Source organism: Crocuta crocuta, unplaced genomic scaffold (genome assembly GCF_008692635.1).
Source record: "Crocuta crocuta isolate KB4526 unplaced genomic scaffold, BGI_CrCroc_1.0 scaffold480, whole genome shotgun sequence".
Classification (NCBI taxonomy): Eukaryota; Metazoa; Chordata; class Mammalia; order Carnivora; family Hyaenidae; genus Crocuta; species Crocuta crocuta.
The window spans coordinates 615,389-687,477 of NW_027532418.1; the positions used below are offsets into that span (position 1 = coordinate 615,389).

Below are 72,089 nucleotides of genomic sequence, written 5' to 3' on the forward strand. Positions count from 1 at the left end.
GATTCGGGAACTAAAATGAACAGTAATAGAAGAAAACTTCTGAATGCTAGAAGCAGTGAGCAAGCCTGAATCCCGGACAACATGGCCATAGTAGAAGCTCCATTAAGGCAGGGTAGTCTGGGGGAAACAGGTATCAGAGAACAACCGCACAGCTATTCCTGGAGTTTGCTCTGCTGCCTCCACCCCTGCTACAAAATCTGCCAGTGAAACGCCAAACTTACCAACCAACTCACCTGTCTCCTAGGTTGTCACCTCTTTAAATCTTTTTTGATTCCCTCTCTCCTCTCGCCATTTTCTTTTTTTCCTAGATATGATTTCTCCTGATTCCAATATCAGCAATTTACAATTAAATTAAAAATTTTTAAGTCACAGACTGTGTTACACTATCAAACACTCAATGGGGCGCTTGGGTGGCTTAGTCTGTTGAGAGTCTGATTCTTGATGTTGCCTCAAGTCATGTTCCCATGGTCATCAGATTGAGTTTAAGATTCTCACTCTCTCCCTCTGCTCCTCTTTGCTGTTCATGCTCTCTCTCTCTAAAGAAAAAAAAAGAAAAAGAAAAAACATTATGACTTGTCTAAAATATGAAAAAATTTATTGTTACCTAGTCATTCCTTCTTTGTTAACCTGAATATAAAAGGTAGACTGTTTCTATTATATGCCGGAGGCCGGTTCTGGCTGGTCCAGGGGTCCCTGAAGGATGCACAGTGTTGGCAAAAGAGAGAGAGAGAGAGGCCTGGGATTCTTTCTGATCACCAGGCAGGCATCTCCGTCCTGTCGGTTTTGGTGTCTTTATTTAAAGGTTCAGCAACAACATGAAGTCAGAGAAAGGAATTTCTTACAATTAGAGGTCTTTTGAGATATCAATTGCAGAATTATCCTGACCAAGAAAATACTAAGATGTTCTTAGTGAAAAACAGGATAACATATAGGTTAAATTGTATATAGATAAGCTAGGAGTCATTCTGTCTGGCTCTCAAGAGAATGAATGTTTCTGAATTGGTTTGTTTGTGGAAACTACCATGGGGGCCCTAAATGTGTCAGTCTTTGCACCTGGGTTTATGTTTTAGCTACTCTTATCTATCCTCATCCCAGTTGCCCGTGTAAGGGAGGGTGTTTGTGGAACATAGGCCTTGAGGAAGGGACTGCTATGCTTCACCAATTACCAAAGATATATGTAGTAACTATGTTTTGCCCTTATCTGTACCTTTAACTTTAAATTAGGCTCTTTGTCTCGGGGCCAGGCTCAATTGTAACTCTTGTGTTCTTAACCCCCTTTATTATCTAAGTCTTGGATCTGCAAGGCCCATAGGAAGAGCGTTTTGACAATCATCCACAGTGCTTTCATCTAAAAGCAGGAATATGCTTTTCCTTATGAGGTATCTGTGTTCAGAATATGGGTCTGATATGGAATATTGTGAGGCCTGGTCAATACCAGCAGGCTCATTTCCAACATGAGCCAGTAGTAGCAGAAAGAGATACCAGTTTTCCTTTCTCATGGCAGCAGCTGTGCAAACACTGTCATTTCCTTGCTGTGACTGCCATCCAGAGAAGCCGGTGCGGCTCCTGGCAATTATATCTTGTAAAAAATGGAAAGTTGATTTTTCAAAATCAAGAATGACACTGTCCTCAGAATAAAAATGTAAAACTTAAAATGTATAAATTTCCTTAGAGATATGGATCAAGAGTATTCTAGGCAGAATGCTAAGAGAACCAGATGATTATATTGACCTTTGAGAGATAAAGTGCAGGAATACAGAGAGATCTTAAGAAGAAATCAGTTTTCAAAAGATTCTACAAGAAATGTAGATGGCCCATGACAGTCTCTCCAAATGGCAGAAACAAACAAATAAAAACTTCATGTAAGAAACAGCTTTAAAATAAAGAATAAATCAATACTGTGGCTCCAAACCCCTTTGTTAAGTCTTCAGAAACACTAGAGACAGTGCCTAGTAGAATCTTGGCTGGAAAATAAGATCTTCAAGAATCCTACAGGTTTTGTCCACATTAGCTAAACACACTTAAAGTAGAGAAATAGGTCTCAGACAGAATTATGGATGTGGGTTTTGGAGTATGAAGTATACACAAAAAGTTTCCTAAGATATGTACAAAGTTTTCAGAGAATTATTCTGGCAATGCAATAGCTAAATTGGACTGTAAGGACAGAGTGGAAAATACAGAGTCCTCTCGGCAAAAGGCTTGAGAGGACACTACACAGAAGATGATATCCAAACAGCAAACATTTGAAAAGTTCCTCACTACCATTCCTCATCGGGATGTGTAGATAAAACCACGAGATGCCACTACACACTAACTTGAATGAATTGTGAAATTTAGATAAGACTAAAAATACAAGTTGTTGTGAAGATACAAAGCAATTGTTTCTCTCCTATATTGACAGTAGAAGTGTAATATATCAGCCACTATGGAGACGCAGAGCCATTTCTCAAGCATGAAAAATATCCTGACCCTATTCTCCAGGAACCCAACTCGTAAGTGTGTGCACAAGAGAAATGTAAGCAAATGTCCATGGAAAGATTTATACAGGAAGGCTCTGGTTACCTTTATTTATGTTTCCCTCTAAATTCTAAATTCCCTCTAAAGCCTCTTCAGTTGCTATATTTTTAGAAAGTGGAATATTTAGCAGTAAGAAACATGGATCAATCTAAATATATATTAAATTTAAAACATCAGACACAAAACAATATATATTCTGTGGTCCCATTTATATTATTTTCAAAAACATACAAAACTAACCCATGTTGATAAATTTCAGAATAATGATTATTTCCAAGGATGTAATTGGCTGGAAAGAATTTCAAGGAAATTTTCTGATATGTTGGAAATATTCCATACCCTGTTCTTTGTCATGGTCAGAAGGTAATTACATGCTCAAAAATTCCCCTAGCTGTATACTGAGGATTTGCTCATTTTATTGTACATAAATTACAACTCAGTAAATTTCAGAAAACAACGCCAAATACATGTATTCACACACTAATATTGACCCTCTATATTTCTGAGGACTTGTCTTTCATGCATTCAAAAAGTGACACATTTAGGTTTAATTATTGCAGAACACATTGGGACAGCCAAAAATAAATTTGTAAATAGCTTATATTTTCCACATTAGGAGAAAAAAATTAAAGTTATAGATTAACAAACTGAATAATAAACAGCCATATAAAGAGTTAGGAAACACTTTAAGCATTAACACAAAAAATTCCCCAAGATATACTGTAAGTGAAAAATAAGGAGCCATATATTGTGTGATATATTTCAAATATATGTTTAAAAGAGGGGAATATGCACATAAATATTACTTACATGGTCATTATTTTGAAAATTTACACAAGAAATCAATTGTTTCCTTTCTGGTAGGATGAGAATTGGTTATGGATGATGGACTGCAACGGGAAGATTTCTCACTTAACTTAGCTTTTTACCTTTAAAAAATGTAATTATGCATACATATTTCCTGTTTTTCCTGTTACTAATCTCATCTCTACTAAACTCATTTTAAACTGCAGTGATGTTATTTACAGTTAATCCCTCCAAATTCTTCAGTTATCCTGATTCCTCTTTTTAGACATTATGTCTATCACCAAGTCCAATGACTCCACCATAAAAAAGTATGTCAAGTTCTCTTTATTCTTTCTGCTACCCACTTCCTTCTTCCACCCTCCTCCAGACTAAGTCCCCAACCTATCCTGTGCATAGTACTGCAACATCTTCAAACTGTTCTTGCTTTTATACTTGCCTCCTTCAAATCCCCTCCCCCATAGTAGCCACAGTGACCTTCAGATTACAAAAGCCCTACTGTAATTGTGAATACACAGGTAGAAGAATGACTACATGCCCATATCCTGTCCAACTGCTGCCTACCTCTCTGACATGGCCTTGTACTTTGCCTCCATTTGCCCACCACTTACTCACCTCTCTGGGCTCCTTTCTGTTCCTCCATGCACCAGCTCTTTCACCTTCATGGTCTTTGCTGTTGCTCTTCCCATTGCCTGTCTCTCCCTTCTCTGAGACCTCCCCATTTATCTGGTTATTCAGCTTAAATGTCACCTCCTTGAAAAGGACTTTTCTAATATCCAATCTAAAAGAACACTCCACTTGTACCCATTAGTTCTCCAACATATCACTCTGTTATAGTCTTCATTTTTGACATTTTTAACCTACATTCTTTGCTCTTTGACTGGCTCCCTCCACTGGAATGTTAACTTCCTAAGACCAAGGACCTTGTATACTGTAACCAGTGCTGAATTGCTGACCCATCCTTATACTAAGTCTTCCAAACGATAGATACTTACAACATGTTATAAAAGAAAAATTGCTTTCCATGGTTTCTGACTGGGAGATATCTGAGGAATCTGTAAGTTTCCCAAGAAACAACTATCGTGGGTGGAGCCAGGAGTATAATCTTGTCCTATGAATTCCAGTCTCATATTTTCAGCACCACTGGATGCCTTGTGTAGTAAACTAGTTCAAGTTATCCTGAGATACACCTCTTAAAACACACACATGGACACACACATGGATACACACACACACACACACACATCTTTCTTTGTACTACTATAAAATTGTCCAAGATGAAAAAGCTTTCTCGGCTAAGAGGAAGGGCCTTCTGTAGACTAGCTAAGATCTCTATATTACTTTTAAATAATTCTAAAACATTACAGTACATGGGAAGTGAGATCCTGGGAGTTTTGTAATTAAAAAAAACCAAACAAACAAAAGCAAAAGACTTCATATTTCCAAAGATCTCTTATCTCTCCTCTGCCCCTCTGCTCCCTCTCTTCCCAACCATCCATACTGCCTCATTCTTTTTCTGTATCTGTACATATGGCTTTGTGTTACATGTATCTCTGTGATCATGGTTTCTGTGTCCCATTATCTTTTCTCCTATTTTTCCCATAGGTGTCTTGTCATGTTTTTCCTTCTGTTCTCTCTTTTCCATTTATCTTATATTTCTAGCTTTCTGTCTTTCTGGAAATTTACCCTACCTTTCAAGAAGCAAAATGACATTCATTTGAAGTTATTTATTTGCAGCACAAATTCAATAGGAAAAAACTCCCAACAATATTATCTCCATCCCTTTACCTTTTCTCTCTACTTTTCATGATTTCCCACTCCACCTCTGGCTGAACTGGACATAAATTTGAACGAAACTACATTTGTATATTTTAATTCATTTGTAAAATTTAAGTTTATTACCTTAATTTAATTTAAAATTTTTAATGTTTATTTATTTTTGAGAGAGAGAAAGACAGAGTGCAAGCAGGAGAGGGGCAAAGAGAGAGGGAGACACAGAATCCAAAGTAGTCTCAAGTCTCTGAGCTGTCAGTACAGAGCCTGACATGGGGCTCGAACTCACAAACTGTGAGGCCATGACCTGAGCCGAAGTCAGATGCTCAACTGACTGAGCCACCCAGGTGCCCCTGTTACCTTAATTTTAATATGACTCAAATTTATCTTATCTTCCCTTTTAATGTATAACAAAGAAATGATATTAAGTGGATTTTTATATGATTAAATACTTTTTCTTTCATGTAATGTTCTATATTGGAAAACAGAAAGACCTTTATTTTGCTTTGGCAGAACACAGGAATTACATATTCAAAAAAGTGAATAACTATAAATACTAATATCAAAAGAACTAGTGTATAAGACACCATGAAGTTCTCTTACTTAAGAAGAAGTATTTTTGAAAAACCTTTTGTGAGTATAATATATCCTCTCTCTACCTCATTGCTTTGCACCCAAAATATACACATAGTAACATACTCACCATTAACTTAGTCTCAGTACTAACCTCTTTAAACACCAATGCCTTCTCATCACTTACATGAATTATATAAAAAAAATCTAAAATAACCTCCCAAGGCTTACTTCTTTCATTATGCTTAATAAGCATGTGTGGCAGTCCATTAATGCTGTCACTGTTAAAATGTCCAATTTAAAATTATGACATGATCCAGTGGGGCCTTACTTAGCTGGCACACTTGTTGAATATGTTTAATCCTTAAAATGTCCTCTATTTCTACTTGACATTCTAATAATTCCCATTGGAATCACTCTGCATGCTTATGGTAGCTGTAAAACTCCAAATGATATTCCCCATTGCATCATAAATTAGAGAGCAGATTTCAGAATTTATGATGTCCTACCATGAGGATATATATTAAAGGGAAAATTCAGAAATGATCAGGTAATCTCCTTTTCATCAGAAGGAAGAGGATGGCCCTTTGTTTAAGAGTAGTAGTGGAGCCTTAAGGAGGTGAAATTTTTGGCTGTTTCTCATATTTAAAGGAAACGGAGAGGAAGAATAGGAAAAAAAAAAAGTCATACTATCTGTCTGGGACACATGCTGCCTTAAAATGCATGAGAAAATAATCCTGCTGAAACTGACAAAGGGTAAGATCTAAATTCAGACATATAGCATTTTCTACCTTGTCACTCAAATATACCTACTATCAGTCCTCCTCATGAATAGTATTATATTAAGGGGGCTAAAATCTTTAATTGCACTATTATAAAGACGTGAAAATGCCAATATCTTAGCAAGATTCACCACCTAGACTTACATTTGAACATCACACAAATGACTAGGTTTTCCCCATGGTAAATCAGAGATAAGGGGAGAATGAAAATCAGGAATTTTAAGTCAAAAGGTGTAGGCGGAGTCCAGAGACAAACTTCACAACCTCACAAGTTTGCAAACCTCTTGGTTTCCACACTCAGTTGGCATGAGTTAATTTTCCTGTGTATGGTCCCAGCATACACTACATATGGCTCAGAGTTAGGGATCTTAAAACAAGAAAGACTTGATTCACAATCCTAGCTGAATTAGGTAAGAAAACTTTGCACTCTTCCTTGAAACAACACAAGTTTTTACCTTGAAATGACTCATATTTAAGTAGTCACCCTTTCTGGAGTTAACTCCAGCACATGACACAAAAATCTACTAACACAGGGTCCACTTAGCATTTTTTACTAGAATTTTTTTAACCATGGAGTGCTTTCTTAGTTCAGCTTGTGAAAATGTGATATGGTTACTAATCAACTCATTTGATCTTTATATCAACCCTCTGCAGGGGAGTGGGTATATTATTTCTCCTTTATACTTTAAATAAATTCAGATTTTAAAAAAAATTTGTTTTTGACAGAAGGAGAGACAGAGTGTGAGTAGGGAGGGGCAGAGAGGGAGACCCAGAATCCAAAGCAGGTTCCAGGCTCTGAGGTATCAGCACAGAGTCTGATGTGGGGCTCAAACTCACAAACTGTGAGCTGCTTAATTGACTGAGCCACCCAGGTGCCTAAAACAATTCAGATTTTAAAGGACTAAATGATTTGCATAAGTTTTACAGCTACCAAATTATAGATATAGTAACTTTAATAAGAGAATAATTTCCAAAGCAGCGTTCTATCTGTAACATTCATGATGCTATCTAAAATCTGAAAATATTAAAAGACAACTGAGGTTTCCATTATCCAATATAGCCATCCCATTGAATCGATAAATAATTGTTTGAATAAAGATTGTGCAACTGAATAAAGTTTTATATAATCCACAACTTTAGTATTGATTAAATATTTTTTATGTTCTTCAGCTTGATTCACATTTTTTAAAACTCATAGAAATAGATAAGAATACATTTTAATAATTTGAAAAAGGTTATGAATGTAGTGTCAGAAAACACACTGTCATTTTCAAACTTTCATTAAATGGATTCATATTGTCAGGGGTGTTTTTAAGGAAATTTACTTTCAAGCACAAAGATAAATCACTATTTTTACCAGAAAGAGTTAGACAAAATATTTGAGAGAACGTGAAGTAACTAATGAATGTTTGAGACTAAGTAAATTTCAACAAACATAATGTTCAGGAAGGAAGTCTTAGCAGTGAAGAGCAAGTTAAATCCATTGGAATGGAACACTTAGGAAGCACCTACCATACTTCTTCTACTTTGGAGAAAAGCAATCTATTTCTCCAGAATTAATTGAAAGACAAGAATTAATGGAATTAAGAATTAATGGAAAGACAAGTATTGAAAATAATGAAGTAGAAAATGTGCACAAAACAAAGTGAAAATACTTTAATACTAAGAAAATGTGGGCAAATGAGAGAAAGGGCATGACAAGAAAGAGCAATGAAAAAGGAAAAGCAAGGGCTCTGTGAAGAGAAACCACAAGAAAAATAAAATAAGATGATAAGGCAAATGTAAAAATAATATTTGAAAAAGTGAGTTAGTAGGAAGGGAATTAGTAGGAAGGGAATGAATAAATAGGAAAAATTTAAAAAAGGAGGAAGAGAAAATGAAAGGGAAGAGATGAAGGAGATGCTAGGAAGGTGATCAGTCCCCAGGTACCCGGCTCCAAGAGATGGCGTGACAGCAGCTGGAATCCAGGCATGCTAAGTGTGGGCTGTGGACACAGTGTGTCTGCACTCTGAAAAAGAGGGCTAAGTACCAGCTCCCTCTCTACCTGTGCATCTTTAATGCCAGATGTGTTTTTCTATTAGTTGAAATAACAAGGAAGGATGGGGTGATGAAAATATCCTGATCTGCCTACACTGACAATACTTCTTTGCCTTATCTGACTACAGCAAAAGCTTGTGCCTCTAAGAGTCACTGTTTGGTGCTTTTTTTTTTTCCTTTCAGGAAACCAATTTATGCAGAGTAATGTCCATCAGAGGTGTGACTGTCCTCAATCTCTGTGATGAGCACAATTTGAGAATCACAGGAATATAAGGTATATAAATAAGAATGGGAGAAGAAAGTAGATTAAAGAAGTGAAGTGATATGCAGTTCAATCTGTTAGTAACAGGGAGTAGAGATGGATACTGAGAAAAGAATGGGAGACTGTAACTCTCAGAATACTCCCTGTATCTCGAAACGTCAACCCCAAAACATGAAATAACTATGAGTGATTACCTGGAAGTGCCAAAACCTAATAGGTAGAAGGTGCTATACTTTCCTAAGAGCAGGTTTGTATAGGTAGAGTAAGAAATAAATGTGGAGGGGCGCATGGGTGGCTCAGTTGGTTAAGCGTCCGACTTCGGCTCAGGTCATGAACTCATGGTTCCTGGGTTCGAGCCCTGTGTTGGGCTCTGTGCTGACAGCCAGCTCAGAGCCTGGAGCCTATTTCCGGTTCTGTGTCTCCCTCTCTCTGACCCTCCCCTGTTCATGCTCTCTCTCTCTCTCAGAAATAAATAAAACATTTAAAAAAATTAAAAAAAAAAAAAGAAAGAAAGAAATGTGGAGACCAATAGGTGTCTAAGTGGTTAAAAGACAGAAGGAAACTCCTAAACTAAATTCAAGGACACCAAAGATACTTTTTCTCCTCTTTCTTTTTTTAAGGTTTTTATTTAAATACTAGTCACTTAACACACAGTGTAATATTAGTTTCAGGTGTACAATATAGTGATTCAACACGTACATACTATAATACCAGCTGCTCATCACACGAAGTACACTCCTTAATCTCCATCACCTACTTTAACCCATCCACCCCCATTCCCCTCTGGTAACCATCAGTTTGTTCTCTATAGCTAAGGCTCTATTTCTCAGTTTGCCTCTCATTCTCTCCCTCTTTTTTTCCCCCTTTGTTCATTTGTTTTCTTTCTTAGACTCACTATGTGTGTTTTGATACCTATGTGAATATGTCTGCACAAACATGTGTACACATTATAAATTCATTTTCTATAACATTTGGCTGCTAGTTACAAATGTTACTGATCACAAAGAACATCACATGTTTTGATGTTTCCTAATAATTGTGCCCTAAAATACCAGTATACTGCCTAAATTTCCTATACGGACTTCTTAAGGTTGATTTTTCTTTAGTCCTTCCCCTTCCCCCCCCCCCCCCCATCCTACCTTCTCTTTCTGAGGATGCTATCAAAAATTCTTGTGAAATTTCAATAGGGAATTTTTTTCTCTCTCCAGTTTTTCCCACCACATTTAACAGCACTTAAAAAACGACTTCTTGAAATAAAATCAACATACCATAATATTTACCACTTAAAGTGCATAACTCAATGGTTTTAAATGTATCTATGGAGTTATGCAAGCACCGTCATCATGATAAATTTTAGAGCATTTTCATCACCCCAAAAAGAAAACTCATATTAGCACTTACTCCCCACCATGCTGTAGTCCTAGGCAATCACTCCTCTACTTCATGTCTTTATTGATTTGCCTTGTCTAGAGATTTTCATAAATTGAATTGTACATATGCAGTCCTTTGTGACTGGGTCCTTTCACATAGCATAATGTTTTTGAGTTCATTCATATTGCAGCATGTCATGATATGCAATTCCTTCTTATTGCCAAATCATATTACATTGTCTCCATAGTATATTTTAAAAACAACTATTACATGTATATCAAAATCAATGGAAATATTGTTATATGTCACATTATAATATATTGTTACAATTAGCAATCTTTTGTTTCTAAATCATTCATGGTACCAACTACAGATAGCAAAATATATGAGTATTTATTTATAAAGTATGTTTCTACTATTATAATAACATACAAATTAGAAAATAACCACAAATATAATTCTAAATAGTTCTTATTTAGACCAGATTACAGCCTGAAAGGGTAAATATTTATGCAAGCAATATTATAATTAATTAACACCAATTTATAGACTCTGATTAATAATGTATTAATCATTTTAAACTAAGCATACATACTTCTTATTTTTTTTCTACTACTTGCAAATGAGAATGAAGAAGACATTGCAAAACTTAACATCTTAATTACAATTCCTTTATTTTTCTCATCTGTCCAAAAAGTACATCATGCTATATGTTCTATATGGCCAATTACAATTCTATCATGCTTTGATTTACAATACTTTGTATATTCTGATAAGTTTTACATGAAATATTTGGGGGAAGGATGTCATTTGGCTATCATTCTGAGATCTTAGGGAAGAAGAGGTTATGGATATATGGTGAGTAAATAAAACTGAGTTAGTATTAATTAGGATTTAAGAACAGGGTATGCAGGAGATTCAGGATGGGGACCCAACCAAGAGTGTAACTAGAGGAAAACCTCTAAGTTAGGAGAATGTAGGATTCTTGTTTGAGACTCTAAATCATTATGGAATAAAGGTGCACAAGGACACCAAAGCAGAACAATGTGATAGGAACAAGTAAGAAACACATTTAGAAAAGGAGGCATAGAATGATGGAGTCTACAGGAACCGAGAAAAGAAGTATTTGCAAAAGCTCTTTGGTCCATAGGAATGAGAAGTGATCAAAACCCAACAACTATTGTAGACATTAGAGACAGTGCACCACCACTAGCCTAAAGAACAACAAGCCTGACAAATTTAATAATGATTAAGTTTTGTTTTAATCAGGAAATTTCAACTATACCTCAAACAGAGTAGCCCAGAGTCCTAGAGAAGCACATTACATAGAGGCACATGGTTAAATGGGAATGAGACTGTGGTTTTAAGAAGAATGTCTTGGAGGGGGGTGAGGGATCAAGAAATGAAGGGTAGAAAGGTCAACTCAAGACATAAGACAGATATGGGCATGTGTTTTTTTCTGTCAGGCAAGTGCCGGAAGTGGTAAATGTTTTTATCTGAGAAGAGCTATGGAGTAGATGAAAAGGTGGTTATAACAGATCATACTTTGTTCTTTGTTATTCTGCAAACCAAAGCGAGATGGAGAGGGGGAACAGCACAGTAGTGACAGAATTCATCCTCCTTGGTCTGACCCAGTCTCAACATGCTCAACTCCTGGTCTTTGTGCTAGTCTTCGTTTTCTACCTCATCATCCTCCCTGGAAATTTCCTCATCATCCTCACCATCAGATCAGACCCTGGCCTCACAGCCCCCCTCTACTTCTTTCTGGGCAATTTGGCTTTCCTGGATGCATCTTACTCCTTCATTGTGGCTCCCAGGATGCTGGTGGACTTCCTCTCAGAGAAGAAAATAATCTCCTACAGAGGATGCATCATCCAGCTCTTTTTCTTGCACTTTCTTGGGGCAGGGGAGATGTTCCTTCTTGTTGTGATGGCCTTTGACCGCTATATTGCCATTTGTCATCCTTTGCACTATTCCACTGTCATGAACCCTAGAGTCTGCTATGCTTTGCTGTTGGCTCTGTGGCTTGGGGGCTTTACTCATTCCATTGTACAAGTAGCCCTCATCCTCCACTTGCCCTTCTGTGGCCCAAACCAGCTGGATAACTTCTTCTGTGATGTGCCACAGGTCATCAAGCTGGCCTGCACAGACACCTTCGTGGTGGAGCTCCTGATGGTCTCCAACAGTGGCCTGCTTACCCTGCTGTGCTTCCTGGGGCTTCTGGCCTCTTATGCTGTCATCCTCTGTCGTGTGAAGGGACACACCTCTGAAGGCAAGAACAAGGCTCTTTCCACATGTACCACACACATTATCATTGTGTTCCTCATGTTTGGACCTGCTATCTTCATCTACACTCGCCCCTTCAGAGCCCTCCCAGCTGACAAAGTGGTTTCTCTCTTTCACACAGTGATCTTTCCTTTGATGAACCCTGTGATTTATACCCTTCGCAACCAGGAAGTGAAAGCTTCCATGAAGAGGTTAGTGAGTCGTCACGTGGTTTGCTGAATGGAATAGAAGAATGAGACATGCAACAAAGGAGAAAGTCTAGTTGGAATTAATTAAATCACTTATTCATTAATGCACTATGTGATTCTATAATTTTAGGAAATACTGCATTTATTAAGCAATTCCAATTTTTAGGCAGTATTCTAGGTATGTGAATAAAGCAGTAAGATTTCAAGTCTCTTGAGGTTATATTCAAGTATATAAAAACAGATTAAAGTATTAAATTGACCAAAAAAAATCCATAATATCCAAAAGAGATAGTGCTTTGAAGCAAACAAAAAATACCGGTGTGATAGAGTTTGACAGGAGGTGGGAGTTACTTTGCTTTTGACTGTTAAGCAAGGTCTTGTTGAGTGGTGGTTAGCTGATATCCAGATGACCTGAAAGAAATGCCTGTGCAATTTCCTGGGAACAGAAAATTCTAGACAGAGAAGATGACAAGTACAAGGGCACAAAGATTTTATTAATTGGTATGTTTGAAGACCACAAAGAGAAATGTGGTAGCTTGTCAAATACATTGTTATATGTAAATAAATATGTACTGAATACTGACTGTACAAAAAATAGAATGTCTTCTAGTGTTTGTATGTGTACGTGTTTGTGTGTGTGTAAATGCATGACAATAGTCATGAAAAAATGAAAAACACACATAATAGGATTATAATTGATATGACTGGATTAAAATTTGCTTTCTTGTCACGTTTTATATTTATTTATATTTTTCACATTCTCTGCTTCATTTTGGTTTAACTGAAGAAGGTAAGGAAACAGATACTCTCATAGTCTCCAGAAAGGAATGGAATTCTGCCAACCCTTTGAGTGTAGCCCAGTAAGAGTTGGATCACACTTCTGACTTAAAGAATTGTATGAGAATGGTTTTGCTATTTTAAGCCATTAAGTTTGGGGTAATTTGTTACATTACAGTAGTAAATTGAGACAACACAGTCTGGTTAAATAGTAACATATTAACATAGTTTTTCTTTTGCTATCCTTTTACTTTTCATCTATATGGCTCTTTATTTTTAATATGGTTTCTTGAATGTAACATATACTTTATCTAATACAATAATTTCTGCCTTTAAATAGGTTATTACATCATTTACAGATATCATAATAGATATACACAGTTTAGTTAAAACTGTCCATCTTTTTCTCTTATATTTGTTTCATCTGTTTTTTCCAATTTTGTCTTCTTTATGTATTTTCTTGGATACTAAGTGTTATTTATATTTCCTTTCTTTATACGTATTATTGAGTTAAATTTATTCATAGTAATAATCTTGACCTTTTAGCTATCTCTTTTCTTGAAGCTTTTGGTGTTTATTTTAGGGTTATAAATACATACTGTATTTAATGTATCACAGTCTAAATTCAATATTACATCTTTCCAGGTATCATGTAAGAAAGTTATAACATTGTACTTCCAATTTCCTTCTCTCAGCTCTACTGTTTATGCTGTTTTATATTAATGAGTACTATTATCTATTGAGATAATAAATTCAACAACATATTGTTATATTCACTGTGTATTGTCATTTACCTTTTAAAGAGAACTATATAATAAAATTATTTTTATTCTTTTCATGTTTCATTTTGCATAATGTTATTGCTATGCCTTCATCTTCACTAATTTTTTCTTCTTCACTGTCATCTCTGTAATACTTTTCAAGGCATTTTTTTCACCTGAGAAGTAGAATAGTTCAATTCCATATTTCAATTTGGATTAACAAAAACCTTCCATGACCATACTTAATCACTGTATAGCATTACTACTTCTTCTGATGATCAAGGTAAATTACCTTTTACAAGACAGTGACACCTTTCCTTGCCTTCATGTCTCTAAGAAAGAAAAATGCAAAGTGATTGAGTGGCAGTGATGGCTTAGGGTTAATAGAATTCTTACTGCATCACTGGTGAAAGCAGTTCCAGAACTAGAACCATGAAGTTGTGGGAAAAGAAAGCATAAATTATACAAGTGTTTTACAAGGATTGAAGATATATGGGGAATGTCCCTGTTCCCAAGTCTGCAGATTTTTCTTACTGGGAAAAAAATACATATAATGCCATTAAGTAAGTATATACATTACGTCCTAGAGGATGCCATCTCAAGATAGCAGGATACAATCTAAAAATTTTGATGTTCTCTAATCGGTATTAATATAAAATAACACAGAGCATGATGGACAGCTCCAACCTCATAGTCAATTGAAATGCCATGGTCAGATGGTCCAGACCTACTGGGGCACAGTAGAATGTCAGGAGCTGATTTCCAACTCATGTATAGTTCTCTGCTGCACATGGCAGAGCCATGCCACATAATCCTATTAAACTACATTGTGATTCCCCTTTTAGGATATGGCATAATTTATAAAAGGTCTATTTTCCAGCTACATAACTTTAATAGTGTTGGATGTACTTGGATATATGGCCTTAGTGGTAAGAATACACTTACCCTGTACTAGATCTCCTAAGAACCTTTCCTGAACTAAGTTCACAAAAATGGAAGCCTTATGTCAATCAACCAATAAGTAATATACACAAGTTGAAATACACTGCCAATTTGGAAAAGACTACCAGACATTATGCTTTCTTCTTACTGTATACTGGTGGTACAAGTAGCAATGCTTTAACCTTTTTTTTAATGTTTATTTATTTCTGAGAGAGACAGAGTGAAAGTAGGGGAGGGGCAGAGAGAGAGAGAGATATACAGAATCCGAAGCAGGTTCCAGGCTCTGAGCTGTAAGCACAGAACCCAATGTGAGGCTCGAGCCCACAAACTGTAAGACCATGACCTGAGCCAAAGTCTTACACTTAACCAACTGAGCCACCCAGGTACCCCAGGATACTTTAACTTTTCAAGTGATGCCTCAGCATCCTTCCCCTGGATAAACTCTCTAAAACTTCATAAATGTGGCATAACCCTGCCATCTTAAATGAATGAGGGTTTTATCCTCACATTTGATTCCTTACAGTGACTTAATCTGGAGAGAGAAAATGTTGTTTTTCTTATGCCCTATCATAGGAATATTGAAAATTTCACTTAACTTCCTTTTTAGTAACTGTATATCACATGGCCTTGAACAGAACTGCATTTGTAGCTATTGGTCTTATAGTAATCAATCATGAATATAGTGCTTTCATTAAATTAAATAGAGGTTTGTTTTCTAGGGTAAAAGAAATCATAGCATCTTAGTCCAATGTTAGTATAGCAGGGTCACAATATCACCACAGACTCCAAAACTTCCTTTATGTATGCTATTTTTAAAACTAGTTTGTCACAAAATATTTGTAAAAATTCCACCCACCATAGTAGTATTCCAGACAGAATAAATAAGAAAAGGATGTGTGCCATTATAGGCCCATTTTCCTTCCAGTCCATTCTTTTCATTTCTACAAATTTGCTCTGTGTTACTGGAAGCCCTAATCCATGAAGAAGGTTTTTTCAGCATGCTAAGTCACTTGACCTCCAGATGGTTACAGATGGGTATCACCGTTAGATTAATATAGGATGGGAGGAAAGGAGAACAAAGAACGCTCTCTCCCTCTCCTCCTCCCCCTTCTCTTCTCTCTTCCCCTCCTCCTCCTTTTCTCTCCCCCGCCCCACCCCAGCCCTGCAGTAGTTCTATGGCTCACTCTGGAACTCAGCAACACTTACACAGCTATAGTTCTCCTAGTGAAATTGGCCACTACATTTCCCACCTTGTATATAAGTCATTATACACAGAATAATGTTCTTCCAAAGAAGTCCACACCCTAATCATGGAACCTTGTGAATATGTTACCTTATATAGCAAATAGAACTTTGCAGATATGATTGTTTATAAACCTTGAGATGGGGAAATTATCCTGGATAATCTGGGTGGCCTCAATGTAATGCATGAATATTTAAAAGCATTGAATTTTCATGGGTCCAGGGAAAGAAAAAAGAAGCCAGGAAGGATGAGTCTTGAGGAAGCTTTGATCCACTGTTTCTGGCTCTGAAGAGGAAGAAGACGTGACCAAGGAATATAGACAATGTCTAGAAAGTGAGAATAACTCCTGACTAAAAATCAACATAGAAATGGAAATGTCATTCTACAACCATGTGGAACTAAATTTAGGCCATAGCCAGGATGAGTCTGGGAGCGGTTTCTCCCTCAAAACCTTCAGTAGGGAACATTATCCTACCAACAACTTAGTGAGACCAATGTTGGATTTGGTACGTATATGACCATAAAATAATAAATTTGTATTGGAAGAAGCCCTTATCTTTATGGAAATGTGTTAAGCAAGAAGAATAGAATGAATACATGATCACATCCTTGGGATGTGGTAAGACTGTGCCTTCCCTTGCCCCTCCAGCTTAGATTTGGTGGTAGGTTCCTATTAATGCTTGTTTTTGGTCTCCCTGAGCATTTCCTGTTAGCAACTCAGATATTTTTTCTAATGTTTTATTTATTTCTGAGAGACAGAGAGAGACAGCGTGAGCAGGGGTGGATCAGAGAGAGAGGGAGACTCAGAAGCAGGCTCCAGGCTCTGAGCTAGCTGCCAGCACAGAGCCTGATGTGGGGCTCGAACACACACACGAACCGCGAGATCATGAACCGAGCCAAAGGCGGATGCTCAACCGACCGAGCCACCCAGGTGCCCCAGCAACTCAGATATTTTGTCACTTGAGTGATTACTTAACATCATTCTGTCATTGTCTGACAGCATTTAACTATAACTATTTACACTACTAAATGTTAGTATAAAAACTAACACACTTCCAATTAGACCTGAGAAAATATGGCGTTGGAGAGGCAAAGGGCATAACTCTCTCAGGAGTCACCCCCTATAATAAATTTTCACCAAGTAGCAGCATGATAATACTGTTTACTTTCATCTTATTTGCCACTTCTACTCATGAGGAAGGCTGCGCAATGTCACTTAATGAATTCAGGCATCTGTTACTAATGAAGGATGGGAGGAATCTACTCAGCAGACTGCATACACAAGCTGGACTCATTACTAAACTGGTCACTGGTGAGGAAAATGAACTGTGATTAGGTCAGGTTAGTGAGATGCAGCTTTGCAGACAGGGCTGGAGACGCCACAGGAGTACACAGACACCTGATCCCAAGAAAATGAGCCTTCATTTTCAAGGAAGACAGAAGGGTCATGTCTGGGAAACTAACAAGTTACTCTAAAATTCTCGTTAGTGGAATAAGGCACAGGAAATGTATTAGAAAAAAAACATTATTAATGATTGTGGATCCTTTTACCAGTAACCTAAAACAAAGAAGACAATGAACTGGGGAAAAAAAATTACAAAAGAACTTTCCACAAGAAAACATGCACCATGAAAATCTGTAAAAAAAAAAAAAAAAGGAAACAATGACAATAAAAATCAATTACGTTAAAGGAAAAGATCATATTAACTACAGCATCAAAGTGGGAAATATGCAAACTCACATTTACAAAAAAAAGTGTTACTCCTTGCCCCCCCCCAAATGTGTTGACAACAAACATGGGAAATTTTTGTTGTGTCATAAAAGTAGGTAGACATTTAGAGCAACATAGAAACCTTCTGGATAAAAGACTCAAATTTGTAATTGTTTCTTTTTTTCTACCTTTCATATAAGTTTATAGCTGTGAAATCAAAACTTCAGTGGAACTTGTTTAAATGGACAAAATAAATCTATTTAATTTGGAATACAAAGTTATGAATATCATCAAGATCACTCTGAATGAATAGAGCAATGAGATCAGACGTGCCTTTCCATACATTAAATATAAACTGATGAGTAGTAAAATATGTAGTACCTCCTCAAAAAGTATCAGGGAAACAAAACAGTAAATGGGTACACTTGAAGAAGAGCCTTATCTATCAGGAATTTAAAAGGTTATAAGGAAACTGTAACAAATTCTTAATGGAATGAATTAATGAAATGATGAAAAATTATCTGACATTATTTATCAATAAATTCCAGGCAGATTAGAGTTTAAATATTAAAATTTCTGCCTTAAAAATTTAGAATTAAGATAATCTAGAATATTTATATTTTTCCTAATATCACATTTATCATGCTTTTTGTAGAAAACAAACTATAACAACAATGAACATTATACAAAATTCTCATATTTCAACTCTAGTTCTATCCACTGCTACCTGAGTATGGATTGTTACTTTTAAAATACTATCAATTTTATAGATGAAAAATGGCATCTCATTTATATAATGTCAAAAGTCTTTTTTAACAATCCCAATTACTTTTTTTACTGCCAGTCTCTGAGGAATCTAAAACAATCAAATGAGTTCTCTCCTTTGTGCCTCCTACCAAGGAATACACTTATATACTGCTTTCTTTTGAAGTTCAGAACAGAAAATAAAGTCACTGGATGATGAAGATTAAGCATCTGTTTCATACTGATGTTACCTCTGAAGTCCAAGTGCAAACCGGTAGGTTACATAATCTTGACAAGCTACTCTACCAATCCACATTGATCACGTTATTTTCATTAATAACCTTAAATAAAAATAAACTTTCACGAAATAACATTAGTAACATTTCATTAATAACATTTAATGCCCATAAGTGATACACACATATGCCAAATACCCATTTAATGCCCATAAGTGGTACATATGTGTGCCAAAATAATAACTGAGGGGAGGGCTGAAAGGAGAAAATTAACGTGGAACAAACCTGATCTACAATACTATACCATAATTACTGAAAAATAATATTACAATCCAGCATATAAGCCAAATAAATTATTCTTAGAGAAGAGAAATCTACGTATGTCCAAATGGTTTGACTGTACTTATCAAACTGAATGAATTTATTCTTTCAGTTAAAGGCAGAAATATAGAGAAAGTTCCTTTGTTGTTTTTAAAAATGCAATTACTTTAAAAGAGAGATAAATGATAAAAATCCAAGGATAAAATGCCTGATTCATGACTCTGAAATTCATAGAATGTCACCACTCATAAAATATTGATGCCATCATTATACTTGTTAGGAATGCTAGAAAAGCGTATGAGAAAATGCAACTTTCCTATGGTAACAGTCTGGAACTGACCAAGTAGTTAAACACTCAATAAGCTAGAAAATAATTAGAGATAGCATATTGTCTAGGACTCTATTTTTGCCAGATACTTGTGTACCTAAAGGTGCATTTATTTCATACTTCACAAAAATACAGAGGGTCCAGGGACTGTAGTTTAGATATGATCATTGTGTTATAGTTAAGAATGCAAAGGACAAAGAAGAAACCCAGATTCACGTTTGTGAATGAGAACTAAGATGTCCATTTTCTGTTTTATTACCTTATGAAAGAAGTCTTTATGCTACTCTGAATGATAGTGTCAAACATAGAAGATCATGGGCCATTTACAATACCCGTGTATCTTAGTGGTAGTGACCATACACAAAGAAGAGAATATGATTAAGTGTTTACTATGGTTATCTAGATATACTATATTTTCAAAAATTTGAACTGTGTAACTAAAAGGTTGAAACATATCCCCCAAATTACATATATTCTATTTTCTTTTCTGACAATCTGCATTAGCCCTGGGTATAGGCTCTCATTAAAGCAAGGAAAAGACTGGAGATGAACAACATGCCTGGAATAAGACTTGGAAAATAGAGCTAAAATCAGCCAAAAAAAGAAGGTCTTAAAAAGGTGTGAATTTAAATCAAGCAAGCACTGACCTGTCCTTTTACTTGCATGTATTTTTTAAGAGTTGACTTAGCTTGAATCAAGCTTGATTTGACTTAGCTGAATTCACCTCAGTCAGCAACGTAGTATCTATGACTTTTTTCTGTCTTTGACAAAGGTACAGGTTAAAGGAACTTTAAGAAAATAATTGTAAGGAAGGACAGGTTCAAGGAGGCTAAGTAACCCAAGACAGTACTCTCTTCAAAGAAGCTATCACATTTTAAGCTTTGTTAAGTCATCTTTAAAAAGTAAATGATTCCCCTTACTCATTACCCCTCACTAATGGAGGGAAGTGGAACAAGACTACAATGGTAAACTTCACTCGTCTTAATAATAGTGATTTAGGTATTTCTATACACTCATATATATTACAACATATGACTTAACAACAAATATCAGAGGGGTGCCTGGGTGGCTCAGTCGATTTAGCGTCTGACTTTGGCTCAGGTCATGATCTCATGGCTCATGGGTTCAAGCCCTGCATCAGGCTCTGTTTTGACAGCTCAGAGCCTGGATGCTGCTTTGGATTCTGTGTCTTGCTCTCCTCTGCCTTCCCCCTGCTCACACTCTCTCTCTCAAAAATAAACATTAAAAAAAAAACAAATATCACATAAAAATGGTTATTTGATCCAATTATGCAACAACTGGATAAGAATGCATCGATGGGACACTTTATTATGTCTGATCACATGAACTGAAGAGCTAGGCAATATGTAGATGAGCATCTGTAGTTTTGAGAGTCAATCTGGGTCATTCAAATCTAAAAATCTTAATCTTTCCTCAGTAATTGGATTTGATCTCTGTTAACAATATAACTGTCTCACATTCAACCTTCTAACAATAATATATAAGTTCATGGTCTATAATTAGTTCTTTTCAAGAAGCATAATGCACTTTATGTGATTTCAGCAGTATTTAATATGGCAAACTTTTTACTGTATACTGGAATGTCACAAAAATGTGACAGTAAATGCACTTCCTACAAGAGATAAAATTTATTTTGCTGTTGCCATCCAAAATTCCTTTATATCATTCTAATAAATTAAGTGCTCACACACAGTCTGATCTGCAGCTGAACAAGAATGGAGAGGTTTTTCTCAAATGTCCAACTGACATTGTCCCTACTAACCAATACACACATTTATTTGGCTTCATTCCCTCCAGTTTCTATGCCATGTGGTCCAGTGAAATAGCTCCTATAATATATGAAAGAAGTAGACATAACACCAAAAAGAGTTGTTTGCCTGCATAAGAGACAGTAAGTAATTAAAGATCAAGTTTATGGATTTGTCAATCCCGATGATTGACAATCCCTATGATTGACAACCCCTATCCCTATGTGTTTCCCTCTTCTAGGTTCTTCTAGGCAACCTTGGATAAACTCATACAAAAGGATGAATGGATGTCCCAAACAACAGATCAAGTGTTTCTGAGTTCATCTTGCTGGGACTTTCCAATTCTCAAAAAATTCAAATATTCCTTTTTGCAATCTTCTTTCTTGTCTATGTAGCCATCATAGTAGGAAACCTCCTCATTGTGATCTCTGTGATAGTTGATACACATCTTCACTCCCCCATGTATTTCTTTCTGGCAAATTTATCATTTTTTGATTTATGTTTTTCTTCTGCTGCCACTCCCAAAGTGATTGCAGACTTCCTTAGAAAACGCAAGACCATCTCTGTGTGGGGCTGCATGGTCCAGATGTTTTTTATGCACTTCTTCGGGGGTGGAGAGATGTCTCTTCTGATAGCTATGGCCATAGACAGGTATGTTGCCATCTGCAAACCCTTGCACTATCAGACCATCATGAATCGCAGGGTGCTCATTGTGTTTCTACTGCTCTCGTGGGCGATTGGGTTCACACATACCACAAGCCAGATGGTTTTCACTGTAGGTTTACCTTTCTGTGGTCCCAATGTTGTGGATAGCATTTTCTGTGACCTTCCCCTGGTCATCAAGCTTGCCTGCACTGACACCTATGTCCTAGAGCTCTTGGTGATTGCAAACAGTGGACTCCTGTCCCTGATCTGCTTCATTCTCCTGCTCATATCCTACATGGTCATGCTGGTCACCATCTGGCAGCACTCCTCCAGTGCATCCTCCAAGGCAGTGTCCACGCTGTCTGCTCACATCACTGTGGTCACTCTCTTCTTTGGCCCCGCTATCTTCATCTATGCTTTCCCATTCAAGAGTTACTCTGTAGATAAGTTTCTTTCTGTATTTTACTCTATAATCACTCCTCTCCTTAATCCAATTATTTATACCCTGAGGAATCAGGAAATGAAAGAAGCCATTAAGAGACTCCACAGCCAGCATATTGGCTCCTGGCTCACTTCCTAAAGAGTGTCTATAACAGGTGATTGTTTTGTGTTCTCTGCTATTTGGGGTTTTGAGACCTAAATATTAGAATAATCAAAATGAAAATTTTAAAGACTATGGATTTTCTTCTCTCAAAATTCATGGAATTATTAAGATCAGTTTTATTAAAAATCTGATGGAAAATGTTCATAGGACAGATTCAATCCATAAATTTGTTTACATTAATTACTTCCTTGTACTTTCTTGTCTTAGAAGTCAGGGAAACAACCCTGATGAATGTTTAAAATATCTAATCATATGTCTTCTTTCAAAAATGTTATAGTTTTAATGGCTCAGTATGTAAAAATAGGTCACTTTAGTGAGACAGCACACTACATAGTGTTTATTATCAGCTTTTATTTCTAAAGTTATATTAAGTAATTTAATAGGTGTTAAAATATATATCAATATTGTTAACCACATGGAGTTTTCACAAAAGCATTGTGATTTGAATGGGGATAAGAATATTTTCNTTTCTTCTGCTGCCACTCCCAAAGTGATTGCAGACTTCCTTAGAAAACGCAAGACCATCTCCCTGTGGGGCTGCATGGTCCAGATGTTTTTTATGCACTTCTTCGGGGGTGGAGAGATGTCTCTTCTGATAGCTATGGCCATAGACAGGTATGTTGCCATCTGCAAACCCTTGCACTATCAGACCATCATGAATCGCAGGGTGCTCATTGTGTTTCTACTGCTCTCGTGGGCGATTGGGTTCACACATACCACAAGCCAGATGGTTTTCACTGTAGGTTTACCTTTCTGTGGTCCCAATGTTGTGGATAGCATTTTCTGTGACCTTCCCCTGGTCATCAAGCTTGCCTGCACTGACACCTATGTCCTAGAGCTCTTGGTGATTGCAAACAGTGGACTCCTGTCCCTGATCTGCTTCATTCTCCTGCTCATATCCTACATGGTCATGCTGGTCACCATCTGGCAGCACTCCTCCAGTGCATCCTCCAAGGCAGTGTCCACGCTGTCTGCTCACATCACTGTGGTCACTCTCTTCTTTGGCCCCGCTATCTTCATCTATGCTTTCCCATTCAAGAGTTACTCTGTAGATAAGTTTCTTTCTGTATTTTACTCTATAATCACTCCTCTCCTTAATCCAATTATTTATACCCTGAGGAATCAGGAAATGAAAGAAGCCATTAAGAGACTCCACAGCCAGCATATTGGCTCCTGGCTCACTTCCTAAAGAGTGTCTATAACAGGTGATTGTTTTGTGTTCTCTGCTATTTGGGGTTTTGAGACCTAAATATTAGAATAATCAAAATGAAAATTTTAAAGACTATGGATTTTCTTCTCTCAAAATTCATGGAATTATTAAGATCAGTTTTATTAAAAATCTGATGGAAAATGTTCATAGGACAGATTCAATCCATAAATTTGTTTACATTAATTACTTCCTTGTACTTTCTTGTCTTAGAAGTCAGGGAAACAACCCTGATGAATGTTTAAAATATCTAATCATATGTCTTCTTTCAAAAATGTTATAGTTTTAATGGCTCAGTATGTAAAAATAGGTCACTTTAGTGAGACAGCACACTACATAGTGTTTATTATCAGCTTTTATTTCTAAAGTTATATTAAGTAATTTAATAGGTGTTAAAATATATATCAATATTGTTAACCACATGGAGTTTTCACAAAAGCATTGTGATTTGAATGGGGATAAGAATATTTTCTCACTAGCCTCAATATGCTAATCATCTTTAGTAGAATGTAAAAAATGTACCTAAAAATAAATGTTTCCACCATATCTTTGCATACTCAAATAGTTTTCTAAGAATCAACATCAAATGAAATATTACAGATTAAAACCATGAACTCCTTAGTGGAGCTGGCTGTACCAGATAACATGGACATAATGATTTTTCAACTGAGTTCAGTCACTTATGAAACAATAAAAAAAATATTTACTAGCTATCAAGCACTGTCCAAAGCAATACAGATATATGGTTATAGACACAGACCTGGTCCCTGATCTGTAGAGAATATCAAAGGCAAGAGATCTATGTTAGGAGTGGTGGTCTCAGAAGATCACTTTAAGGAGAGACATTTATATCAACACATTAAGAAAGTTCTAGAATTAAACATTTGTGCAGGAAAAAGAGCATTCCAGGAAAAGGCCAGTGTACATAGACATTGTGAAGTGAGAAAGTGTTTCTAAGTATTAGAGGTAAACCTTGTGAAGGAGACTGATGAATAAAAGGGAGAAGATCTATGCTGAGATTAAAAAAATTTTTTTAATGTCTATTTTTTTGAGAGAGACAGAGATAGAGTGCAATGAGGGAGAGACAGAGAGTGCCAGAGACACAAAATCCGAAGCAGGCTCCAGGCTCTGAGCTATCAGCACAGAGCCTGACATGGATCTCAAACTCACAAGCTGTGAGATCATAATCTGAAGTAACCCATGCGTAACCCATGGAGCCACCCATGCACCCTTGTGCTAAGATTTTACAGAAGGAAAGAGACCAGAGTTTTCAGGCCTAATGGGTTCCTTTTTGTTGTCAATGTAAAGCCATTAAAGTGTTTTGAGAAAGGGAAGGATGGGATGTCAAATATATTACATTTCGGTATATACCCCAGTACCCTTAAGTAGAGCATATAATGCAGCAAAATTGGAAGACGACGAAATAGTTATTGGGCTGTTCCAGAGAGTAAGTCTGAATTTACTAAATAATACAGTGAGTTTGTGGAAACTGTAAAGACTTCCAAAGGCACATAGAAAACCTAAATGTATTTGAACATCTTGGGGACCATCTCATTTGATTTCTTTTTAACAAATTGTAAATGTCACAGTTTAAAAAAATTTTTAATGTTTATTTATTTTTGAGAGAGAGAGAGAATCTGAAACAGGCTCCAGACTCTGATCTGTCAGCACAGAGCCCAACATGGGGCTCAAACTCACAAACTGATATCATGACCTGAGTCAAAGTCGGATACTTAACCAACTGAGCCACCCCGGTGCACCTAAGTGTCTCAGTTTTAAAAAGAATTATATTTTTGTTTTTTTATTATGAAATTTTTCATTTGAGTATAGCTGATACACATATTACATTAGTTTAAGGTATACAACATTGTGATTTGACAAACTTTTACATTATGCTATGCTCATCAGAACTGTAGCTCCATCACTAAACACCACTATTATAATATCATTGACTATATTTCTTATGCTGTGCCTTTTATCCCTGTGACTTGTTCTTTCCATAACAGGTAGCCTGTATCTCCCACTTATCTTCACCATCCCTCTACCTGCCTAACATCTGGCAACCATTAATATGTTCTCTGTATTTATGTCAAATTCTAGTTCTTGTTTTTTTCTAAATTCATTTGTTTTGTTAAAATTTTTTTTAATCTTTATTTTTGAGAGAGAAAGAGTGTGAGTGGGAGAGGAGCAGAGACAGAGGGAGACACAGAATCTGAAACAGGCTTCAGGCTCTGAGCTGTCAGCACAAAGCCCTACGCAGGGCTAAAACTCAACTAACCGCGAGATATGACCTGAGCCGAAGGTAGATGCTTAACTGACTGAGCCACCCAGATGCCTCCATTTGTTTTGTATTTTAGATTTTTTAGATTTTTTTTAGATTCCACATATGAATGAAATCATATGGTATTTACCTTCTCTGTCTGACTTATTTCACTTAGCATAACACCCTGTAAGTCCATCTTTGTTGTTGCAAATGGCAAGACTTCATTCTTTTTTATGAATATTATTCCCCCGTGTGTGTGTGTGTGTGTGTGTGTGTGTGTGCGTGCACATGCATGTATAGTATCTTCCTTATCCACCCATCTAGTAATGGATACTTTGGTTGCTTCCATATCTTGGCTATTACAAATAATGCTACAATAAATGTAGGGGTGCATAAATCCTTTCAAATTAGTGTTTTCATTTTCTTTGGTTAAATATTCAACATTGGAGTTACTAGATCACATGGTAATTCTATTTTCAATTATTTGAGAAATTTCCATACTGTTTTCCACAGTGGCTGTACATTACATCCCCACCAACAGCGCACAAGTTTTCTTTATTTCCACATCCTCACCAACACCCACTATGTCTTGTCTTTTTGATTCTAACCATTCTGACAAGTGTAAGGTATTATGTCATTGTAGTTTTGATTTGCATTTCCCTGATGATTAGTCATGTTAGAAATCTTTGCATAAGTCCATTGACCATCTACATGGCTTCTTTGGAAAATGTCTACTCAGGTCCTCTGCCCATTTTTATCAGATTGTTTGCTTTTTCATGTGTTGAGTTTAATGAGTTCTTCATATATTTGGGGTATTAACTCCTTATTGGATATATTACTTGCAAATATCTTCCCCCATTCACTACGATTCCTTTTTTGTATTGCTGATGGTTTTCTTTGCTGTACAACAGCTTTATCATGTACCTTGCATATCAAACTTAGATATTTTTCCTCTTTGTCCCCTTCTTCATCCTTTTAAAGTATATTTGCCCTACTTTAGTTTGGCTCTAGAGTGTGTGCTTCTAACAGTCAAGCTTTATTCTGAAAAATTCTATGCATCCCATCCTTACCAACTGGTTTGGATAATTAGGTAAGAGCACACTATGGTGTTCTAATATTATCTTTCTGATTTCTATATTTAAGAATCTTCTTGCAAACATGTCAAATGCCACACTAAACTGTTGCATCCATTTCCTCACCATAAATATTCTTAAAAGGTTTGTTTTTCATGGCAATTCTAATCACTGTGGCTGTAAAAGGAACTAAATTTAAAAAAATTATTGGGTGCAATCAAAAGTGTGAAAATCTGTTAACGATGTGTGCTGTGGCCTTTGGAAATCAACGGAAATCAACGTGGCATAACATTTAGCATATATGTTACCCTCACTTTCTTGTAACCTTTTCAAGAGGCTTTTAATTGGAGAAGCACGGAAGAGTTATATTTAAGAGTAAGTACAGAAAAATCTCTGTACCATATGAACTCATCTGCAATCATATTGTTACGCTGATAGCCTTAAGAATTTTATTTTCTTAATTACATTGTTTTGTAAAAGTCTTGCTACAGATCTTTCTTAATACTTTTGAGTTACCATGAAATTCTATGTAATTGTAAAGAGCTAGCAAAAATCTCTCTTTAGAATGGTTGATTGCAAAACTCTACTAACTAATCATTTATATTGATTACCATTATTCATTTATTGATTACCCTGGTGAAAGCCTTCCCAGCTTGCTCATTCAAGCTTTCTTCTCTCCCTCATTTTCTTTCTCTCCCTTTACATGGCAAAAGGAGATTTTTCTCTGTTAAGAACTGGTCTATACTTATGAATTTCCTTATATGTTTTGTTCAGTGTGGGCACTATTTTAATTTTACTTGAATAAATGCATTCAATTACCAAATTAATCATAAATATTAGACTGAAGAAGTCAAATTAATACAATTATAATTTCCTTGAGACTATAATCTATAATAGATACATTTTCTATAAATGTGCTCACCCTGCCCCAACCAAAACACCTGACTTAGTGCAAAGCACTTCCTAGAGAAAGTTCACAGGGCTGATACACTTGATGAATTCACAATCCACTTAAATAATGAGAGAATAGGTCCTTGCTCTGAACTCTAGGGAACATTAGCTTATTTATTTTAATAATTCCCTTTGGGAGTTGATCACCAGTCTGTACCTTATGTATATGATTATTGTCCTTTTTTTAAAACTGCAAATTACTGTCATATATATTCATGGGGTAAAAAAAAGATAAACAATATATATTCAGGATCTCACTGTGTCTGCATGTCCTTGAAGAGACCACTCCTCAGCTAGAACTGGTAGGTTTAAATAGCAGTGCTAACACCAAACTGCAGTCGTACACTTTAATAAAAGGGAAACTCAGAACTGAATGATAACCATATTATCTGATAATGAGGGCAAGAGTAAAAGATAATTTGGGTCAACTAGCAACTGGACAAATGTGTCTAATTTCATTAAGAGGAACAGCCAGTCTGACAGATAAATAGCACTAATATCCCTGATTTCAGGGGTCAGTTTTACAGTTTGAGCTTATGTTTTTGCAACTTAAACTTGGGTTAGTTTTATATGTGTGGGATAAAACAAACTAAAATAATTCAGAATGTTGTGAAATAATGGAAAAATCAGATTCTTCCTTGGCTAAGTTTAGCATCTGTGATAAGTCTAAAATGTAATCTATTAAAACTTCAAATAAAATGAGAAACACTGACTTTTTTTTCATATGAATTTACTCACGTATGTTTTTACCCTCCTACATTTAGTATCTATTTCAACACAGAAAACACTTAGGTATCAAGTGAGAGCAATGATTAATTTCAATCAATAGTTTTAAAAAATCTTCTCCCTCAAATCTACATATATTTTCTTAACTGAAGTTATTTAACTTTCTATTCAATACAATTGTCTAATGATACCGGTAATATAATTAGCTTTAGTAATTTTGCAAGCCAAGGACTATCTTCTAGTTTTCTAAACCCATTGGTCTTCTTCCTTCCTTCCTTCTTTCCTTTCTCCTTCCTTCCCTCCCTCCCTCCCTCCCTTCCTTCCTTCCTTCCTTCCTTTGTTTTTTTCTTTCCTCTTGAGAGAATATGAGTGTGTGTACAAGCAAGGGATGGGCAGAGAGAGAGAGAATCCAAGGCAGAATCTGTGTTGTCAGCACAGAGCCCAACACTGGGGCTCGAACTCAGGAAGTATGAAATCATGACCTGAGCCCAAATCAAGAGTCAGTCACATAACCTAACTGAGCCACCCAGGTGCCCCCTAACTACATTTAAGTTATTTTAATATTTTTAACTTAATCAATATATGAGAATAAAGCCTTTTGTGCATTTATAATGTTGAGTCTTTTTCTATTAATTGTAGAAGTTTATGTTTCAACCAGGAAAGTATTTATAATGGCTATTTTGGCAGAATCTGATTTTTACATTCCAAACATCTTTTCTGTAGTAAGTGAATATTCGCCTTGGGTTAGCCAATCTATATATGGCTTAATCCTCTCATAAGAAGATTCATTTAAAAAAAAAACCCTCAAGATCAATAAAAGGTACACAGCCCTTATTCTTATTAAAAGAACTGTCAGTTACATATTTCCACATATAATGTTTAAGTGCATTTGTGGAAATGTACGGAAAAGACTTTGTTACTGAACATAGACACACAGTTTTGGACATCCCACAGCTTTTCTTCCCAAGCAAGCACCCTCAGTGGAAAAGAGTGCAGTACCTTTTCTTCCTTTAGTCACAAGAAAGGCACAGAAAGAACCAGGCTCTCTAGTCCAGAGACAAAGTTCTCAGACAAAGTTCCTGCTAGAGAGAAACCAAACCAGGCCCTATCCACTTTTATCCAATTATTTTTCATTCCTGTTCAGTTCATTGTGTCCATACAATACAGATCATGCAAAAGTTTAAACTTTCCATTTGAGGTTTAACTGGCTTATGTTAGGAAGAATTATTTTCTTTTTCATACTCTATCATATTTTTGTCTGTGTCTGAGCAGAAAAAAAAATATTTTAAAGATATTTTGCCTTTGATCATGTGTATAAATTGTCATGAGTGATTTCATCTGTCATAACAGAATTCAATTCATCTATATGCTGGATATGTTTAATGAAGAGGCTTGTAAGTTTTTAAAAACTAAATTAATAAATATAAATTTTTGCTTTTAATTTTCCAATTTTACATATTAAACTACAAAACTGCTTTTATAATACTCAAGATTTTTCTCCTGTTAGTACTTTGAGATGGAAGAATGCATAATTTTGAAGTTATACATAAGTAGTATGTAGACTCAATTACTCCATGAAATAGAATAACAATGATATTAAATCTTTATAATGAAGACAACTAAGGTAATTATATCATTTATATTTAATAGAGAAAAATACTTTGACTTGTCTTACCAAGTCTTCCATGGTTAGATTCTTTTGTGGTTCTTACTGGTTTGAGTGTCCTTAAAATCATCAGAAAATGAGATAATGCTATAGATAGAATTATGTGAATGCACATATAGAGCCTATGTGTATTTAATAAATTACACAAATATATTCCAATCTGTTGCCCTGGAATCTCATAACAATCTATGAGGTAATAGAATGGGCATCATTTCATTTTTGGAAAAGTAAATCATTGTTCAAAAGTTAAGAGTATACATTTCTAGTAAATGTTGAGGCTAGGAGTAGAATTTAAATCTTTATTCTTGATTCAGTTTTTTTTCTTAAATTATGGTGGTTAGGCTAAACAAAAACTTCTGAATATTTCCTGAACTATTAAGCAAAAAATAATAATAAAATTTAAAAATAAAGGAAATTCAGAGTAGATTTTGCCTGTTCTGTTTCAGTGCTCTAGGACTAGAATATGGTGTAGGTATGTTTTTCTGTTTGTATATGTGTGAGTCTCTATCTGTGTGCTTGGTGTAACACTAATAGTTTGTTGTTGTTGTTGTTTTTAAGAAGAAAGAAAAAAATGCCAGGACCAAAAGATCTAAATCAAAATTAAAAGTAGATAAAAGTGAGACAATAGTGTCACCCAATCTGGATACACATACAGGGTACAAGTGTCAAGGATGATTGAGCCAAGATAAGAGTTGAGTCAGTCTGTGTACAAGTGTGACATGGTGTTAGAGGAAAGCACTGAGTACAATGATGATAAGCACTTAGGAGTCAATGAAACATAAACACTACTTGTAAAGGGTTTATTGGTTGTTCAGAGACCATCTATACACACAATATAAAGGGAGAAGAAAAAAACTCCAGCCAAGAACCCAGTAATAACACATTCAGGAAAACAGGCAAAAGGCTCAACAGTGGAGGTCACAAGTTTTGTTTTGAATGCACAATGCTATTCAAAAGAAGGAAGAAAGGATAATATCGATGAGTCCAAGGAGGATGAGGGGAAGGAAGAAATGAAGAATATAAGAAAGAAGGAAAGAATGTAAGAAGGAAGGAAATAAGGAAGAAAAGAAGGAAGAAAGGATTAAAAAAAGGAAGGGAGGGAGGGAAGGAAGTAGAGAGATAGAGAGATTGAAAGAGAGAGGGAGAGAGAGAGAGAAATCTGGACATTGGAAAACATTTATGGTCTGTCCAGAAACTTCCTAGGAAGCTTGGTTTTTTATAATTTGGGGGTAATAAGAAAATGTGATAATCCATAACCAGATTAAAGCTTCAGGAATAAATTGTTGGAAGCCATTGTGAACTCACTAGTTGAGAATACTCCTTGTGAGGTTAAGGCAGGCTTGCAAGGTCTCCTGCCATCAGATGATGACCAATATCTGCTCCCACTTAATTGTTTCTGCTTGAGTACCTACCCCGAAGCACCTTGTTGATTGTTATCGGGAATGACTTTGTCCCCTTTTTTTGCCCCTTGTATGCTAATTGCAACTTGTGAAGGAACTTCAAATATCTTGTTTGTAATTGAATACTAAAGATACCCTACTTCTCCACAGACATATGCATATCAATGTTTTGGGAAATTTTTACATATCAAAGAATTTATCATCAGAAATCATTGACTAAGGCAAATGCCACTTCTGTGCTATTCCCCATACACTTAACCATAAATAAAGCTGAGACTCAGTGCAGAGATGCCTGCCTGATGATCAGAAAGAATCTCAGGGCTCTCTCATCACTCTCTCGCTGACACTGTCCTTCCTTCAGGGCCCCCTGAATTGGCTGGAGTGGGACTCTGGCAACAAGTGAAATCATTGTTATACCTCTTTAGGATAAAGGGGAAGTTGGTAATATAGTAGACTGATAGAATAAATTACCCTAAGGCAAATTGCTGAAAAAAATATAGTAACTCACAGACACATATCTGAATATTTTATATTAGGGAGGGAGAAGAAGCAAAATAACAAATACTAAGCACCATCACCACAAAGTTACACGACTTTATTACTACACACTTGAGCTAAATCATTTGACTAATGGTCATTTGGCTCTTTTACTCATTGACCCATTGAATTCATGGTTCATAAATTCATAAACTCATGATAGAAACAATAAATCACTGTGGAGATCCATTCTATGCCTGCAAACACTGTTTACAAAATTTTACAATAAATTTCTTATCTCTGATGCTTTTCTGGCTGAAAATAAATTTGGTAATGTGAATGGTGCTTGAATTAAAAACTTGAATGTATTTTTTTCAGAAATATTCATCTTTTCTCTTTCTATAGGCATCCAATACTACTTTCTATATGTCTATTCTTCAAAACTATCAAAGGTTAAATCATCACTTTTTTCAGATTTTCTACATTTAATGAGTTTCTGAAAACCCCTACATAGACTAGATGGATACAATGAATAGCTCAATATCAGAGTTTGTTTTGTTAGGACTCACCAACACTTGGGAACTTGAAATGTTCTTTTTCTTCATATTTTTGTTGGCCTATGCAGCTATCGTGGCAGGAAACCTTCTCATCGTGGTCACCGTAACCTTTGACTCACATCTGTACTCCACACCAATGTACTTCCTCCTTGGAAATCTCTCCTTTCTGGATATGTGTATTTCCACAATCACAACCCCTAAGATGGTCACAGATTTTCTCAGGGAGACTAAAACTATTTCACTTTGGGGCTGTATGGCTCAGATGTTCTTCCTCCACTTTTTAGGGGGCAGTGAGATGACTCTTCTCATAGTCATGGCTGTTGATCGGTACATTGCAATATGCAAACCTCTTCACTACACATCCATCATGAACCGCCGGGTCCTCATGGGCTCTGTGCTGCTGTCCTGGGCTGTCGGTTTTGTGCACACGATGAGCCAAATGGTTTTTACTATCACCTTGCCCTTCTGTGGTCCCAATAGAGTGGATAATATTTTTTGTGACCTTCCCTTAGTTTTAAAACTTGCCTGCACTGACACCTATGTTCTGGAGTTGCTGGTAATTGCTGACAGTGGACTGTTGTCTTTCATCTGCTTCATACTCTTGCTCATTTCCTACACTATCATTCTGGTAACTGTCCGACGTCGATCCTCTGGTGGCCTCTCCAAGGCTCTGTCCACACTGTCTGCTCACATTACTGTGGTCACTCTGTTCTTTGGGCCAATTATCTTCATTTATGCTTGGCCATTCAGTAGCTTTTCAGTGGATAAATTTCTTTCTGTGTTTTATTCAATTATTACACCTTTACTGAACCCCATTATTTATACTCTGAGGAATCAGGAGATGAAAGCAGCCATGAATAGGCTGAGGACCCAACATGTCAGATCCAGACAGACCGTCTAGGCAAACTCATGATCATGAAGGTTTTTAACGTAAAACTCATGTACATCTCAGAATAATTTGATATTAAATCATTTTGTTTGTTGATTTTTAAAATATTCATAATGTATATTGAAATTATCAAATGTTCCATAATAACATTCCTATCACGTTTTATTTTTTGGAAGAATAATTACATTAATTAAAATTCAATCCCGTAGGGTTAATAAATTTTCAATGTAATAAAGAATTAAAAAGAAAAAAACTGGTTCACTAACTAGTTGGAAACCTAAAAATGTCCAAGACTAAATTTAATTAAATAAAGAAGAATCAAATAGGAATTTATCTATTTTTAATTTAGAATTAGGGATCTTTCAGCTAAATTCTCTAGTTGACTGAATGTGCATAAAAGTGTATGAATTCTTCTAAACTCTTTTTTAAATGTTTTATTTTTGAGCAAGAAACAGAGACAGTGTGAGCAGGGGAGGGTAAGAGAGGGAGAAGAGGGAGACATAGAATCCAAAGACAGGCTCCTTGCTGTCAGCAGAGAGCCCAACATGGGGCTCGAACCCACAAACCATGAGATGATGACCTGAGCCGAAGTTGGAGCTTAACCGACTGAGCCACCCAGGTGTCCCTGAACTCTTCTAAACTCTTAAACACACACACACATAAGCTCACATTTTTGTGGTTCCTAATATGTGTAAGAATTATTACTTTTTTTTAACAAGGCAAACGGGCTGGTTTCTGTGAAGATAGATGTGTCATCTACTCATAAGAAACATATATTTCTTTCTTAAAAAATAGAAATTCCACCTGATATATGTGTTACACACAGCTCCTTTTATCTTATTCCTTCATTTATGTTTATATACATGTTTGTTCTCATGTATATCTCAAGAATCCAGTAAGAGCATTAATATTGTGTTAATCCCCATGGACAAGGGAAAATGAAGCCCATATATATTCCAGGAAATCACTTTACAAACAAATAGGAAGTATTCAAGCTCTCCAAGTTGTATAAAATGTATTAAATTATAATGTTTCATCTATGGTTCATGGATATTAGAATAAAAAGACATTGTATGGCCTCTTTATATCAAATTCAAATGCTCTGCTGTCTTCCAAACACCCAAACCTTTTTATAGGCTTTTATCCAATACTTTCTTCATTGCCTCTTAAGCAATATGTGCAATATACTAATTATAGACTAAAGGGTGCTTTAAAGATAGTATTCACAGCCATACGTGCATGCCATATTTTAGACTAAAATTTAATTTTAAAAAACTTGGGGAAAAGGGTCCCTAAAGTTCATTGGGTTCATTGGGTATATTTGTATCTTATCTTATGAATTATTTCATAGAATTAAGGGTAGACATTGATATAACATGCAGTTTTATCAAATTTCTAACATTTTGCCATATTTCAGATTCTCTTTGACTACCAAAATAGATTATTACATATAACCAAGACCCCAAGCAACCATCTAAACCCAGTTATTTTATTATAGCAAAGATCATCATTATCATCACCACCACAAGTATCATTCTCTTGTACGTTCTTAAAATCATTTCCCTCATATTTCATAAAGTGTGCATAAAAACATTTTGTGTGTCTTTAACTTGATGTAAATGGTTTCATATAAATGCTATTAGTTTAAAATCTATTTTTTACTCAGTTTAATGTTTTGTTGATTTATCTGTTTAAATATATGCTTCTCTGGTTCATTTTTTATTGTAGGTAAAATCATATAACACTTTATTTATTTATTTATTTATTTTAAATATTTTTATTTATTTCTAGGAGAGAGAGAGACAGCGTGAGCAGGGGAGGGTCAGAGAGAGAGGGAGTCACAGACTGAAACAGGCTCCAGGCTCTGAGCTGGCTGTCAGCACAGATCCCGACGCGGGGCTCGAACCCACGAACCGTGAGATCATGACCTAAGCGAAAGTCGGACGCTTAACCGACTAAGCCACCCAGGCGCCCCATATAACACTTTAAATATTAAGTGTTCAGTAGTGTTACTATGTGTACCTTATTGTGCAACAAACTTCTAGAACTTTTTTCATCTGGCAAAAGTAAAACTCTATCCTCATTTACCAAAAACTCCCCTTTCCAGCTCCTGGCAATCACCATTCCACCTTCTGTTTTCAACAGTTTGATTAGTAGAGATTTATATAAGCAGATCATGCAATATTTGTCATCTTGTGACTGGCTTATTTTACTTACCATAACATCTTCAAATTTTAACCATATAGTAGCATGTATTGGAATTTTTTTCTTTTCTAAGGCTGAATACTAGTCCACTATATGTATATACCACATTTTCTCTATCCATTCTTCCACTGATGGAGATTTAAGTTGCTTCCTCCTCTTAGCTATTGTGAGTAATGCTGCAATGAATGTGGGTGTGCAAATATGTCTTCAAGATCCTGTTTTCAATTCTTTTATACCCAGAAGACAGATTGTTGTAAAATACGGTAATTCGATTTTTAATTTTTTTAGAAACTTCCCATAGTTTTCTAGAGTGGCTGCGCCATTTACATTCTTACTAACAGTGCAGAAGACTCCAGTTTTCCCACATCCCCACATCCCTGCCAGCACTTGTTATTTTCTGGTCTATTCTTGTTTTTATTTTGACAGTGACCACCCTAATAGGTGTGATGTAATACCTTAGTGTGGTTTTGATTTGCATTTCTGATAATTAGTGATGTTGAGCATTTATTTATGTACTTGTTGGCTATTTGTGTATTTTCCTTGGATAAATATCTATTCAGCCCTTTGCCCATGAAACTGTTTGTTGTTGCTGTTATTAAATTATAGAAGTTCTTTATCTATTGTGGTTAACTTTTTAATTTTAATTTTTATTTGAATATAGTTGATATACAATGTTACATTGTAAATGTTCATTTACAATCTTTTAAAATCATAAATGACCGTTGAATTTATGAAAAATTTATGAACACTTTGAGGTAACTATATCTTTCCTCGCTTAATCTGTTATATTAGTGGACTGACTTAATATTGTCAACATTTCCTTGAATTTGTAATTGAAACTTCAGTTTGTAATAATATGGCTTTTCTTTTGCTTTTCATCTTTTCAAATTACTTTACTAGTTTTTTTCTGTTTTGGTATGTTTTAGAATTGTTCGTTATATAACTTTCTCTTGCCTGAAAAAGCTTAAAATACGTTAAGGATAGCTTAGTTTTAAAAGTTGTATATAAGCCCTTTCAGCTACCACCATCTTCTCTAAACTCACACCTGCTCACTTTCAGGGAGAGCTCCAATGTCATCTGAGAGAAGCCTTCCCTAACCATGTAAACTTGAGCAGACCTTTCTGTTGTAGGACTAGATTGCTGTTTTTTAGTGTGTGACACACGTAAATTATTTAATCAAATGCTTACATCTACCTGTATTTCCCAACAGAACATAAAAGAATCATAAAGTCAAGGACCATGTCTACCTTACTCACTGGACTATCCTTAGCACATGTCTGCCATAAAGTAGTTACTTAATAAACAGGGCTTGACTGAGTGACTGATTAGGTTGAAGGTATCACTGATTTACCTTGTCAAATACATAAGCCCATTCTTCTCTGTAATTTCTAAGGGTAATTATTAGCCAAAATTTGAGAGACACACTTTTTCATGACAGTACTTAATTAGTTAATTGCTTCTTTATGTCATGCAGGAAAGAAAAGATTTAGAACACCAGACGACATATATCAGTCGTTTTTCACATATCTTTCTATACTAACCTTTATGTAGCATGGAGATAAAAACAATGCCTTAGTTTATTGCATATAAGAGTCTATTTATTTTTATCTTTTCTTCTGAAATTAATATTTCACTGAAATTCTCTCATTCTAAATATATGTATTTCCCTTTAAATATGACAATTCCTTATTTTATAAATCTATGTGCTTTAATTTACAAAAATGCATTCTATTTTCTTCTCCTCTGAATACAATTCTTATTGTTTTATAGAAAGAGAGTTCATCACTTCAAAGCATTGCTATTTTTTACTAGTACGAGTAAACTCTCTTTACTTCCTATTTATTAAATGATGGACAGCTAAACTGCTTATGATTTCCTAGTACCATAGATGATTTCACGGTAAGTATTTGTGCAACAGCCCTATTTAGGTGTAAGAATTTCTCTGAGATAAACAACCAGAAGAGGAAAAACTGGATAATAAAGCATTTACCCACATAATTTCACTAACTAAGTTATTATAAACTGCTTTCCAGGGTGACTCTAATTCCAACTACAGGGCAAGAGTTCCCACTGCTCACGTCCCCACTACAAAATTTACTATAATTCACCTTTCTGAATTTTTGTTTCAATGTAAAATAATATCTTGTTGCTTTAATTTGCTTTTTTTTTTTTTGGTTATCAGTGAATTTGGCATACCTCTCATACCTTTTAGCTATTCAAGCTTTTCTATGAACTACTCTTTTAAGATTTTGACCCACTTAAAATACGTTTTCTGTGCTTTTCTTATTGATTTGCATTCTTTACTTCTGCCCTGTTCTATACAGTAGCTGGTAACATATATACCAATTTATTTTTAAGTTTTGTATTCATTTTGAGAGAGAGAAAAAGTGTGGGGNCCTCAACTAAAATCAAGAGTCGGAAATGTAACCAACTGAGCCACCCAGACACCCCCCCATATGTCTGTTTAAATACTAATTTGAATGAATTAAATAAAATTGAAATAAAATTGAAGACTATCTCATATTAGCGTCCTTTGGGTATTTAATAGATGTTATGTAAATAGTGGCTACCAAATGGGACAAGACAGATATAAACCATTTTCATTGTCACAGAAAGTTCTATTTGGCAACAGTGATCTAGGTATTAATGCATTGTCAGTTTAATAGATTAAAAATATTTTTCTGAATTTGTCATTTATTACTCTTATCTCTAGTTTTCTTGACTGAATAAAAGTTTGTGTTCTGGAATTTATTAAAGGTTTGCCTTTCTATTCATTTAAAAAAGATATGATTATAAGATATTCTTCCTCAAGCATAAACCACACAGATAATCCTCAACATTTTCTTCCATTATGATCATGTTTTTGATCTTATTAAATATTAATATTTTGGCAGATGACCTTTGTATATTTGAAAGGTAGGGACCCAAATGTATTCTTCTGTTGGTTAACCACTGGTCTCAGAAGCAACTACAAATCAATCTGTCCTTTCTTCAGTGTTCGGCTTGGTCATCACAGTGTATATATGTATAAATATGTATACATGTGTGTGTATATATGTCATATGTGTATATCTCATATGTATATTCTTACATATACATATATGTGTATATATACATATACACACATATATGTATCTCAGAACACATTTGTATGCAGATACACATACATCATTTGAGTTTTCTACACAGTTCCATCTATTTGCCTTTCATTTTATCATTACCTTATTTTTGGTGCTATCACTTGACATGTTTAATATCTGTTTGATATGTTCACCTGCTTTGTTATTCTATTCACAGTTCACTTAAAAATCATGCACCTTTATGTAGGTTTCACTGTGAGCTTTTTTAAAGTACAGCTAAGTTTTGGGGCATGAGTGGCTCAATTGGTTAAGCATCTGACACTTGACTTGGCTGGGGTCACGATCTCACCATTCGTGCGTTCCAGCCCTGCACTGGGCTCTGTGCTGATGGTGCAGAGCCTGCTTGGGATTTTCTTTCTCTCCCACTCTCTGCACCTCCCCTATTCATGCTTTCTCTCTCTCTCTCAATAAACTTAAATTAAAAATCAGGTAAGAATGCATATATTTAGGACAGTATTTAGCAGTAGAATACATATATTTAGGACAACACTCATGTCTTAGCTATGTTATGTCATTTAATTTATGAGCTTGATATGTCCTTCCATTTAATCAAATTATAATCATATGTCCTAACAGAGGTTTTAATTTTTTCCATAATATCAACCATTATTTTCAACTTGCAAATATACCTTTGTTTTAAGTTTACCTGTTGTAGGTAATTAGCAAAGTTCATTTCTGCTGTAATATTAATAATATTTAACAGTGCTTTTATATGTACATGTAAAAGTATACAGTATAGGTATACAAAAATATATTTGCCTACATAAATCTATGTAAATTAAGATATATAGATATTACATACATCAAATTATATGTGTATGGAGATATATAGTCATATATAATACATATGTAATATATATTATATATACACATATATTTTCATTTCTGAATTTTGAGAGTAAGTTATAGACATAATACTCTTTTGCCTCTAGCTACTTCAGTATGTATTTTCTAAAACAATGTAATTTTCAAATTTGGATATCAACACTAATATGATATGGATGTCTAATCTATCAACCTTATTCAATTTTTTGCCAATTATAAGAATAATGTCCCTTTAGAAAAAAAGTATGTGGTTTAGGACCAATCGATCACAAGTTGTATTTCAATGCCATGTCTCTCTCTTTTTTTTAAAATTAATCTTTAACAATCCTCAATCTTTTTTAAATTTTCATGTACTTACTGCCTGTAAGTAACTAATCTCATAGTTTAGTGGTTTGTTTCTTATGTTTAATTTTGCACTAATGTGCAGATATACGGTTCCTTTCCCCCTTATTTCCTTTTTGTTGCTTACCATAGACATTATTTTGGTCATTTCATTTGACACTGTATCCTAGAAATGTCAAGTCATATGACCTCCATATCAAGTCATAAAGATCTTCCCTATTCTTCATCACAGCTGTATGTATCAAATATTCTACTAAACATAATGAAAAAAATAGAAAAGCAGCACAATTCAAATGTTCTGTAGCACCTTACCATACAACCCTTGCAAGCCCTCATCTGCCTGGGACTAAAGTATTCATGTCAGATCAGCACTACCATATGCTTCCCCAGGATATTCTCATAAAATTTAACTCTAGTTTCTCAGATCATTCATTTTCTTCTCATACCTGTGTCACCAGAGTTTGACCTCAATGAAGGAGTCTATATAGTCACTAATATCTGGCTGCCAATATATTAGGGATGTCATTATTTTGTTTTCATAGTTACATTATAACAACATTTTATATGAATTCCTTATTCTCTGCTGGTGGGGAGAGAACAATTTTGATTCTAAAATTGATTCAAAGTACAAACACTGAAAACTTGCTCCCCATCTCTCCTATCCCACTGTAGGACACTTAGACAAAGATGGATTGAACCACATTTAAATTCTATGAAAGTATCTGACCACATCTTCCCTAGGGTAAAGGAGGTGACATGTTTTTGCATTTATATCTGAGTTCATTGCAAATGATTTATATGTAGGGAATTCTATGTTTTGTGGCTTCTTAAAAGCTTTGAACATCTTCACATTTTGGTAATCCCATCAGTGTAACTGCCTTGCCAAAAAGGATTTTTTTTTTTTTAAGATATATATCCTGGGGCACCAGGGTGGTTCAATTGGTTGGGTATCCAACTTCAACTCGGGTCATAATCTCACAGTTCATGAATTTGAGCCCCACATTGAGCTCTCTACTGTCAGAGTGGAGCCTGCTTTGGATCCTCTGCCTCTTTCTGTCTTTCTCTGTCTCTCAAAAATAAATGAACATTAAAAGGTCATTGAAAAAATTAAAATAAAATAAAATAAAATAATAAAATGAAATAAATAAAGCTATATTTCTTAACCAGATTCACAGCCAAGGAGCAAGTACATGGCTTACGTTTCATCCATCTCATATCTCTACCCATGGGAGAGTTTTACCTGAAAATGAATCATGTAAATATTAAGAATATTCATGGGGCGTCTGGGGGGCGTAGTCGGTTGGGCGTCCGACTTTCACTTAGGTCATGATCTCGCAGTTCGTGGGTTCAAGCCCCGCGTCNTTTGCTTAATATGATTATTTTAAAACCAAAAAAATTTTTTTAAATAATGGTTGCATAGCCACATGAAGACAAGAGAAGAAAGTAAGCCACCAGCTCTAAAAAATCTCCCTAATCTCCCTAGTGGGTCTCACCTCATCTGTCCTTTCAAATTGTTACCGCTCTTAAAGATGAAACCATCACAAAACACATTTTTGTGAAGCATTATTCTCTCAAAGACAGAATTCCCAATGGAAGCACTTACTGAAGATTCTGAGAATTCCAGTACATAATGGACACTACCTAACACTAACAGAAACTATATGCAGGAGTCTAGATTGGAGTTTATACATCTTAGCAACCTGTTCTTCCTAAAAGAATTATGAATTCAGTAGACTCCTGGTCATTTAGAAATTTCCCCATCTCAACACACACTACCTGTAACTGTCTCTGAATGGGTAAGCAAAAGAGATGTGGCAAACATAATAAAGTCAGTGCATTTGCTTGTTAAAGCTCACACAAAATAGCAAATGTTAGCTGAGTTTGTTATAATCAGTAGTGAAAGGCAGACTCTCAGGTTTGGAAAGATGTGTCAGAGATTCTGGATGAGCTAGAAAGAAAATTTAACTCAGAGATATGAAAATTAAGAGAGATAATTTACATGAATTTCCTTAAAACATAATATGGCAAATAGCAGAAACTCAATAAATGACTGCATTTATTGTCATTGAGGAAAGATATTTTTCTGTCAGGCAGTGTGCTAGGTGCTGAAATGATAATAAATAAAATTTAAAAATTTATAATCTCAGAAGACAGAAATACATATAAATAATTACATCACTAGGTACAAAAGCAGTATTATGAGGGCACAGAGAAGAGAGGCATTAATTCTGACTCAATTTGTTAGGAAAAGATCCACTGAGAATTTAATGTAGGCATTAAGGGCAAATCGAAAGTTATAAAGTCAAGAGGATTCACTTATATAGGTGCATATCTTCTTGATATGGACTTAAATTTCCTGAATCTATCTTTTTTACAAGCCTTTTCAAAGAGAGCAATGCTGTTTCTAAATTAAACTATCAAAATGAATAGCCAACTATCAATAACCCATGTTAATTTAAGAAAATCTAAGCATTTTTGTACCTAAACAGAAAGCTTTATTTAGGGTTTTACTTTGATGTCATTGTTTAGACTATACCAGCTCCAATAAAGAAATTGTAAGAGCTATACTGCTGACCTTGGAACTGTTCCTGTAGGACTAGGAAGAAGAAAGGGTTTAGAAAATACAAGGCTATGCTAGACAACAAATACAGACCTGCCCTGAACTACTCTTAGAACCTGCATAAACAACAGAAATGACATCACCTGTGATTAGCCTAATTCCAGGGACCTCACCCATAATTACCTCTACTTCTCTGAGCCTGGGCTCCCTTTTTGTGTGTGATCTGCTCAGCAGCCCTGTCCAAATCCTATCCTCAGTGGGAAGAGCAACTTTCACCCACTTCCACTTCATTGTATATTGGGCTAAGAAAACAAAGGCAAGAAATGGGGCTCTGCAACAACTGGTTAGGTCAAAGTAAGGAAAACAAATTGGACCTTACCATTTATCTGATGAATGAGGAAGAGAATGGGAGTCAATAAAAGAGCAACATAATGTTTATAGTTGGGTGTGCTTTGGGGAGAAAGAGAGGGAGCAGTTACTGGGACTGGAGAAGTCCTAGTGAGGACAGGCACTGAGGAATCTTGAAAGCTGATAAGTGCTAGTTCCATCTAAAACTATGAATTTAGAAATAAAGTGTTAGCTCCTACATTTAAAAAAAAGTACGCTAGAGAACAAATACAAGCATACCTTGGAGGTATTGAGAGATGACTGCAGATCACCACAATAAAACAAACACTGCAATAAAGTGAGTCACACGAATATTTTGGTTTCCCAATGCCTATGAAAGTTATGTTTACAATATATTAAAGTCTATTCAGTGTGCAATAGCATTCATTATATGTAATGAAATAATGTAATGAAAATAATGTATATACCTTAGGTGAAAAAAACTTTTTGCTAAAAATTGCTAACCAGCATCTGAGCTTTCAGCAAGTTGTAATCTGTGCTGATGGAGGGTCTTGCCTCCATGTTGATGGCTACTGACTGAACAAGGTGGTGGCTGCTGATGGTTGGGATGGCTGAGGCAATTTCTTAAAATAATACAACACTGAAGTTTGCCACATTGGTTGATTCTTCCTATCACAAATGATTTCTCTGAAGCATGCAATGCTTTTTGATAGCATATTACCCACAGTAAAACTACTTTCAAAATTGAAGTCAATCTTTCCCAACTCTGCTTCTTTCTCAATTAAGTTTATGTAATATTCTAAATCCTTTGTTGTCATTTCCACAATCTTCACAGAACCATGAGTAGATCCTCAAGAAACAACTCTCTTTGCTAAGCTATAAGAAGTACGTCCTCGGGGCACCTGGGTGGCTTAGTTGGTTGGGCGTCCGACTTTCGCTTGGGTCATGATCTCGCAGTTCGTGGGTGTGGGTTTGAGCCCCGCGTCGGGCTCTGTGCTGACTGCCAGCTCAGAGCCTGGAGCCTGTTTCAGTCTGTGACTCCCTCTCTCTCTGACCCTCCCCTGCTCACGCTGTCTCTCTCTCTCCTAGAAATAAATAAAACATTAAAAAAAAAAAAAAGAAGTACGTCCTCATCTGTTTAAGTTTTATCATGACATTGTAGCAATTCAATAACACAGTCAGGCTCCACTTATAATTCTAGTTATTTTGCTCTTTCCACAATATCTACAGTTACTTCCTCCACTGAAGTCTTGAGCTCCTCAAAGTCACCCATGAGAGTTGACACTTCTTCCAAACTCGTGTTCATATTGATATATTGATCCTTTCATGAATCAAAAATGTTCTTAACGGCAACTAGAATGGTGAATCCTTCTTGGAAGGTTTTTCAATTGACTTCTCCCAAATCCATCAGAGGAATCATTATGTGTGGCAGTTATTGCCTTACAAAATGTATTTCTTAAGTAATAAGACTTGAAAGTTGAAATTACTCCTTGATCCCCAGGCTACAGAATGGATGTTGCATTGTCAGGCATGAAACCAACATTGATCTTGCTGTACGTCTCCACCAGGGCTCTTGTGTGACTAGGTACAATGTCAACTAATAGTGATATTTTGAAAGGAATCTTTTTTTTCTAAGCAGTTGTCTCAAAGTGGGCTTAAAATATACACTAAACAATGTTGTAAACAGATTTGCTGTCAGCAGGCTTTGTTGTTATAATTATAGAGCAAAGCTGAGTACATTTGGCGTAATTCTTAATGGCCCTAGATTTTCAGAAAAGTAACTGAGCATTGGCTTCTACTTAAAGTCAATAACTGCATTAGCCCCTGAAAAGAAAATCTGCCTTTGTGTGAAGATTTGAAGCCAGGCATTGACTTTCTCTTTCTAGCTATAAAAGTACTAGATGACACCTTCTTTAAATACAAAATTGTTTCATTTACATTGAAAATCTGTTGTTTAGTGTAGCCACCTTCATCAGCTTTCTTAGCTAGAGATTCTAGATAACTTGCTGCAGCTTCTACATCAGCACTTGCTGCTTCATCTTGCACGTTTATGTCTTAGAGATAGATTCTTGTTTTAAACCTCATGAACCAACTTCTGCTAACTTCAAACTTTTCTCCTATAGCTTGGTCACCTTTCTCGGCCTTTCTAAAATTTGAGAGCTTTAGGACCTTGCTGTAGATTAGGCCTTGGCTTAAGAGAATGCTGAGGCTGGTTGGATCTTCTATCCAAAACCATTAACACTTTCTGCCTATCAGCAAAAAAGCTGTTTTCACATTCTTATTACTTCATGTGTTCTTGGGAGGAGCACCTCTAATTTCCTCCAACAACTTTTCCTTTGCATTCACAACTTGGCTGTTTGGGAGGCACAAGAGGCCTAGGTTTGGGGCTGTCTCAGTTTTCAACATGCCTTCCTCATCAAGCTTAATCATTTCTAGCTTTTAATTTAAGGTAAGAGATAAGGTAAGAGGTAAGAATTTAAGGTCCTCCCCTCCGCCTCTGCATTTCTAATGTGCATTCCAGGTACCTTCCCCTCTCCCAGAAGCTTCCCCAAGGATACAGCCTTGAGAGAGTGATATGGTGTTGAGACTGTCTGGACACTATATATAGCTGAACCCACTTAAGGCCTTTACATTAACTTTAAGATTGGGCAGGTGGGTACAGAGAGCTTCTCATCATGAGGCCACCCATGATGGTGGTTATGTATAATACCAGTTAGGATGTGATTTCTCTTACAACTGGAAGTAAAACCTTAATTGAATTTGATATTATAAATCTAGTTAGAGATTAAATATTGCAGAAGACATGTCCTTAGTACTTATGTGTTAAATGAAGAATACTTTAAAACTTCAATAATGTTTACTGTGTAGAATGCTTGAAGTACAATTTTTTCTTGTCTCCTTTTTTTTTTCAAATCAGTTTTTCATATCAGATAGAGTATTTTATGTTAAAACAACTTTTAACATAGAGATAGAAGTAAAAATGGTTATATATCCAGTGAGAAGTGATATAAAACTAAATTACTACAGAAATAAGATAAAACTTCCAACCTGAGAAAAAAGGAAGGCATGTTAAGCTAGCAGAGGAACTTGGACTTTCTTCCTGAACACCAGTGTATATCTTAGGCAATTCATTAAATTCTTTGAGTCCGAGATTCTCCTTATAAAAACATAAATGATAAGATCTTCACAGTTTTAGAAAAATCATTATTTAAAAAAATCTTAGTGGATGAACATTGAATCTAGGAAAGCATGGTAAATGTGTTGCTATATTTTAATACTCCTAAAACAGTAACTCAATTGGTTTTCTTTCCCTGGTTTTTCAAGTTTGCTACTCCCAAAGTTATCATTATCTTCTTTGTGAAAATTCTCTGAATTACAGTTAAGAATTTCAAACATGCTTTAACAGAGTGTGCCAATGCCTCATGGAGAGATTCTTAAAATTGAATAACCCCTCTTGGATAAAGGCAGAAGGTAAACGTGAAAAAGTTGTTAAGCTACTGTAGCAAGCAGTATGTCTGAAACTTCTTTTGCATCTGTACATCCTATCGCATTGCCAAAAATATGCTTGTTAACCTGAAGAAAATGTAAGAGATAGGCATTGAAAAAAAAGATAGTACCATGTATTTTACTTATATAACATAGTTGGCTGGTCACCAAGATTACCTCCAGTAAGTTTTGGACACTTTTCCACTTTATGTTGCATATTTTAATGAACAAAAAAAGAGATAATTGGAAGTTTATAAGGCTGTTTACACGGCTTTTAAAAAAAATTTTGCTTATTTATTTTTGAAAAAGAGACAAAAGTGCGAGTGTGGGAGGGGCAGAGAGAGAGAGAGTCAGGACTCTGAAGCAGGCTCCAGGCTCGGAGCTGCCAGCACGGAGCCTGATACAGGGTTCAGACTCACGAACCATGAGATCATGACCTGAATCAAAGTCGGACTCTTAACCCACTGAGCCACCCAGGCGCCCCTACACGTTTGGGTTTTTTTTTTTTTTAATGTTTGTTTATTTTTTGAGAGAGAGCATAAGTGGGGGAGTGGCAAAAAGAGAAGGAATCAGAGGATCTGAAGAGGGCTCCATGCTGACAGCCCAAAAGGAGGCTTAAACTCATGAACCAACCAGGAGATGATGACCTGAGTCAAAGTTGGACACTTAATGGACTGAGCCATCCAGGTGCCTCTACATGTTTAATTCTAAATGTTTCCACTTCTTCCTAAGTAATGCCCTAAATTTCACAGACTGAATTGTTATTCTGCAAAATACAAAAATAGATTTTGTGGCCAGCTTCAGCAGGATCACATCTATATCTACAAAAGCAAGATATTTAAAAACTGCCATAATGTTTTTCTGGTTCTCAGACTATAACTTGAAATCAACTTTTAAAAAATCTGAGTTTATCATTTCTTTCTATAAATATTCAGAATAATCCATCACTCACCACACTCCTTATCATCATCATTAGTAACAAAACGATCAAGTACAACAGTCACTTGCTTCAGTGGGCATTTCAATACAATCAACACAATTCTCCGTAATGCCACTGCCTGCTGGTAATGGGTGACTAGCATACCATTTCACACTGGCAAGGATCTGAGGCTGTGCCCATTCCCAAGGACAAGACCAAGCCAATTCACAAACCCAATATTTAAGGATCTGCTTCCTGGGACCAATTCTGTTACAAATTTATAATTAGTTAGGACCACAAATAAAAGACATACTTGTTCTTTTATAATACAATAATATCACTTAAAGATGGTTAACTAGGTATCGAGGAACTAAAATTGGACTTTTTAAAATACTAAGGGATCATTTTAAAAAGAGCTGAAGGAAAAAACATATAAGTTTTGGTGCTGGAAGAATAAAGGGGAGAGTTTTGCATTATTAAAACTTAGAAGCTTAGAGGACCTCACAGACTGGAAACACACCTATGAAAGGGGATGAGTGATGGGCTAGGAATTTTGAGAAGAAGCACAACTTCTCTAAGCCAATTTCTGTAAAATAGCACCTCATTCTCACAGCATGTTAAGGATAAAATGTATAACTTACGTAAACACTTAACAGTGTCTTTCACAGAGCAAACATACATACTATAAAAGCTCCAAAGGCCATCCATTTATTGTTGGGATAAAGTTCAAAATGTGATGTTTTTCAACACCTAAAGGCCCTGCATAATGTGTTTTCTGTCTGCAGGCACATCTCAAAACCATTCTCTTTCTCATTCTCGTAGCTTCTCCAGGCCTTGAATGAAAATCAAAACAAAAACCACAGATGATACAACCCTAGAAATACATAGTATATTTATTATTTGCTGTTGTTTATTGTAGGCAATGGTTTCTTTAAAATGACACCCAAAGCACAATCAACAGAAGAAAAAATAGGTAGCTGGACTTCATCTGAACTAGAAATATTTGTGTGTCAAAGTATCCACTCAAGAAAGTGAAAACAAAACCTGCAGATGAGAGAAAGTAGTTGTTAAGACCCTCTGATGATGGTCTAGTAGCCAGTTGAGTGGTGGCCCTCAAGAAGACATGTCAATATGCTGTACTACAACTCCTGAAACTGTTGATGTGAACTTACTTGGAAAAAAAGGTCTTTGCAAATGTGATAAAGGTCTGGAGATGACATTAATTTGGAGAACCTGGACTGACTCTAAATCTAAAAACAACTATCCTAATAAGAGAAGAGGAAAAGACAAGAATACAGAGGATAACACCACATGAAGATGGAGGTAGAGAATGAATTTACATAGTCACAAGCCAAGGGACATCTGAAGCCACCAGAGTTGGAAGTGGCAAGGAAGAACTCTTCCCTAGAGCCTTGGAGGGAGCATAGCCTTGCCAATAGATTAATTTCAGATTTCTAGCCTCCAAAATTGCAGAGACCAAATTTCTGTTTTAAACTACCAAGACTGTGTTAATTTGTTATGGCAGCCCTAGGAAGCTATTACAGGTCTAAATATAAAGAACTCTTAAAGCTCAACAATAAAAACACAAACAACAAAAGATATGAGATGATATTCCCTCAAGAAGATGAACAAGTGGCCAACCAGGAACCACACAAAAAGGTGCTCAACATCATTAGTCACTAGGGGAATGCAAATCAAAACCACAATGTGATCTTACTTCATACGCATTAGATTGGCCACTATAAAAAACAATAAAATAACAAGTGTTGGTGAGAATATGGAGAAATTAGGATGTTCATACACTGCTGGTTTGACTGTAAAATGGTGCAGCCACTGTGGAAGTTTTACAGTTCCTCAAAATACTAAACATAAAGTTAATATATGACAGCAGTTCCACACAAAAGAATTGAAAATGGGTGTTCAAACAAACAAAAAAATAGCACAAATGTTTGTAGAAACAGTACTCACAATAGCCAAAGGTAGAGACAATCCATATATTTGTCAACATATGAGTAGACAAGCAAAATGTGGTATAGTCATACAATGGAATATTATTCAGCCATTGAAAGGAATGAAATTCTGATACATGCTACAATATAGATGAACCTTCAAAACATTATGCTCAGTGAAGAAAGCCACACACACACAAAACCACGTAAAATTCCATTTATATGAAATGTCCAAAGTATTCATATCCATGGAGACAAAAAGTAGATTCATGGTTGTCAGGAGATGTGAGGAGAATGGAATTGGGACTGACTGCTAACTGGTATGAGGTTTATTTTGAGTGATGAAAATGTTTTAGGAAATAGAAAATAGGAAGTGTTGCATTGGCCAAAAGTTATAAAAGATCAGGAATATAAATTCACTCATCACAAATTAATTTCCTATTTATGGGTGCTTACATAAAAGAAAAAACTGAAATTAAGTATGTTAGAAATATTGAAAGAAGATCTCAGTTGGTTTCTAACTGTGGGTAATTGGAAACAATCTTCATTACAAGCACAAGCTGCTTTGAAGAATTCATTCACTCCATCAGCTTTCACTGACCACCTACAGAAAATACCCAGTAATCATCAGACACTGTGTCAGGTTCTGGCATAAAACTCTCATCTGCCTTCAGGAAGTATACTCCTTAGTAAAGGAATTAGACATTAAATAACCAGTCAGTGGTGTGTCCAGTTACATGTTACATGTACACTTGAAAAGTGTATTTGCTATTATTAGGTTAAAAAATCTGACATATATCTATAGACCCAAAATATCTAGCTTATTGTGATTATATTTCTGATATTTTTAATTTTCAATTATTGTATTTCCCACTTGAGCATCCTAGATTGAACACTGTTTATCAATGACTGTCAATAAATCTGTCCTATTTTGTTGTTTTGCTATACATCCAATATTAAACAAAATCTTGCATACTTAACATCATTTTTCTTTAATCCTGAAAGATTTTAAGGACAGGCTAACTATACATTAATTTTTATATCACATTTTATTTCCTTGAGTCTTTTGGAAATGTAGCTCAATTGTTGCCCTTCTTTGTATACTACTATCAAGAAGTCAGATGTCAGCTTGATTTTCTGTCCTATTTAGGTTACTTCAGTTACTTTGATAGGAGGCTCAGAAGATAATATTTTAAATATGCAATAATTTTATTGCATATAAGATATGCAATATATATATGCAATATATATAACATATAGGATATGTTTTGTAATTGACCATCTAAGATAAAATTTCCCAAGTTGACTACAAGGTGTTTCATTATATAGATTCTGGTCTTTTATTTCTGACACATTAATAAAAGTTTGAAATTTTATTTCTATTATATTGTCTAATTTTCAAATTAGACAGATATTGAATATCATTTGCTTGCTTCTATACAATTTTCTCTCTGAAAAGTTTTTACTTTTATCTTTAATTAAGTTTTGTTTTCTTGGTTCTTTCATCTTTGTTTCCTGTACCCTTCATTGTAATTTTGGCCATTCTGGTCTCTTTTCAGTACCTAGTAGTTATTTCTCTTTTCTGAAATGATTATGTCTTGTTCAAATTTTGTTCTGAGTATAAGTTGGCTCTTACTTTTTATTTCCAAATTATTATTCATTTTTAGTCAGAGATTTTGAATTTCTGATCCAGATGTTCTTTTTCTTTTTTAAAATATTTTTATTTATTTCTAGGAGAGAGAGAGAGACAGCATGAGCAGGGGAGGGTCAGAGAGAGAGGGAGACACAGACTCTGAAATAGGCTCCAGGCTCTGAGCTGGCAGTCAGCACAGAGCCCGACGCGGGGCTCGAACCCACAAACCGCGAGATCATGACCTAAGCGAAAGTCGGACGCTTAACCGACTAAGCCACCCAGGCACCCCCCAGATGTTCTTTTAAAAAATTTTTTTTAATGTTTAGTTATGAGATGCAGAGTGCGAGCAGTGGAGGGGCAGAGAGAGAGGAAGACACAGAATCAGAAGCAGGCTTCAGGCTCTGAGCTGTCAGCATAGACCCCAGTGGGGGGCTCGAAATCACCAACCATGAGACCATGACCTGAGCTGAAGTTGGAAGCTTAACCGGCTGAGCCACCCAGGTGCCCCTCAAATGTTCTTATATATCTGTGTTACAGATTTAATGAGCTTACATTTATGATGGAATATTATCATATTGTTTCCTGTGCTTTGTGGCTAGAGTCAGTATCAGCTTATGCCCAGGTTCCAAAAGAAAAATTTTAACAGAAAATTAAGTTGACTTTTCAGGTTGCCTTATAAATACATACATACATACATACCCCTCATGAAAATTTCTAATTGGGGAATTTTGCTTAAAAAGACTTAAGATGTGTAGCCTCAGAAGGAATGTTTATCTTAAAGGTAGAAGATATAATATCATCATTTACATTTTCAAACATAAAAGGAAGAGACATTATGGAAGATATTTTATTAGGCTCAATTCTAGATTACAAATGAGAAATACAATCTGAAATACATAAGGAAGCAAATTCCATCTCAATATAAGAATAAAATTTCAGGGGCACCTGGATGACTCAGTCAGTTAAGCATCCCACTCTTCATTTTCACGCAGGTCATGATCTCATGATTTGTGGGATCGGACTTTGTATGGGGCTCTGTGCTAACAGTTTGGGGCCTACTTGGAATTCTGTGTCTCCCTCCTTCGCTCTCTTTAAAAATAAATAACCTTTAAAAACAAAACAAAAAAATAAAATTTCAACAAGTATAGTTTTTCAAAAGGCGTAATTTTGCATCATGGAGTGGTAACTGTCAGGCCTGCAAGTCTAAAAAGCAGGGGCTTAATGCTTGAGCATGGAATGGTGTTCAGTACTGCTTTGTATCCATGGTTGGGCAATACTACATAAGAGCTCCTTCTATTTAACATTTTCTAAACCCCATCCTAGTTCTACTCTCTTTAATGTATGTTATTTCTTAATTCACATCTTTCTAACACCAGTACACATTTAAAGGGAATAATTAAAGGTAGAGTTTAGAAGAAGTTATAACTTCGGCCTCTTAGAAACCAGATCTTAATATGATCACAAACACTAATAGCTATTTGACTTGTGGGTTTTTTTGTCCACTTTATTGTTTTCTGCATATGTGAATATCAGCCAATATGTAATCTATGACAAAAATTATATTCATGTAAGGGAGTGTATCTGTAAACATAAGTAATAAAGAAAAGAAAAAAGTAGCAGCATACCTGAACCAACTTAAAAGCAAGCCTATTTTGCTCACCAAAAAAAAAAAAAAAAAGTTCTAAGAATCAATCATTCTCTCTCCATGAGAATATGTTCCAACCCAGTAACACAGAACACTTTGTTTATACCATTGCTCTGCAATTATAGCACTGTGACTTCAAATTCATGAGCCACACAAAATGTGTATTTTCAGTATTTTAAAATTTTAAATAGGCAAAAGAGTCTTAGATAAATAAATATACATATAATCACACTACTGACCATTAACATGGAATAAACTATCCAAGACTTTTGTTCTACTGAAAAATAAATTATCTTAAGAAAGTATATAACCCTTCAACACTTATCCATACAGTGTTGCTTGCAGAAGTCACCATTTCTTTTCCATGAGTTATTTAGGAGATCATTCTCAAACTGAGGAGTTGACTACTCAGTCTCTTCATNTAGAAAACTAGAGAAATTAGTATAGAAGGATTGGAAAATGGGATTATATACCTGTATATGAAAGTCATTGTGTTGGGGCACCTAGGTGGCTCAGTAGGTTAAACATCTGACTTCAGCTTAGGTCATGATTTCACAGCTTGTGGGTTCAAGCCCCACATCAGGCTCTGTGCTGACAGCTTGGAGCCTGGAACCTGCTTCACATTCTGTGTCTCCCTCTCTCTCTGCCCCTCCCCTGCTCATGCTGTGAGCATGAGACAAATAAACAAATATACACTTAAATAAAATTTGAATTTGGGAAGGTTCTACTGATGTATATTCAAGCTCAAAGATTCCATCCTTCTTATGTCTAATCTAGTGATGAGCCTATGAAAGGCATCCTTCATTTGTCTTACAGCATTTTTGATTTCCAACATTTCCTGTGGATTCTTAGAGTTTCTGTCTCTCTGTTTACATCACCAATCTGTTTTTGCATATAGTCTAATTATCCAATTAGAACACTTTATGTATTAATTATAGTTATTTTAAATTCCTTATCCAATAATTCCAAAGTATGTCATATCTGCCTCAGCCTCTGATAATTGCTTTATCCCAAGAATGCAGTTACTCTTGCTTTTTATCATGCCTTGAAATAAACCTGATTTTAAAACATTTTTATTTCTTGTAGCATATATATATATGCAGTATATATGTATGTAATGAAATATTACACAACCATCACAAAGAATGAAATCTTGCCATTTGCAATGACATGAATGGAGCTCGAGTGTATTATGCGAAGTGAATTAAGTCAGTCATAGAAAGATTTACAAATGATTTACTCATATATGGAATTTGAGAAACAAAACACATGAACATATGTGTAGGGGAAATAAAAGAGAGGGAAACACGACATAAGATATTCTTAAAGACAGAGAACAAACCGAGGGTTGATGGAGAGGTGGGGGAATTAGCTAGATAGGTGATGGGGATTAGGAAGGGCACTTGTCATGATGAGCACTGGGTGTTACATTTAAGTGATGAATCACTGAATTCTACTCTTGAAACCAATATTACACTCTATGTCAACTAACTAGAATTTAAATTTAAAAATTTTTTAAATCTATTTCCTTTCCATCTCTAATACACATTTAATACAAGCTTCTTTTGAAATTATATCCAACTTTGTTAACCATACTTAAAGGGAAGAGATTTTTCCTAAAACGTCTTAGTAAAATATTTTCACATAAAACATATATCCATTCTATTTTAATTCTTTCTCACCAACCTTCTGTTCTGTTCTGGATCATTATCTCATTTTTACCCTAACAAAAAAACCTACCTGGCTGGATAAAACATTATATGCTACATTTTATTCAAGAGATAATTTAAAATTTACATATCTCTAGTTGACTAAGATGAGCACTTTCAGAACTGATTGATATCAACCATTTCTTTTTCACCCTGGCCCACAAATACCTTAATACCAAAATGACATGTCTATACATATTCAGTCCTGAATCTTACATAAAATGATCTTGATAATGTTTCTGATGTCTACTTCATACCCAGAAATTAACATTCCAAACTAAGAAACATTGGTATAACCCAGCGAAGTATACTGCATATATTTGATGAGCTGTGATTACCCAATAGATATTGTACATCATTGTGTTTATTAATTTCACAAATATTGAATATACATTATACATCTCTTGTTACTGTTCAGATCACTGAAAGTAAATTAGAGAGCAAAATAAACACTCATGTCTTTGAGGATCTATTAGAGAAAGACAGAAAATACTCAATATGCAGTAATTAATAAACATAATAAATAACCACTGCTAATGTTAGAAGCTAATCAGTGTAGTGGAGGATAAAAGAAAAGGTAGAGTAGAATAAGATGATAATGAGTACACATGGTCAGGCTAATTGCAATGTTAAAGTGAATGGTCAAGACATCTTTGAGAAGGTAATATTTAAAACAAAGACTTAAAGAAATTGAGGAGAATTAGGAAAACTACTGCAAAAACTATAAGGTTAAAGCATAAAATATGATTGCCATCTTCTAGGAGCAGCAAGGAATTTAAGACAGCATAAATGAGGAACAGAGTAGTAGGAAATCACTCAAAGGAATAAACCAGGATCAGGTCATGTAGCACCTTAAAGACGTGTATGAAGACTTTGACTTCAAAAAGATCTGTTTAGGTATCTTCAATCAGAAATTTTCAATTTTCACTATACATTCACATACACTCATGTACATTCACAAAGACACAGTTTTTCCTTGCTATCCATTGAATGAGCAGAACAAAGGCCAATATGAAATTATCAATGGCTCTTCTAGCACAACCTCACACAATACTCTGTTCCACTGGTCTCTTCTACCATTTTTTTCTCCATTTGTTCCCAGCACAGTGTCTAGGAGCACAAGTTCTCTGAGTCAGGCTGCCTCAGTTTGAAACCTAGGTCTACCCTTTAATAGCTTGTGATCCTGGGTAAACTATTTACACCCAGACAAAAATAAAAATAAAAGATAAGTTTATATAATAAATTACATGTGAATACAAAAAGACAATGTATATTAACTACTTTACTTTAAAACTACAGCTGTTTTCCATCTGTATGTACTCAAGGAATATCTTAGATTTCACTTGTTATGAAAGTTTCTCCAAACTACAAATCCAGATTATTCCCTCTTTTGCCTGAAGGAATTAGAAAAATAAAAGCAAGGCCCATGGTTTTTAGAAGGAAGAAAATAAACATCAGAGCTGAAATAAATGACCTAGACACTAAAAATATAGAAAAATAAATTACTAAAACCAAGAGCTTATTCTTTGAAAAAATGAACAAAATTGACAAGTCATTAACCAGATTAATCACAATAAAATGACCCAAATAAACAAAATCAGAAATGAAAGTAACTGATACCACATAAATACAAAGGATTATAAAAATTAATATGCAAACAAACTAGATATTCTAGAAAAAATGGATGGATACATCCATCCAAAAGATACAAAGTAAAAGATTTTTTACTTTGAAATAAAAAAATAACTGTGTTTGAATATTAGATCTGACTCTAGCATAGTGGCCTTTGCCAACATGTTAGTCTTCATGGTATATAATATTAGTATCTCTAAAATGGGGATGTTAATTATATAAATGAGGTAAAAAGCAAGTATAGTGATTCCAAGGATAGTCCATAAACATGCTTTCAAAAATATCCTAAATAATTCTTTTTTTTTTTTTGTATTAATTCTTTTTTTTTTTTAATAGTTTATTGTCAAATTAGTTTCCACATAACACTCAGTGCTCATCCCCACAAGTGTCCTCCTCCATGCCCATCCCCCCTATCCTAAATAATTCTTAATGAGTCTGTTAATACCTATTCATTTTTCACTGGTATTGATCTCAATGATAATTAATTTATAAATATATAATTAAAATTTTAGGAGATGCTGACTTTCCTTAAAGATATATTGCTGTCATAGTTTATTATACATAGTTTCCTTTGCTTTCTATCTACTTATTTAACCAAACTTCTAATACTTTTTCCTTCTCTTAATGTTATACCATGAGAATTACGTAAAACTCCCATGATGAATGGCATGGGGATTCAGGTCATGGAACCATTAAGAGGTCCCCCAAAGGTGTTGTTAGGTTATTGTTACAGTGGGAGCAGTTGTGAGAAGCACCACCCATATAGCATCAAAGAGGGAAACATTTTTTACAAGATCCAGTAACAGTAAAAATATTACTTTCTGGGTTTTTAAAAAAATTGTTTTTGGCCAGGTAAGTGGAGATATTATGCCAATAGCCTGCTAAAACTATTGGCTGTTTTTTTTTTCTTTTTTTATCTTAGTAATGTATACATTTATGGCACAACATAATAAAATCTCTCTCTCTCTCTTTCCTTTTTTTTAAAAATCTCCATTTCTGTTTTCTAATTCAACAAACCCTGTTTGAACACCCAGTGGTGCTTGTCTCTCCAAGGGATGTGAGTATTGTCATTCAGATTGTATGCACTCCTCCAGATGCTTAGACTATGTCTTGATTTACAGGGAAATTTCTGGGTCTTGATTATATTTCATTTGGATAGAGACAGAAAGTCCTTAGAAATTGGTTTAAATGTGAGTAACCTTATATTTGCCATATATTTGTGGCAATTTTTTGTTTTATATTTTAGAGAATTGTTTTATATTTTATTAGAATCAGTTTTCAATAGGAATAAAGCATAAAATCAAAGTCTCTACCACAAAACCTTTATCATCAATTACCCATGCATTTATGCACATATGCATGCCCATATCCATCCAACCACTCATCTTTTTTCCCAAACTCACAGCACTGACATGGGCCAGCATTTATGACTAAGACACAGTCCCTTCTCTCAAGAAGCTCATAGACCTAGCAGGGGAGATGGAGAGACTATTTAATTGTAAATTATACTATCATGAAAATTTTATTATGAGAGGTTTGCAAGTATAATGGGAAAGCATAGAGGAGGAATATCTAATCCAGACTGGAGGAGAGAGAGACATCATTGGCTAGTTATGGAATAGATGGAATGAATTTTTAGAATGAGAAATAATCAGCCACGAAAAAGGTCAGGGTACCTTAAGTGCAGAACAAAAGTATAGGTAAAGCTGAACATTCATAAAAGAACAAGGTAGTTCATGACATTTGTGAGGTGCAAGAGAGATGGGCTGTAGACAGATACCAAGAGTTTTATATGTCAACTGTGGTATTAAGAGAGAAGGAAAAGTTACTGAGAAATTATAAGCAGTAAGTAGGCAACAGAAGAAACAGGAAATATTGTCTTGGTATGTATGTTAGCTGCCTCTCTTAAAACCTTTATGGTAATCCTTGCTTGCTTCTATTCCTCTCTTCTCTTTCTTTTCTTTCATTGTTCCTGTACTTTCTCACTCCTCCCTTCTCCTGCCCTTTCCTACCATATCCTTCCTTATTAGTATCCATCAACTAAACAATAGCAATAGACTGCTCACAAGAGACTTGATCATGGCAATGAATCTCTGAGAGCATTTTTAAAGTGGCTGTCTTGATACTTTTATGACTGTAGAGTTGTTCCCACATGTGATACAATCTGAATTTGAAAGGGTGCACATCTTGAACCTCTTATTTTGTATTTAAAAATAATGCTTTTTAGTAAAAAAACAATATAAGCTGTTTTAGATCATTTAATCAAAACAGAAATTCAGACTTGAGGAAGTGAAAGCCACATGTAATCTTACTTTTCAGGACTTGCTATTTATAATATTTTGTATTCATTCTTGGAGAATTTTTTTATTCAAACACAAAGTTTTATATTAATTTTATGTACTTTCTTTTCACTTAATATTTAAATCTTTCCAGATCTGTATGTGTAGGATTATTTACTTGATTTTAAGAGTTTCATAGTATTCCAATTGCATCTCAATCTTCCAAAACTGAACCAGGAAGAAATACAAAATCTGAACAGACTAGTTATAAGTAAGGAAATTGAACCAGAAAAAAAACAAAAAACAACAACAACAAAAAAAAACAGAACAAAACAAACTATTTCAAACTATTCCAAAAAATAGGAGAGAAAGGAAAGCTTCCAAATATATTCGTGTGGGAAATAAGTTTAGGAATTCCCTGGGCTTGCACCAATGGGTTGATAAGGCATAAAGAATTAGATGCTCACTCAAGTTGGGGCAAACAAGATTAGGTAAATAGGTATAGAGAGGGCAGGGCAAAGGCCCCAATATAGAACAAAAGTATATGAGATAAACGAGATTAGGTATTCAGGGCAGAAAGGCACCCCAACTTAGTACAATAGTAGAAAGCTGCTTTCACAGGAAGGATGGACCAAACTAGGTAAACAGGTAGATAGAGCTATAGACCGGTGTGGGGTGAAGTTGCCCAGAGCGGAGCTAATTAACAAAAGAAAGGTACCTTATTGACCCTGAGATAGCATTCTCTGTCTTATCCTCTAGGCCCAGTTAAGATAAACAGACAGGGCACCTCATGTCTGCTGGTGATAACCATCTGCCCAGCACCAGGATCTTGTTTTATATTGACCTAAACCCCTAACACCATATATCTTCAACTTCCCCCCACCCTTTCTCTCACTCCCATGAGTTAATGGTCACAGATTCATTGTCTCTTTATGCATGTCCATCACGCTTGTAAGGCTTCTGATCCTAATAAATACAGAGCAAGGATCCTTACCTGGGTCTCTTGTCTTCTCCTCCACATTTGCTATCTATAGCATTTTAATCCTACATCCTACTTTCTTGCTGGACAGGAAAGAACTCTAGAGCCAGAGTCTATGACACATTCAAGGACAGAATTACTCTGAGACCAAAATCAGAAAAAGACATCACACAAATAAACGAAAACTATAGGCCAATATCCCTGATGAACACAGATGCAAAAATCCTCAACAAAATCCCAATGGTATATAGCAATACATTAAATAGATCATTCACCATGATCCCATGGGATTTATTCTGGGCTGCAAGGGTGTGTTCAATATTCACACATCAATCAATGTCGTAAATGACAACAACAAACAAAAAAAGAGAAAAGTCAAATGGCCACATCAATAGATGCAGAAAAAGCATTTGATAAAATTCAATGTCCATTCATGATAAAAACTCTCAACCAGATGGGGTTAGAGAAAACATATTTCAACATAATTAAGACTATATATGAAAAACTCCCAACTAACATCCTACTCAATGGTGAGAAACAGAAAGCTTTTCCACTAAGATCGAGAACAAGACACGGATGTCCACTCTCACCACTTTCATTTGACATAGTACTGAAAGCCCTAGCCACAGCAATCAGACAAGAAAAAGAAATAAAAGCATCCATAAAGGTAAAGAAGTTAAACTGTCACTATGTACAGAAGACATCACACTATCCATAGAAAATCATGAAGACTTCACCAAAAAAATCTACAAGTAATAAATGAATTCAGTAAAGTGGCATGGTACAAAATTAATGCGCAAAAAATGGTAGTGTTTCTATACACTAATAATGATGTGGCAGAAAGAGAAAAAGAGAAATTTTTAAAACAACACCATTTACAATTGCACCAGAAAAATAAAGTGCCTAGGAATAAACTTAACTGAGGAGGTGAAAGACTTATACCCCCAAACTATAAAACATTGATGAAAGACATTGAAGATGACACAAACAAATGGAAAAATGGAAAGTTATTCCATGCTCAGGGATTATTATTGTTAAAATGTTCATATTACCCAAAGCAATCTACAGATTCAAGGCAATCCCTATCAAAATATTACCAGCATATTCACAAAACTAGAATAAATAATACAATACATACAATAAATAATAGAAAAAGCAATCATGAGAAAAACAAAGCTGGGGGCATCATAATTCCAGATTCCAAGCAATATTGCAAAGCTGTAATAATCAAAACAGTATGGTACCAGAGTATGGGTAATTCAGTCAGTTAAGTGGCCAACTCTTGATTTCATGTTCAAGATCTCAGGTCATGATCTCACTCTTTGTGGGATCTACCCCTGTGTTGAGCTCTGTTCTGACAATGTGGAATCTGCTTAAGATTCTCTCTCCTTATCTCTCTGCCCCTCCCCCACTTATGCATGTGCTTTCTCTCTCTCTTTTTTTTAATTTTTTTCCTTTTTTCTCTCTTTCACTCTCTTTCTCTCTGTCTCTCTCTCAAAATAAATAAATAAACCTAAAAAAACCAGTATGGTACCAACACAAAGACAGATATATAGATCACTGGAACAGAGCAGAGAGCCTAGAACAAACCCACACTTATGTGGTCAATCAACCTATGACAAAGGAGGCAAAAAATGCAACATCAAGACCATCATGGGGGTGCCTGGGTGGCTAAGTTGGTTGGGCGACCGACTTCGGCTCAGGTCATGATCTCACGGTTCATAGGTTCAAACCCTGTGTCAGGCTGTGTGCTGACAGCCAGCTCAGAGCCTGTTTCAGATTTTGTATCTCCCTCTCTCTGACCCTCCCCTGCTCACACTGTTTCTCTCTCTCAGAAATAAATTTAAAAAAATTAAAAAAAAAGACCATCATGTATGAGATATATTCAGTGTCCTACAACATCTGGTGTACAGGAGTCAAAGCTGTGCTGAGGAGCCTGCTGCAGATCCTGTGCCATACCATCCAGGTGACTGGACAGTTATTCATCTACACTGGCACGTAAATGCTCCAAGTAACATGGTAACTTGTATTGGGTAACATGGAGGAGCAGACTCCTCCCAGATTACACTCCAGACAGGAGTTCACATGTGGATAAGGATGCATGCTGCAGAGACCCAGAGGGGTCTTGACCCTAACATTCCCTCTCAAAAACTGAATTTTGAAGATGCTTACATTCCAAACCATGTGCTCTTATACACTGCGAGTCATATGTGCTCAGAAGTGGCACCCAGAAGAAGAAAAAGGGATTGATGGCACATGAAATGGGGCTGTACAGCAGGATGCTCTGAAGGGAGGATATACCTATGGGCCTCTGTGGGGGGAGGAAGAAATTTGTAGCCTTTAATTGTATACCACCTTCTGATGTTCGATGTCTTACTTGCCACTGTTGACTTACAAATCTAATAGCACATTCTTTAAGGTAAGGGATCTGTGCTACACGTATTTACATCTAGTACTTCTTTTATAGTACAGTCTTAACTCAGTCTCTTCCTTGAGTAGACAGCTAGGAAATGATGGGCTAGAAACTGATAGGCACCAAGCAGATGGGATTCCACCAAACAAAACTTTGTTTTAAAAACAGCAGGTTAGGGAAATCATAACCTTGTATGTCCCAGGCTTCTATAACAGGATGGGAAGAAGTTGAAATTAGAAATAAAATAATCCTTAAAAACATGGAAAGTGTCATCTCATAAGGGCCTATGAAGATATAATCAAAATAGTACAGTTAAAAATGTAGGAAGTAAGAGTGCCTGGGTAGCTTAGTTGGTTGAGGGTCTGTCTCTTGATCTCAGCTCAGGTCTTGATCTCAGGTTGTGATTTCAAGCCTCATATTGGGCTCCACGCTGGACATGACCCGGCCTGACTCAAGCTGCTGCATGTGCACCCCCTGTGCTACATGTGCCAAGGGAGGAGAAGCAAGGCAGCCTTCTTGCTGAGAGTTTGAATGCTGGAAACTTAGTGCCTGGAAGAGTGTCCTGGGGTCTCAGATGAGTTAACACATTGGTGTTAGAATATGTTCACCTTGAAGTATAAATGTTTTGTAATTTCAGCCTCTTCTGCGCAATATCCTAAGTCAGGGCCAGCTGATCCTTCATCCACAGGAAAATAAAACCTGAATTGTTCAATCTTCCAAATACACTGCCCCAGAGGCATTGCAGGTATGGTTGCTTTTGTGTCACATTCATGTCATTAGGTGGCAGAAAGAAGAGAGGCTTATCTAGGCCCAGTGTTGTGGCTGGTGAACATCTGAATGATTAACAGTTTGACGCTTGAAAAAAAATGTGGGCAGTGGAACACATCCATAATTACACTGCTTAATTCTTCCCTCCTTATTACATGTGCACAACAGTTCTCAGCTCATAGATGTCTTTGCCTTACTTATAATTTTATTAATTAGGCTGAGGTTTTCAGTATTTTTTTTCTCATTGTAATGGATTAGGAGCCCCATTGCCTAGCAGCTAGAGAAATACAGAAGTACAGGTTTAAAGCCATAGAAATTTTTAATCTAGTTGACTATCCAAAGTACTCAAGATGAAAAAAAAAAGGCATTTTTCAAATATTGGTGAGAAAACAACTTAGAAAAACAACTCAGTTTAAGTTGTCTTAATACTTTCTGCTTTTTCTTCAAACAAGCAGTTGATATAAAAGACAATAAAGTCAAATAAAAGAACAGAGTTTAATTGCCTCCCTCTTATTTCATAGAAGCCCATCTGAATTCAGGTGGTCAACACAAACAAAATTATGAGCAGTCTGCTGATCAGCGACCTCAGTGCCACTAGCCTATTGTTCTTTACACTGTCAGTCTGGGAGAAGACCCAGGCCAACATTCAACAAGTCTACCTACTACTATGTAAGTGAATTCCTTTTTATGTAATAATCACTTAACTCCAAATTATAACTTTTTTTGAGTCAGTGGTCTTAGAATAGCCCTTCCTAACATAATCCAGCGTTCTGGTTTAAGACATGAATATCTATGTCTTTTTCCTAACATCCCCTGTGATATATAAACACGTATGCCTTTTTAAGTTGGCAACAACTTATTTGCAGACATCGTTATTTAAATTTCACCTCCTTCCTCTGCCTTAAACATTAATGAATAGCGTAAACCCAATGGTAACTGTTTTGAGTCTTTTTTTTTAAGTTTATTTATTTATTTTCAGAGACACAGCATGAGTGGGTGAGCAGCAGAAAGAGAAAGAAAAATGGGGAGAATCCCAAGCAGGCCCCATGTTGCTAGCACAGAGCCAACATAGGGCTTAAACCCACAAACCATGAGCTCATGACCTGAGCCGAAGTCTAATGCTTAACCAACTGAGCCACCCAGGCGCCCCCAAATTTTGAGTCTTTTTGAATTGTGTGCATGTGTGTTAACTCTCATACCTGAGCTTATGATGTTGTGGGTTCTTTGCTTGCTCCTATCAGGCACTTACTCAAGGTTTCATCATCACTCTCATGCAGTTTGGCTGGTCCCCTAGCCAGCAAACATTCCAGTAAAAACTGTCAGCTGTGGATATTGACACATGCTTTAGGATTATGATGTACAATATAACATGGATCCCAAAGTGGCTTGCTCATATCCAGGATTATTGATTGATAAGTGATTAAAATCCCTGTTAAGTTAGGGCACCTGTGTGGCTCAGTCAGTTTAGGTGACTCAATTTTGTCTCAGGTCATTATCCCAGGGTCATGGGATCAAGGTCCATGTCAAGCTCCACACTGAATTTGGAGTTTAATATTCTCTCTCCGTATCCCCCACTCACACTCTCACTCTCTCTCTCAAAATAAAAAAAAAAAAGAAATTAAATGAAATCAAATCAAATCAAATTCAATCCCTGGTAAGTGAACATATCAATACGAGCAAAAAGTATTGCCCTCATCCTCTATCACAATTACATTTTCCCCAGTCCTTTAAAATTACTTCCCTCTGCCTGATTGGACCCACTTTAGGAAGATGATACATCCAAATGCCCTTTGCTACATAAATGCTCATCTTCTTAGGTGAAAGCCTCTGAGACTTTCCACTCTTTTACTTTTACCTAGGGATAGGTAAGCAAAATCTAATGAGATAACTACTCCCTTCTCACTCAAAGAATAACAGTATTAAAACCTCTCTCAGTTGAACAGATTGACATTCTCCTCTACTATAGTTTCTTTTCCTTGGTAGAGCTGAAATGTAAGACTCACTTACCCCCCTAGAATACCTACATAGAATGTACCAGACATAGGGATAGTGACTAGGAAGTCTATACTTGGTAAATGCTTGGAACTTGTGTAGAGTCCCCCATCAGTCAGGACTAGTAAAATGTCTATTTAGAAAATGTTCTCTACCCATGAGAGGAGAAGGAAATAAACAACAGAAAGTCATTATGCAATACACTGCATCACAGCCACTCCTTGATGAGCTAACATGGGGTTGAAGTGAAGATATATAACTCTGCTTTACTGCATAATCCATGTTATTTTAGTGTAGTTACCATATTTTAAAATGTTTGTACTCTTCAGATTGTCTAGAATGTTCACACAAGGCAATAACTAGTTTATTTACTAGACTATGTGTGGTTTCCACTCCTTAAACATAATCATCTATACTTTAACGTACTGATGTTTCTAGGCTATGTCTTGAGATACCACCTTTCTTGCCTGCTTTTTAGCCAGGTTGACTAGTGGATTCACATCACTGACAGTATCCACATAGTTAATGTCAAGTCCAGCAATCCCATCCTTATATCTCATTGTTTTTCTACATTTGCCTTCCAAATCCCAAGCTTCCATCCGTAAACTGTGAATGGAAACTTTAAAAAATATACCTTTACCAGGACATCTGGGTGGCTCATTTCATTAAGTGTCAGACTCTTGATTTTGGCTCAGATCATGATCTCACAGTTCGGTGACTTCAAGACCTGCGTCAGGCTTCACACTGACAGTGCAGAATCTGCTTGGGATTCTCTGTCTCCCTCTCTCTCTGTCCCTCTCCTGCTCACTCTCTATCTCTAAATAAATAAACATTTTTTAATTAAAAAAATAAAAATATATCTTTACTTTTGAACAAAAACTGAAATATGTTTTAAATAAATTTTCTCCTAATTTCTTTGTTTTCCTAAGAGTAATAATTACCGTTGAAAGAAAGATACTTAGCATAAATTGATTTTAATAAATTTTAAATAAATTAATGTACATTTCTATATCTTATCTATTCAAACATAAATAAGACTCCTCCCAAAAATATGTGAATATGTGTACTTATAATTCTGTAATTGCATTAAAAGGAAACTAAAACAACCACCAAAATGTGAACAGATTTGTGTGTGGTTAAAAAAAGTAATAAGAAAAGGCAGATAGAGACATATTATCATATTTCCTTCTCAAACCTCTAAAGTGTTGCATTTGGATAAAAAATACTTGATTTACTAATACTTTGTCAAGGAAAATAAAAAGGCAGGCTTCTGTTAGTGTTTTGTTATCTAAAAGAATATTAATAATGCAGACTTTCACCCAACATTGTTGTTTAAGTTTTCTTAATGTTTATTTTATTTTTGAAAGAGAGAGAGAGACAAAGTGCAAGCTGAGGAGGGGCAGAGTGAGAGGGAGACACAGAATCCAATGCAGGCTCCAGGCTCTTAGTTGGTAGCACAGAGCCTAACATGGGGCTTGAACCCACAAACCATCAGATTATAACTCGAACCAAAGACCGATGCTTAAACAACTGAGCCAACCAGGTGCCCCAGACTTTCACCTAACACTGAACCCATAACTTTGCTCCCGTAACCACAGATATTCTTGAGACTTCAAAATGCTTTTCTACTCTCCATTAAAACCCCATGAAGCCAGCAATTCAAGGCTGGGTGTTCTGACATAGACACAGATGCAGTACATCTGTAACCAGCTCATTTCCCTTCTTCTCTGACCATTCACCTAAGTCATCTGGATCCTGAAGGGACTAGAATGGCAATTTAATTTTAAAATAATATTTTTCTTTAAAAAAATAAGGTAGCCAAAGAAATGTTTTAAAACTGTGCTTAACTTCTATCAGTGGAACTTTTATAATTGCACAGACCAGGTCTGTCTTTGACCTTAACAAAAGGCACACGTTCACGTGACATTCTCAGTTCAGAAGAACTCAGAAATTAAGAGGTGCCAAAGGAACATGGATAGCATGGGTAGCTGAAATTATCCTACCCCAGAGGGTATTCTCTACAGTGGATATATAGTGCACACTCTCACATGGATACTGGTCACAACAAAAAATGGATTATTTGTTTTGCTGCAATATGAGCTTATTTCAGATTCTAGTTAGAATATAAACAATGCTTTATCTATAGGAAAAAATATGGTCAAATATGGCATCTCTCTGGTAAGAAGGTACAATCTATACTCTGTAAATTTCTTAACTACTCCATTAATTCCCTTCCTCTATCACATTTAAGATAGTTTCTCAATGTTTTAATACTATATTACCATACATACCAATTGGGATTGCTCGGAATTTGGGCATAGTTTCCAGAAATATCAAGGGTTTCTTCTCCTAGTTACATTTGGGACTTCTGGGCTCCATCTAGCGTAGGAAAGAATGCCTTCTATACAGTCTCACAGCTCTCTAAATGCCCTGGTTGAGGAAGTATTTGGGTTCTCACAGCACCACAGTATTCAGGGGCTACAGTTTTTCTGGATTATGTTCCAGGCATAGATATGTAGGCATAAATAACAGAAATTTCCAAACATGGAAAAATGGATTGTTAATAATTTAGCTGAGTAAAAATCCTGATAGAAAATATGGAATGAAATCTCTCAAAAGTTATAGCAGTCAATAGTTACCATGGGAATGGAATTGTGCTTTTGGAAATGGACAGAAGGGAATGCAGAATAATACCAAAGAAAGAGAAGTACTGGACTCAGAGACATTGGGTGTGTACCCACTCCCCACCCCAGTCACACTATTTCTCTGTTCTAGGACTTCTAACAGGTTATAAATGGGATCAACCTCAGAGTAATGAGACCTATTTCATGGGGTTATTGTGGAGATTAAGTTAAAGAAAGTGAGGGAAATTTCTAGTACAGTGGGTATTCAGAGAGAAAGCAGGCAGACACAGAATAGGGAGGCTTAGTTTTTACATGACCCTAAAATTTGTAGTTCAAAAAAGAACATATTGTCTCATTTCCTTCCTTCCTTCCTTCCTTCCTTCCTTCCCTCCCTTCCATTCCATTCCCTTCCCTTCCCTTCCCTTCCTCCCTCCATCCTTCCTTCCTTTTCTTTCTTTCTATTTCTTTCTCTTTCCTTTCTTTCTTTCTTTCCCTTCTTTTCTTTCTTTCTTTTTTCCTTCCTTCCCTCCTTTATTCCTTTTTCCTTCCCTCCCACACCTAAGTTTTGATTCTCTTTGGTGAGTTCTGCTTTAAGTCACTTGACTTTACTCTTATACCCTTGGATTCAAGATTTAACTCTCCTACCTAGGACATTATTGAAAATAAATTATAACAGCATTTAACCTATTAATATAGTTAATTTAGTAGTAATATTTTGTCTTTTGTAATTCAACTAAAATAATATTAACAACTTTTAAAGCAAATATTAGGTGAGAATGCAGGCATAGACTTTGCTTTAGTATAACCTACAGTACCTAGAGACTATTTCTTTTTCATCTGCAGTGTCCAAAAATGATCAGAGTACATAGTTAAAATAAATTCAATAAATTCTTATTTACCTTACTAAAAAAATTAAAGGGCCTTCCAACATCTAGTACTTTCTAACTCTGTTCTTGTTTCATCTCTGGTATCTGATAACTCTCATGGATTTAAACAACATCAACAATTTTATTATAGACAACAGTGAGGATAACAGACTAAATTAGAGGAAACCAGAAGCACTTAGTGCCAAGAAAGATAATAGAATTATTATAGATACAGAGAATACTTTTTATAGAGCTACTGATCATTAATATTTCTTCTTATATCAATTACCTCTTTATAGGACATGTAGTCTTATGAAGAGTTTTATTGTTTTTGATTCATAAAAATCATATTTATTCTCAACCACACTGAACTTTTCTCTAAACCAACATTTTTTCCAGAAGCTAACTCCATATAGATTCTCTGCTAACTGTGTTCCTTTTGGGCATTTACCTTTTAACTCATCTTTTCAGCAGTAAAATGAGTATGATTATTGTCATGGTCATGAACCAATGGCTAAAAGTGTTCATTACATCTCTAAATTATATAGAAAAAAATGAAAAAAATACTATAAAGCTGGTTTCCAGCTTTGATAGAGGACTATGAACACCAGACATCAAAAATTAGTAGTGGCTGCTGGAGATAATCGATCCATTGTGCAAAGCCATTCAGATCAAGAAGGTTTTGAAAGAAGCAGGTCAGGGGACAATCAGAAGGAGATGGGGAAAAAAGAAGAAGGAAAAAGCAAACTGGGAAGAGAGAAAAGTAGAAAGGGAGAGAGAGAAAGAATATGAACCTCTTTTCCAGTTTGATAGGATTATTAGATCTTTAAAGTAATTTAAACAGCAAAAATGACTACTTTAGTGACAAACTTAGTTTCTCTAACTTGTTGATAAGTATAATTTGTATTTGCCATTTACTCTGCTATTACAAAAGATGGTTTGGAAAGAACTATCTGCCAAAATTGTTGGAAAGAACATATTTCAAAAATCATGGCTTCTCACACTAAAGCAAGTGAGACTGAATGGAAATAGCTTCCTATGGATATGTTGGAAATGAAGAAATTTGCCTAACTCTGAAACTCCCATTTGTAACATAAAAAAAAAAAACAACTCTTTGCCTCAAGTAACTTGATGCATAGTCTCTCTCCCAGAGTTAATTACAAACTTTGGATCATTTTAGTCCACCCAGAGATTTCCAGATGTTAGTTTCTCAGAAGCCATCCCGTTTTGAATCAGCAACCTAACACCAGATTGTGTATTCGATGGTCCTATACCATGTCTGGCAAAATGGCTTTAATCACATTTTAAAGTGTCATTTCAAAATTAAAGCTTTCACAATGGCTGATACACTTCAGGCTATAAGTAATTTCTTACTAGTTATGTAAGCTTTGAATTTCATGAACAGAGAATATTTCTGCCTGGTGCTCATGAGTTATCCTTTCTTTATGCTGAGACCATTTATTCTTTAACTGATTTTTAACTACCTTGTATTTAATTAGTTTATGTGCCCTTGTACTTAACTATGTTCATTACTGAAAAAGTTTTGACATTTTGTCAAAATAGTATTAATATCTCTGTTTAAAATGATTGGTTTATCTATTTATTCATTAAAAAATTAAGTCAGGGGTACAGTCACTTAAATGTATGACTTTTGATTTCAGCTCAGGTCATGATCTCATGGTTTGTAAGTTTGAGCCCCACATTGGGCTCTGCACTGATAATGCAGGGCCTGCTTGAGACTCCCTCTCCCCCCCATGTCCCTCCTCCACTCTCTCTCTCTCTCTCTCTCCCTCTCTCTCTCTTTCTCTCTCTCAAAAATAAATAGCTTAAAAACATTAACCTTCAATAATGTATTAAATATTGTGTCAGTTTTTCAAATTTATAAATAGAACATACAGCCTCTAAACAATGTCATTTTTAAAAAATGTCAATTTACCTCAGGTCTACAGTCTTGAATGATCATAATTCTGTTTGTCTAAAGATTTTTTATTGTCAAGTAATCTCTATACCCAACATGGGGCTGGAACTTACAACCCCAAGATCAAGAGTCGCCTTTTACCAACTGAGCCAGCCAAGCATCCCAAAGTGATCACCATTCTTGATTCATAACATACTCTATTTTTCCATGCCCATTTTGTGTTGCTTGCTTGTTTATTTAATGATAAAATTACATTGATGGAAACATGACCTAATACAAGATCTAGACAATGGATAATAACATACAACGGGTTATATGCTCATCCTTATGCCAACCTTTCATCTCCCTTCACTTGAGGTTACTTACATCTTACATCTTCTCTTTCTGTACATAGTTTTATCATTAATATTAGATCGTGCAAAGTATACATTATTTTTCTATCCTCACTTTATGAAAATTTTGCTGAGTGGATCCATTCTGGACTTTTTTTTCATTTGGTATTATGTCTAAGATAAATCTATATCATTTTATAGTTGTAGTTTGTTATGGTTCTGAATAATATCCCATTGTCTTGTTTATGAGGATTATTATAAATTTCTCTTTATACACGCATATCAGAGAGTTTATTCTGGATATAGAAATGGGAGTAAAATTGCTGAACCACAGAATTTGTGATTATTGAACTCTACAAGATAAAGCCAAACTTTTTTCCACACTGAGTGTATTTGTATACACTTCCATCAGCAATGTAGAAGAAACTATCTTGATTAATATTTACGGTTACTCTGAAAAATGCACTTCTTATTTTTCCTTCAGGTGAATTTAGAACAAACTGGACTAAATGGAAGAAGTAAACCAGTCTGTGGTATCTGAATTTATTATTTTGGGACTTTGTAATTCACGGGAGCTCCAGGCCTTTCTCCTGGTGATATTTTCTTCACTTTATCTGATCACCATTTTGGGCAACATCTTCATTGTGTTCCTAATTATTGCTGACCTCCATCTCCACTCCCCCATGTACTTCCTGTTAGCCAATCTTTCAATCATTGACTTCTGCCTTTCCTCAGTCACTACCCCTAAAATGATCACAGACTTTCTCAAGGAAAACAAGACTATCTCCTTTGAAGGCTGCATGTGTCAAGTTTTCTTTGGACATTTCTTTGGAGGGGGTGAGATGGTACTGCTTGTGTCAATGGCCTACGACCGTTATGTGGCCATCTGCAAGCCACTCCATTATTCCAGCATCATGAACAGACAAACGTGCATTGGGTTGGTGATAACATCATGGATCATTGGCTTTATGCATTCAATAAGCCAACTAGCTATGATTATAAAGCTGCCCTTCTGTGGACCCAGGGAATTGGATACTTTTTTCTGTGATATTCCACTGATGATCAAGCTAGCTTGCATAGACACCCATATCCTAGAAATGTGGATAAATGCTGACAGTGGGGTACTGGCAACCATTTGTTTCATTCTCTTGCTAATCTCTTACTCTTATATTCTGTTTACCATCTGCCTTCACTCCAAGGATGGCACATCCAAGGCTCTCTCCACCTGCACTGCCCACATCACAGTGGTGGTGCTCTTCTTTGGGCCTTGCATCTTTATCTACCTGTGGCCACTCAGCATCACCTGGGTGGACAAGTTTCTGGCTGTGTTTTATGCAGTCATCACACCTCTTCTAAATCCGGCCATTTACACTCTAAGGAACCAAGAAATTAAAAATGCCATTAAGAGATTATGTTAGCATACAGATTTCTATGAGTATTTTAGGGTCTCAGGCTATTAGAATGTGCATTGTAAATCTCTGAATTAGCCATACCTGTCTTATTACTTTGGACTGGGAAGCATTCCCAATTCACATATGGAAATTATGGGTATCTCTAGATAAAAGTTTTATGTCAATTCTATTATATTCCATGATCACTTGCTGATCACTGAATGTAAAATGATTTCCTGTCTGGAAAAGTT

General features: G+C 35.6%; 5 protein-coding genes and 1 non-coding gene across 6 annotated transcripts; all 6 read left to right on the forward strand.

Annotated features, from left to right (window-relative positions):
- Positions 1-11,697: 11,697 nt before the first annotated feature.
- On the forward strand, positions 11,698-12,624 carry LOC144243902 (olfactory receptor 4N5). Its single transcript, XM_077779043.1, has one exon. It carries the CDS (start codon positions 11,698-11,700, stop codon positions 12,622-12,624), a length of 927 nt encoding a protein of 308 aa, XP_077635169.1.
- Positions 12,625-21,708: 9,084 nt separating this feature from the next.
- On the forward strand, positions 21,709-22,650 carry LOC144243887 (olfactory receptor 4K13-like). The gene has a single exon (XM_077779022.1). It carries the CDS (start codon positions 21,709-21,711, stop codon positions 22,648-22,650), a length of 942 nt encoding a protein of 313 aa, XP_077635148.1.
- A 439-nt stretch (positions 22,651-23,089) lies between these two features.
- LOC144243880 (olfactory receptor 4K13-like) lies at positions 23,090-23,863 on the forward strand. The gene has a single exon (XM_077779014.1). The coding sequence runs from the start codon at positions 23,090-23,092 to the stop codon at positions 23,861-23,863; it is 774 nt and encodes a 257-aa protein (XP_077635140.1).
- Positions 23,864-32,953: 9,090 nt separating this feature from the next.
- LOC144243881 (olfactory receptor 4K13-like) lies at positions 32,954-36,426 on the forward strand. Its single transcript, XM_077779015.1, has 2 exons — positions 32,954-33,888; positions 36,345-36,426. The coding sequence occupies exons 1-2, from the start codon at positions 32,957-32,959 to the stop codon at positions 36,424-36,426; spliced, it is 1,014 nt and encodes a 337-aa protein (XP_077635141.1). The 5' UTR covers positions 32,954-32,956.
- A 26,245-nt stretch (positions 36,427-62,671) lies between these two features.
- On the forward strand, positions 62,672-62,804 carry LOC144243912 (small nucleolar RNA SNORA17). The gene has a single exon (XR_013338799.1). It is a non-coding gene; the product is annotated as a small nucleolar RNA SNORA17 (small nucleolar RNA).
- Positions 62,805-70,950: 8,146 nt separating this feature from the next.
- On the forward strand, positions 70,951-71,865 carry LOC144243883 (olfactory receptor 4K3-like). The gene has a single exon (XM_077779018.1). It carries the CDS (start codon positions 70,957-70,959, stop codon positions 71,863-71,865), a length of 909 nt encoding a protein of 302 aa, XP_077635144.1. The 5' UTR covers positions 70,951-70,956.
- The last annotated feature ends 224 nt before the right edge of the window (positions 71,866-72,089 follow it).

Bases quoted from the DNA above. Each gene is read 5' to 3' on its own strand.
- LOC144243902 (XM_077779043.1), top strand. From the start codon at position 11,698: ATGGAGAGGGGGAACAGCACAGTAGTGACAGAATTCATCCTCCTTGGT.
- LOC144243887 (XM_077779022.1), top strand. From the start codon at position 21,709: ATGGATGTCCCAAACAACAGATCAAGTGTTTCTGAGTTCATCTTGCTG.
- LOC144243881 (XM_077779015.1), top strand. From the start codon at position 32,957: ATGGATACAATGAATAGCTCAATATCAGAGTTTGTTTTGTTAGGACTC. The intron at 33,889-36,344 runs CGTCTAGGCAAA...CAGATTGTTGTA, and splicing joins CATGTCAGATCCAGACAGAC to AAATACGGTAATTCGATTTT.
- LOC144243883 (XM_077779018.1), top strand. From the start codon at position 70,957: ATGGAAGAAGTAAACCAGTCTGTGGTATCTGAATTTATTATTTTGGGA.